General features: G+C 55.3%; 1 protein-coding gene across 1 annotated transcript; it reads left to right on the forward strand.

Annotated features, from left to right (window-relative positions):
* Positions 1-44,625: 44,625 nt before the first annotated feature.
* En2 (engrailed homeobox 2) lies at positions 44,626-48,560 on the forward strand. The gene is made up of 2 exons (XM_046455139.1): positions 44,626-45,313; positions 48,244-48,560. Exons 1-2 carry the CDS (start codon positions 44,626-44,628, stop codon positions 48,558-48,560), a joined length of 1,005 nt encoding a protein of 334 aa, XP_046311095.1.
* Positions 48,561-70,389: the final 21,829 nt, after the last annotated feature.

The following is a 70,389-nucleotide window of genomic DNA, read 5'->3' on the forward strand; positions in this document are numbered from 1 at the left end:
GGGGAAGTGCTGGAGAGTGGGATGCCGGTCTTCAGGGGGCTCTTCTTCTAAAGGAGCCTGGAGACGGTGGCCATGAGGGGCCTGGTGGGCTGGATCTCCTCATTGTGGAGGGCGGGGTGGGCAGGGCAGTCTGGTTCTTTGAGGAGCTAGGTCGACCCCATCCCGTCAATGGATCACCCGTGTCTTGAGTCTCTGGCGATATTTTCCCTTTACTTACTTTATGTTGTGTGAGCTAGCAATGTGTGTAGTTGTCAGTGCACACTCACAACCCTCTCAGTTCCAGGGCTTTTGAAGACCTTTTTATCTGGAGGAAGCAGGCCAGGGGAGAACAGGTGGGTGCTCCTGCAGCTGCTCGGGTTTGGGGTTTGACACCCGGTTCTCCCCTCCTCCTGCCCTTGCTCTCCCCATCCTCATTCTTCTTCCCACCTCACTGGCACACCTGCTCCTTGGCCAACAAGCAGCAGGTGCCCTTGCACTTGGCTAAAGCCACATCAACTTAGTGGGCAACGAGGCGGAGAAGCTCAGGTCAGTGCTGACCTCGTCTGTCTGTTAGAGGAGCCCTTTCAGAACGGAAAGCCTGCCTGGGGTTTCTGCAGGGCCTTCTCTCAGCCCAGGGAGACGCGCGGGGTGCGAGGTCTGGGTGTGCCGATCCTGTATGGGGGGGGCTCCTTGCGAGCTTGTGACTGGCATTTCGGCACTTCAGGCTGCTCTGCCTGTCCTGGGTCGGGGTCGCTGTCTGAATAGGAGTCTGAATAGCACCCCCATGCGCCTGGCTCCTTTAAGGTGCATCTGAGTGTTCTAGAGTTTTGCAGGAAGAGATGCGCATAATTTTCCCACTGCTGGAAAAGTCCAAATTTTACACTCTTGCCTTACATCTGACAATTTTCCTTTGAGTAGCGGTGACTATTATTTCTTAAATAATATTTCTAGTACCAGTAAGTAATATTTCTACCCCTTCTGCTGAGGGGCAGAAGCCACCAGAGACAGGAGAGACCACGAATCCTCCTGAGATGCCCCCTCCACAGAGGCCACCTTCACCTGCTCTGCCGCAACCCCCATCCTGCCACCCAGCAGCCGACTTCTCTTCCCTGCCAAAGAGGGAATGCAGGACCCATGATGCTCACGCAGGGCCTGTCTGGGGACGGCTGGGTAGGAGCACATTCTGGGGCCAGTGCTCCTGCCTGCAGTCTGCTCCTGCTCCTCACCACCTCTGACCTTAGACAAGCTGCCACTCCCTTGTGCATTGGCCGCCTCATTTGCCAGGAATGATAACTGTCAGGTGGTCGGGACGAGGGGAAGGCTCTGGACCCCAGGAAGCGTCCTGAAATCGTGTCGTGAGGAATCTTCCCTCACACCTGCTTGAGCTTCTTCCCTCACACTGTTCACTGAACTATCCATCCGTCCATCCGTCCATCCATCCATCCGCTCGTACAACTTGCAATCAGCCTTCATACCAAGTGTCTCCACCCTGGCCTCCTGAAATCCCAGGAATGGCCTGTCCTCGTATGAGTCCCACTGCAGGGCGGTGGCTTGCTCACAGTCCCACCCCTGCCCTGGCCCCTTCTGCAGCATCCCTCCAAGTCCGCTCTGCAGTCTGACTTTCCCTGGGTGGGTTCTTTCCTCCCAGCGTGCACAGGCTAGGGCAGGGTGTGCATGCATCGTGCTGACCGGGCTGAAGCCCCTGCTGTCAGCAGCCTGCTTTCCCGAGGCCCACTCTCACGAGTGGCCCACTGTTTCTTCACTCAGCAGCGGTTGCTCTGCTGTACGGAGAGATGAACATTTCATTAAGCCTAAAAATGAGGACCCACTATACTTTGCTATAGTCCTTTCTTAAAGTCTGATTTTCAGAAGCCTTTGTGTGGGCTGTTGATGGCTCTAATGAGAGCCTGGCCTTCAATTAAAGGGACAGGTGGGGAGCAGAGGACCCACACCAGCCCCAGCCCAGTTAGGCAACCCTGCTGGGCTTGCACTGGGTATCGGGGGTGGATGGTGCCCGGCAGCAGTATCCCTGGAATGTCTAGGACGCCATTAGCTCCTCCATCGCGTTGGAGCTGATCCCACACGACTTCCCACACCAGCCCCTCTCAACGATGCAAGTCACATGGGCAGGGCTGCAGAACGCGAGGCTCCACTGTGTGAGCTGCACAGAAATCAGAGTTTCACTTTGCCAGCCCCAAACTGCCAGGTGCCAGCTCGTGGCGTTTCTGTCAGACGCCCAGAGGCCATGAAAGTGGGTCTAACCCAGCCTGGAGTGGCCTCCCGCATTCAGAGGTTCTTCGTGTGACTGCGGAAGTCTAAATCAGGCCTCACTCTCCCCGGAGCTAGCCGAGGGGCCACGCGAGGCCTTGGAAGAGTCGGCCCCACTCTGGGAGCCAGATTAGCCCACTCCCTCCCAGCCTGGGGAGAGGTGGGGGGGACAGCCTGAGGAGGGAGGGCCCTGCCACTCCTAGTCCCCCGCACAGTGTTGAAAGGAGGAGGGAATGTGTAGGAAGAGGTGGAGTCGGCCTGGACTGGGGGTAGCAAAACTGTGGCCTGACTTCTCTGCCTCCTCCTCCCTCCAATCACCCAGGAGCCTCTGGGGCACGACAGGCTGATCCCGTCATTTCATGATTGCGCTCCCCACTGCTAGGGAATGAAGTCCAACTGCCTTTGATTCTTCCTTCTTTTCCTCCCCCCCAAAATAAAACATTTTACAACTAACGGTGGTGGTCATCTGGAGGCAGAGGGTGGCAGGAATAGAAGTTCTATAACGTGTTAGTCAGCTGCTGCTGGGATGAGGTGGCATAACAAGTGGCCCCAATATGTAAATGGGTCCCCACAAAAACATACTTGTCCAGCTTTGGGGTCTACGGGCAACAGGGGCAGCTCCACATTAGGCCGCTGCTCAGGTTTCACAGGCCTCTCAGCCTGGGGTCAGTGGGACCCCCTAGTGTGCTCCCGCGGTGGACGGCAGAGGTCAGAGAACAAGCAAAACCTTGCGAACACATCCAGTGTCTCGGTCAGATGTGCTGCAGCGTCACGCCTGTGAACACGACCAAGTCACAGGCAGAGGAGTGTACTCTCCCCACACCAGGGGTGGCTCTCTGAAGTCCCATACAAAGGGCAGACATGCATGCGTGAGGCCAGGAAGTGGCCCGGTTATCACACACTGTATCCATTTCCTGGGGCTGCCCTAGAAAATGCCCTGCGGTGGATTTCACCTCGGAAACTTGGCTTCTCACAGTTCTGGTTGCTGGAAGTCCCAGATCAAGGTGTCACACCCAGGGCTGTGCTCCCTCTGGGGCTCTAGGGAAGGTCCTTCCCCAACTTCCAGCCCCCTTGGTGCCCCGGCCACTGGTTGCATTATGCTAGTCTCTAATTCTGTCTCCCCATGCCCGTCTCCCCGTGTCTCGGAGTCCTTGCCTCTTCTTAAAATGTCCACATAGAGGTGGGCGTGGTAGCGCACACCTGTAATTCCAGCAGCTCCGGAGGCTGAGACAGGAGGACCGTGAGTTCAAACCCAGCCTCAGCAACAGCGAGGCACTAAGCAACTCAGTGAGACCCTGTCTCTGAATAAAATACAAAAGAGGGCTGGGGATGGGGCTCAGTGGTCAAGTACCTCTGAGTTCAATCCCTGGCATCCCCTCCCCAAAATGACCACATAGGTTCCACTCTAAATCCAGGCCATTTCAACTCAACATCTTTAAATAATTTTATCCGTAAGGACCTATTTCCAAATAAGGCACACTCTGAGGTTTTGGATGGATAGGAGTTTGGGAGGGACAGTGTTCAACCCTCTCATGATGGTTAATTTGACTGGGCCACAGGGTGCCCAGGTATCTGGTTAAGCATTATTTCTGAGTGAGCCAGATTAACACACCTGGAGAAGGAGGAGCCGGTCCACAGCACAAATTTGTGTAATACAGGTGCTGTCACGGCACCCACTGGAAGGCCTGTCACTTTTGGCCTTGTGTAAACTTCCCATTGTGCATTTGTTTGGGATCCAACCCACTTTTTCCTCATACCATAGGCCCCCTAACCCAGCACACCCACAGCTGCTGACCATGATAAAGTTCACTTGCAGAGCAGAGTCATGAAAATGTCCCCCTTTGGCACACTTTCCTTATGCTATCCAGCCCCTCGCCCAAGCCCAAGCCTGTGGGATAATGTGAGCCTCAAGAAAGCCAGAGTCGGCCGGGTGCAGCGGTGCACGCCTGTAATACCAGCAACCCAGGAGGGAGGAGGAGGAGCACAAGATCAAGGTCAGCCTCAGCACTAATTGAGACCCTGTCTCAAAATTCTGGAAGATAATACAAAATGGAAAAGAAAGAGTCTGGGGCTGGCGGCATGTCTCAGTCGTAGCGTGCTTGCCCTGCATGCTCGAGGCCACAGGTCTGATCCCCAGTACTCCGTCCCCCAAGACACACACACACACACACACACACATCGGCCTTTCCCTGTCCCACCAGCTGGCTGAGGTCTGCACCTTCCAGCCAGCTTCCCGCTGCTCCCTGGGCTCTGGGACCAGTGGTACCAACCCGTGTCTCCTCTTCCCCATTGTGTCCCACCTCACAGGCACCCAGGAGCCTGGCTCCCTCATCAGGACTCTCCTAGAGTGCAGTGGTCCTGGCTTATGGCCCCTCTAGAGACAGACCGTAAGGCCAAATAAGAAGAGAACCACAGAGTGGAAGTCACACCGCGGGGATCTCAGCTGCGGAGGACCTGCCGAGCCCAAGCAGGAGGAGGCCCAGGTCCCGGGAGCCTGCCTGAGCAGGCCGTGGATCTCCTGCCCTGCTGCCCAGGTCTCCCAGGTGCTGGAGTCTGAACCCTTGGCTCTCCAGACCTCTGGCCTTTGAACTCCATCACCCCCTTCCTGGGCCCTGGCTTTCAGACAGCAGATCTTGGGGCCTCCCAGCCTCCATAGCTGCATGAGCAGCGCCCACTGTGGGGAGTTTGAGGTGAGAATGCTGCTCAGGTGTGGCCATGGGTGGGCAGAATTGTGTGGCCCTGCATGGCTTCCTGGCCCCTGGCTCTCTGCCCAGGTGCATCTGTGTGGAGGGGGAACCACAGTGACTTTGGGATCAAGACATAAGTTCTGGCTTCATCTGTCCTTCCCTGTTGTGTGACCTTGGGCACAGCAAGCACTTCTTTTGCACTTCCTTCATCCCACTTGCCTGACCCAGCTGCCTGGCCGGAGCCCTGGGCATCGCTGCACAACTGTGCTCTGCAGACCCCGTGTGCCACTCTGATGAGGAAGCCTCTCCCGGGACTCTCCGGGCTCACCTGGGCCAGGTGCCATCACCCTCCTACTGTGCTCCCACAGCCAGATGGTGTGGGCCTGCCGAGTGCCACTTCCAAGTGCTACTTTTCAAACAGCCTTAATGCCTGCACCATCCCGTACCCACTCAGGCCCTGCGGACAAAGAGGAGGGGGCGGGATGGGGCTCAGCCCCTGGGTCACCCTCTTCTCGCCTGCTCACTCTGCTCTTCCCCAAGGCAGGGAGGAGCCTTACCAGGGACGCACATTGCTATGCTGGGCCCCAGAGCTTCTTTCTCTAGCATGTTATGCCTAGAAACTTCAGGAAGGGAGGCCCTGCCGTCAGCTGATTTGTGAGTTTTGTGCTCCCACCAGAGCATCTCTCTGGAGGGGGAGAGGCAGCAGCATGCTGGGAGTCCTGGGGCACCAGCCTGTCCCCTCCCCATCTGCAGACTGCAAGTCCTCCGGTGCCTGCACACCCTGGGGCGGGCGGCTGAATTCACATCCCCACAATTATAACAGCTTCCACAGTGACAGATTTTACTGAGGGTTTGTTTGGGACTGAGCCTGGGAGAAGCGCGGACACACGCAGACTGCCCCAGCCTCCTGCCATCACAGCCCTGCCTGCTTGGGCCACTATACCACAGTGTCCCCTCTTCCCTGCCTAGTCCTCTCCCTCGCCCTGACTTGCTGTGGCTTCCTGAGCAACTTCATTCTTCTCAGGATCCAGTTCAGCACACACCTCCTGGGACCCCCTGGGGACCCTCCCCTGACCCTTGCTCTGTGAACAGGGCCCTGGTCCCCTGGATGACCAATAATACAGAGCAGCCAAGTCCCCTGAGTGTCCACACACCACAGACTGCCCCTGCCCAGCAAGTGCACATGGCCCTCAGCCCCCAGCCCCCACTGGGGGGGGGGTTGCAGGATCCTCAATGGAGCTGCCACGGGCACAATCTGCACAAACTCCCAAGCCCGGGACTCCGTGCCTCCCGAAGGACATGCAGGGGCCCAGGGGAAAGGAGAAGAGGCCACATTGAGAGCTCCTGGGAGGCTGGCCTCACCCATGGGGCTGCCTTTAGGGGGCGGCTGGCCCTCACCACCCCAGCCCAGGTCAGCTGGATGGACCCCACTAGGAACAGGGAGACCACGCAGACTGTGTGCTGTGTCTGTGTTTACTGTCCTGCCACACCCTGCAGGAGACCTGCCGCTGCCAACTAGGGAACGGGAGCCTGGAAGCCACTCCGTTTTGAAGATGTCAGCTATAGACGGATCAAAAGTTGAGCCCGGAGGCTGCTGTCACTACCCAAGCACATAACTTCATACAGCTGCACAGGTCTGTGGTACCACAGCCGAGAGGCCTGTGGGGGAGGTCTGCAGGGGGGCAGTGGGCTGCCCAGCGGAACTGAGGTGAGCACTGGCGCCCACTCCCTGGGACCTGTGGGTGAAGGCCTCCATGTCCTGAGCAGGACATGGCCTCTGAGCCATGGGCCCCGGCGCTGGGCTCATCCTCCCAGGAGACCACCTCTCAGTGCCTTTGAAGGACAAGTCCACTGCACCTGAGCTGTCCTGTCCCTTCTTTTATTCTCTCCCCAGAATGCATCCAACCAGGCACTACTGTCTCTCCACTGGGCAGTGAGTAGGCATGCCCAGGTCACCCAGTGTGGGTTGGGACCCGGTGCAGAGGCTCCTGCACCAGCTGCCTCGACCCTGTCCCTGCCGGGGCTGGGAGAGAGCTCACGGTCATTCAAAGGGCCGGAGAGCACCATCCTCCCTGCTGACATGCCCATCTTCATTCACTGGTCACATGTTGTTGCAGACACCGGGCTCAGGAGAGACTTCTGCCACGCCAGGGCCCTCAGACTGGCAGTTCTGAACTCCAGACCCGCCACCACACGCTGGCCCCCAGAGTGAATTGTGAGGGTCATTTACCTGCCTCTTTCTCAGGAAATAGTTTAACAATTTTTAAGGGAAATATGAATAATCAATTAAAAAGAGAATACTAAACAAAAAACTTCCTTCTTAATGAATGCGCTAGCCAGGCATATCAGTGCACACCTGCAATCTCAGCAATTCAGGAGGCTGAGGCAGGAGGATGGCAGTTCAATGCCAGCCTCAGCAACTTATCGAGGCCTTAAGCAACTTGGTGAGTCCCTGCCTCAAAATTAAAAAGGGCTGGGATGTGGCTCAGTGGTTAAGCATCCCTGAGTTTAATCCACAGTTAAAAAAAAAAAAAAGCACTACAGCCCGTCACACTTAGAAGTTGGTTCCAGAGGGGCTGGGATTGTGGCTCAGTGGTAGAGTGCTTGCCTAGCACCTGTGAGGCCCTGGGTTCGATCCTCAGCACCACATAAAAATAAATAAAATAAAGGTATTGTATTCAGCTACAACTAAAAAATAAATACTAAAATAAAAAAAATTAAAAAAAAAAGAAGTTGGTTCCAGAGAACCGAGATGGGTGTGTCCTTCCTGTCCCAGTCTTCTAACAAGCCTCACCGAGGCTCCTATCTGGAATCTTCTCTTGTGTGCTCCTCATGCAGGCATTTGCCAGACACCCAGGAAGAGGATGGAGTTCCAGGGGAAGGCCCAGCCATTCCCTATGGGGACAGTGGCCCTCAGACTCCCCCAGCTGTTTGTTGAGCGTCCTACCTGGCCCCAGGGCCCAAGCTCATCCTCACTCTGTCTGCCCCTTATCAGAACTGCCAAAGAGGCCTTCAGTACCTCCCCGCTAGTGGCCAGTGCCACTCCTACAGGACTGGGCTGCCAGGACTCCCACCATCACTCCTCCGTGGACACTGATTACTAGACCCAAGCTGGGGACTCCCTTGCACCGTCTCCAGGGTCCACACTCCAGCTCGTCTGGGCCCACACAGGTCCCCTTGTCCTGGGTGTCCCAGTTGTGAGAGTCCCTCAAGGCCCAGCAAGAAGAGCAGACAGTGGGGGGCCGGCCCAACCCCGCTGTGTGTCCTGCCGGATGCCCCTGGGTCCTGGCCCCCACCCCGCTGTCCTTCAGCGCAGGCTCTCGCAGCCCTTCCCTGCAGCACAGACGCATCTCTCCTGATTCCAGCCTCCAGTTCCTCTGCTCCTGACACTCCCGCACCCCTCCTGTCCTCCCAGGTGAACAGCGCTCGGAGGCGAAGGCATGCTCAGCTCCCAGCCTCAATCCTGAAAGCCCCAGCAAGCTGGGACCTGCAGACACACCACTTCAGAGATGGCTGGGAGCAGGAGGTGCTGCCATGCGTGGTGGGAACGGCAGAAGCTCCCAGGTCAGAGCGGGGGCGCAGGAAGACCCTCACACTGCGCGATCACATTGATTCCAGGTGACGCCAGGTGGAGGGTGCTTACTGAGTGCCAGGCACTCTGCCGAGTGATTGCAGATACTGACTCATTAATTCAACCATCAGAACCAAGTTAGCAAGGACTATTGTCCCCATTTGAAAGATGTGTTAGGGTTTGGATATGAGATGTCTCCGCAAAAATTTCAGGATGGACAAGGAGGAGTGTTCGAGGTGAAATGGTTGCCTTATGGGAGCTATAACCTATGAGTGGATTAATCCACTTAATGGATGGATAATTTGAATGGGTGCTGGGTGGTATCTGGAGACAGGTGGAGTTGGCTGGAGGAAGTGGGTCCCAGGTGTGTGCCCTTGGGGATTAGATCTCGTTCCTGATTCTCTCTGTGTCCTCTCTTCCCAGCTGCCATCAACTGAGCCGTTTTCCTCTGTCTGCCTTTCCATGATGTCCTTCTCTCCATGTCCCCTCTTAGGAATGCAGATGATCTTCCCTGGGAGGATGATAAAGAGCTTCCAGAGAGCTCTTGCAGAGTGCAGCCCCAGCATGGTGCCCCCAACCATGCACCTCCCAGACCCCTTGGTGCTCATTCATACCAGGTGCACACCCAGATGGTGGGGTGCTCTAGTCTTCCCCTGTGTTCAACGGTCTTAAAACATGTGCCGTACATCCCAACTTTCAGCCCCAAGTTCACCCCAACCCCTCCAACCCTGTTGCTGGGGCCCACTGAGCCACTAAAGGCCGGCCCTGCTTTAAGCCACAGTGACCAGGGCAGCTGGATTTCTCATTGAACCTTGGATTTCTCATCTATGAAATGGGAATGGCAATGGGATCAGCCATGTAAAGCAACTGTGAAGACTGAGTGGAATTCTATGGGTACAGGACACTCAGTAACATGACATCAGTAGCATGACATCGCCATCGCTGTCGGTATTATCACAGAGCACAGGCGTGCACTTGGGGGTCCTGCCACGAGGGCCGGATCTGAGTGCCATCTGCCACTGGCAGGTGTTGGGGCTTGACCAGCCTGCCCATCAAGATGATGGCTCCTGCCGTGTCATGGTGGGTGGACGTCCCAGGTGCAAGGATCTGTCAGAAGCTCTGAGAAGCTGCAGGGGTCAGGCCGAGGGCATGGTGTGCATGCTCTCTGGAACAAGTGGGGTGTTGCAGACAAGTGCGGTCAACTCAGCCTCAGGTCCCCGCAGTCTGGACACCGCTGTGAATGTTTGGAATAGCTGGGGCGTTAACACAGGCAGGGGGAGGTGGAGTGCATGTCTCAGGGCACCCAGCTGCCAGCAGAAGGTCAGGCCTCACATGCCCAACCCAACCCTTGCTTCACTGTCACACCTTGTCCCTGAGACAGTGGACAGATACCACGCTACTGCAGACGGCCAGCTGGGGCTGGGGCTGAGCAGGCAGAGCAGATTGAGCACTGGGTTGCTACTCTGGAGAAGTCCCTCTCTGTGACAGGGGTCACCAGGCAGGAGGCTATCAGGAGCACCCTGGGATCCCTCCCTCAGGATGGAGGGAAGGAAACAGGCGGGCACAGGAAGTGGTGGGGCTGCTTCAGCCTCAGCAGGGGCTCCAGCAGAGCTCAGGGGACCCTGAAGCAGCTCAGTGGCGTGTAGGAGACAGGTGCCAAGTGGCAGCTTGGACCACAGGCATGCATGGGTCTTCTGGGAGGGGGGCATTGCCAGCAAGCCCTGGCTGCTGGCCAGGAGGGTGGAGGCCCAGGGGATCAGAGGCCCACGCTGGCAGGATGACCCTGGAACCCTGGGGAGGCAGGCACAGGAACAGGGAGGGTGGCCCAGGCCTCCAGAGACCCTACAGGAGCACCAGCTGTGTTGTCGGAGCAGGTTCACCTCCCAGGGCAGCTTCACCTCCAGCAGGTTCTGGAAGGATCGGATGGCATTGAGCAAAACCCCCACGGGGTTAGGATCATGTCAAGGTCAAGGGTCATGATTTTGTCACCTTGTTCATTCTTTTGGCAGATACTTCTCAAGTGCCCCCCAAGTGCCAAGTGGAGCTGGGGAGTCAGGGAACAAGGCAGGTGGGGTCCCCACCACCCCGACCACTGATTGAACAAATCACCAGCGAGTGCACGAGGGTGCCACGAACATCTCACAACACTCAGTCTCATGAGTGTCACCTCAGCAGGCATTTCCTGCGACGTCCTCTATCCTGGGTGCTGCCTGAACAGCCTACCTGGAGCAGAGGTGCCCTGGAGGGACGTGGGGCAACACCAGTGCCCTCTGGGACACTCTTCTGTATCTAGCTTGTCCATGAAAAACCCGAGACCAAATTAGCTGGCTAATCAGTTCTGGGGGATACAGAGACTAGACCAGGTACAAACCCTGAGAAACATGGAAATAGGTTCTCCTCGTCCTCCATTAATCCTCCCAAAATTTGTGTTTTTAAAGAAATGGAAATGTTTTGGGGCTGAGGATGTAGCTCAGTTGGTGGAGTGCTTGCCTCACATGCACAAGGCCCTGGGTTCAATCCCCAGGACCACAGGAAAAAAAGAAAGAAGTGGGAACATTTTGAACTCTAGTATTTGGAGCTGCCGCTCAGCCTGTGGCGACTCTACAGAGTATGCGAGTCTTTACTCCCGTAACCATGCTGCAGCCGGAGGGTTTTGTGATGGCCCATCTCAGCGTCCTATTAAAGCGAGTAAACAAAGAGGCAAAGCTGAGGGCGCAGATACGAAATCAAAGGGCCAGTGTGTGTCTGCCTCCAGGACTCGCTGCGTCCCCTGGGAAGAGGGACGGTGCTTCCTGTTAACAGCACTCATTGCTGGCTTCAGTCCTGGCCGAGCTGGGCATCCACATCGCCCTCCGGCCAGACCTCAGAGCCCAGAGGGGAGCGTGGACGGTGCTGAGTGTGGAAGGCCAGGGCTGAGACTGTCCACAGGTGGGAGGGCGGAACTGGATTCCACCCGAGTTTGTGACCTCGAGTTTCTCAACAGAATTACAAAAAAATGGCATCCTTTATTGAAAGACAAAATACGGTAATTTTATGATCAAACCAATCTATAAATAATACAGCTTCAGGGTCCCAGAGTAGCCGATGGAGCACTCTACACCTGAAAGAAGCACTAGTGAACGAAATGAACACATTTTTCCATTTCTACAAATATCCACTGCCGCCGCAGTCGGGCTGCAGCAAAATGACCGGGGGGTGATGAATAACTTGTGTATGTTGATACAGCAGGAGTAGGAGCCGTTTATTGTAGGACAGGCGGGGTATTTATGCATTCCACACAGCTTATCTAATTAACATAAACTCGATACAGCAGTCAACCAATCAGGAATCTCCACACTTAATGGCTCTCTGGCGTGACTTCACAAACCACTCCCTCTGGCAAAATGCCAGGCGCCATCCAGACTTGTTTACAGACTCTAATATTTGCCAGGCACCATCCTGACTTGTTTACAGACTCTAACAATCCACTTCCTATACCCCAGTAGAGTCTTTTTTAAAAGTAGTTTTATAAAAAATCCCCAGAACATTTCCAGAATCTGAAGTTGAAGTTTATTCCACACCCTGACCCGTGATCCAGGACTTGTCTTTTCATTTCTCTTGTTGATTCTCAGACAATCGCCATCCACTTTTCCTGATGTGGCGCCACAAACAAAAATTTAAAGATAAATTGACACTGCTGTGCCCTCAGCCCCCATGGAAGTCACGAACCCAGCTCTAAGACCTGGATTGCCACAGTCACAAGGCTGGTGGGTGGGCCTCCATCTCTTGTACCCTTGCAGAGGGCTTGGTGCTTTGAGTTATCTTTATAGAAATTTGGGCCACAGCCTGGGATGCTCCCTCAGCACACATGCCTCTCACTGCTGGAGGCTGGTGGCTGGAGGCTGAGGTCAAGGAGTCCCAAGCCTGCTTTTTCCTGAGGCCTCTCTCGTTGGTTTTGAGACGGCACCCTCTCCCTCGGTGTCTGAGTGTCTGTCTGAATTTCCCCTTTTTCTGAGAACACCGGTCATGTTGGATCAGGGCCCACCCCCTGACTTCATCTGATCCTGGCTCCCTCTGCAAAGACCTTTCTCCTTCACAGCCACACAGTGAGGTTCTGGGGCTTGGGGCTTAGCGTGTGGATCGGGGGACACGATCCAGCCCACAACAGGGGATTTGCATTACCCCTCGTCAGCCAGCTGCACCCACATGCCTGCCCCAGGCCCCAGCCTGCTCCTTGCTGTAGTTACCTGCCCGAGCGCCTCCCAGCCGTGCCACCAAGCATGGTGTCATCAGTGACGGGACCCTTTTACCACATGGTGCCCTTCCAGGTGTGTCCTTTGATCCAATTTCCTCTTGTGTGGAATTCCCTGGGCATCTGCCCCTGGGTTTTCTATTGTTTTCCCCTTATCACTAGGTAGACTGCAGCTGGAGGGATGATAGAGAGATGATAGATAGGTAGATAGATAGAGAAATACATAGAGAGATGATAGATAGGTAGATGATAGATAGAGAAATACATAGAGAGATGATAGGTAGGTAGGTAGGTAGATAGATAGATGATAGAGAGATGATAGATAGATAGATGATAGATAGATAGAGAAATACATAGAGAGATGATAGATAGGTAGATGATAGAGAAATACATAGAGAGATGATAGATAGGTAGATGATAGATAGAGAAATACATAGAGAGATGATAGATAGAGAAATACATAGAGAGATGATAGATAGGTAGATAGATAGAGAAATACATAGAGAGATGATAGAGAAATACATAGAGAGATGATAGATAGGTAGATAGATAGAGAAATACATAGAGAGATGATAGAGAAATACATAGAGAAATGATAGATAGGTAGATGATAGATAGAGAAATACATAGAGAGATGATAGATAGGTAGATGATAGATAGAGAAATACATAGAGAGATGATAGATAGATAGATGATAGATAGATAGAGAAATACATAAAGAGATGATAGATAGGTAGGTAGATAGATAGATAGATGATAGATTACATAGATAGATGATAGAGATGATAGAGAGATGATAGATGATAGATTACATAGATAGATGATAGAGATGATAGATGATAGAGAGATTATAGAGAGATGATAGAGAGAGAGAGAGATGATAGAGGGATGATAGGTAGAAAGATGATAGATAGATAGATAGATAGATAGATGATAGATGGTAGATAGATAGATACATAGAGAGATGATAGATAGATGATAGATACATAGATAGATGATAGAGGGATGATAGATAGTAGAGAGATGATAGAGAGATGATGGGTAGGTAGGTAGATAGATCGATGATACAGAGATGATAGATGATAGAGAGATGATAGGTAGGTAGGTAGATAGATAGATGATAGATAGATGATAGAGAGATGATAGATAGGTAGATAGATAGATACATAGAGAGATGATAGATGATAGATAGATGATAGATGATAGATGGATTGATAGATGGGTGACCGATAGGTGGTTAGGTATCTAGATAGGGAAAGCATTGCCATGTAAAGGGGGGCAAGGCTGCTGGCGACTGCTTCCTCCAGCCCCTGCTCCAGCCTCTCACGGCTCTGCAAGAGTCCAGCCTCCTGCACGAAACACACGTGGGACTCTGCCGTGGCACCCACTTGTTTGGCGCAGTTAATAGCAAGAACGTGTTTTCTCCACCAACAGCACAGCCCGCCCACCCAAGGGCCAGGTTTGTCCAAGTCGGGGAGCCCCCAGCTGAAGTCGAGGGAAGGCACAAGAGCGGCCTTCTCTGCCGGCTCTGCTGTCCTGCTCCCTGTCCGAGCCCTCCGCCTGCCATCTCTTCTCTCAGCCCCACACCTGCCCATCCCTGATGTGCTGCTTATTGTTTGGGGTGCCTGGTTTGGGAGGCCCCTGCCTCCTTCCGGTCTGTTGTGGTCTCCGCCATGTCCATACCACTTCTGTCTCTTCTTTAAGGGCACTGGCGTCTTGTCCCCTGGGTTGCAGATGCAAAGATGGGGTTGGCAGGAGTCCTCACCTGGGGACAGGTGGGACGGGAAGGGGCAGGGGGAGGCACAGTGAGGTGCAGTTCAGCCACCTCTTGCCCCACAGGGATCCCAGGCTGTAGGACCTGGTAGAGGTGCCACGTGGCTCAGCGACCATGGACTTCCTTGGGTGAGGTGGACAGCAGGAGGCGTCTGGGCCTGCCCTCCCATGGCTGGGCAGCAGGGTCTGGGGGCTGTGCTCTTTAGCATGAGGCTTTGTAGAGTCTTGGCTTCTGGAAAGTCCCGCGGGGCAGCACATGGTTTTTTGGAGAAGTACCCCCTTCTACACCAGTGAGCCCCAGGACCAGTGCACTGACCTGCTGCTGTGACAGGCCACTTTGTGCACTCTCTGCACTTCACCCTTTCTCCTCCAGTGGCGCTCCTTCAAACAGCGAGTCTGAGGTCTGACCTGTCTGCCTGAGTTTGGGCATCGCGCAGCATGGCCTGGAGCCCTCAGCTGCTCCTCGCCTTATGCCTTCCTCCCACCTGCACACAGCGGGGCATCAGACTGCTCCGAAGCTTAGGTTTAACATGTTAAGTCATTAGTTACTGATGACTTGAGCATTTGTCCTCCAAACTGCCAAGAGTCCTGTGGCAGGCAAGTCCCTTGGTTTCAGCCTCATTTTCCAAGAACCAAGAGCTCTTGGGGCTCACTGGTGCAGAAGGGGGTGCTTCTCCTCCAAAGAAGGAGCTTCTGATGAGATTGTGGCTTACTGCCTTGCATCTGGATGGTGAAGGGTACAGGAAGCCTGTGGAGGGTCTTCTCCAAGGCTCTGGAACCTTCTGACACAGGGCTGCCCTCCACCAGCATACAAGGTCTGCTCCAGAGCCCAGCAGGCTGAGCGCAACCTGGGGCAGGGCTCTTGCTTGTCGGATATGAAACTTACCCTCAGAGAGTGCCAACTGTCCCGTCCCCATCTCTATGGAAGGCTGGGCCACCAGCTCTGAGCGCAGGGCAGCGGGAGCGGAAGGGTGTCTATTCCCACATGGACACGCGGAGCTGTGCCTCCTGATCCCATTATCACCAATCAGGTCTGCATGAGAGGATTGCCCTCCACCTAGAGAGAGGGACACGTGAGGGTGGCCGTGTTCCTGTGCCACATGGATGCATGGCCAAAACCCATGCACACATATACCAATGTTCACATGTGTGCATACTGCAGGACACACATACGCAGACCCACACACATGGTCAATGAATAGGCATGCTTATACACACATGTGCTTATTCAGCCATAAATGTGCTTGTGCACACACACCCGTGCACCTGTGTGCATGATGCATGCACGAGGTGTGCACATACACATACATATATATGTGCACACAAGGATACCCATACATGCATGTACCCGGGACCCAGTACATCTCTGCATTCACACATACGTATATTTGCACATGTGCACGAAAAAATGCACACACACACACACACACACACCCCAAAATGCTCTGAGCTCCAAAAAATTCAAAGCAACTAAAAAAAAGCATGAGGCACATTTCAGAGACCAGAATTCTCTGCACCAGTTAAGTCCCCGGTGCTGGCAGGGCAGCACTGAGCTGAGATGGGGCTGACTGCTGCAGGAGCCTTAGAGGGTCTTTAAGAACTCAGCAAACCGGGATGTGGGATATTTTTAAAAGAATTCTATTACTTTTTTTTGAAGGATACCTTTCTCCTGTAAGGCCTCCAGTTTAATAAATATCCAGGGCTTACCCTTAAATTCACCAAGGCTCTGTGCTAAGGACTTTGTGACAGATTTGCCACTCATCTGAGAAGTGGCCTGAATCCCAGTTGTTAGAGCTGATAGATTTATCAAAGCTCGCTGGGCTCCTGAGCAGGAGAAGCACTGAGAAGCTGGGAGGAGAGGTGAGGAGAGGTGAGGGAGAATTAGCTGTAGAGACAGCACCACCTGGCAGGAAAATGGGCCAAAGGAGGGTTTCAAACTAAATCTTCAAGGATGGAAAGTGCCTCTGGTTACCAAGCAAAGGTGCACAAAAGCCCTGTTTTCACTGAGGCAGGCTCCTTGGGCGTCAGCGAGGTGCTCAGGTTCAGTCTTCTGAGACGCACGGCTGTGTAGACCAGCTCCCACATGCAGAGGCCAGGATGCAACGGTCAGGGCCAGCAAGGCTGCCTCAGCCCAAACCCCCAACCCCGGGGGCCCTGGCCTTGACCTCACAATCAAGCCCCCTGGAGTGATGAGGCCCCTCTCCATGGCCTTCTGCCCACTCCCGGCCTCAGCCACGGGGACGTCCTGCCCTCCCCCTCCCCCTGCCCTGTTCTCTGCCAACGGCATCTCAGACCATGTGCACATGTGCAGGTACACGGCACACAGTGCCTCTGCACACACGCATGCTCGGAGGGGACCTATGCACAGTGGGGAGACCGAGGCCTTCACACGCCCTCCAGTGACGGGCAGCTGCCGACCCTCTGCCTGGATTCCAGCCCTCCTGCCCACGCAGGTGCCCGGGTGCCTCTGCATTCTGCCTTGGTCTTCTCTGCCTAAGCGGCTCCGCCACCCACCTCTGCCAATGGCCCCACTGCCTCCAGAGCTGTCCTCAGCCACCTCCATCACCTCCCCAGTCCAGACCCCACTGTGACTGCTTTCCCAGGTCACTCACCTGGGCCTTCTCAGAATCTCAGGTCCCTTGCTGCAGGACAGTGGCTGCCATCAGATGTGGATGCTGAGGATGCAGACCATGCAGTTAGACCTGTCCTTCCCGCATGTTCGGTGACAATACCATGACAGACCTGAAGCTGGCACCTGCCCTGTGCGGGTTGCTTGTGTTCCATCACCAGCTGGTCTTGCTCTTCTGTATGGGGGACTTCCTCTCTGCTCTGGCTTCCGGCAGCTTTGCAGTCCACAGAGGCAGGGACAGAAGACATGGCCACCAGGATTTCAACTCTGGGACTAGAAGGTCTGGGTTAGGATCCTGCTCACAGTGGTGTGAATGTAGTCTGGTAGTTTAAACCCTCAGAACCACCAACTTCCTTGTTATTGAGAATGATAATACAGTGTTTGTGTGGCTGAGGCAGTCATGTCAAATGTTCTCGCTGTCCAATGCGTAGCAAATGCTCAGTGGACACCAACCACCATGGCTACTACCATCGTGGTGTCCATGAAGGACTTGAGCCCGTCCATACCCTGCTGGCTCACACGGTCACACTATACTTGCTTTGCCTAATTGTAAGGTTGGACCTGATACTGGGGTTCCCCTGAGGGTTTTGGTGGGAGCAGGAAGCCCCACATACCCTGGGTGGAGCATCGTGAGCATTCGCAGGTTAGCAGCATGGGTTCCTAGAACATAAGAGGTTGTCTGAGCCATTATCTCCGCAGTGTGGATACAGCCCCCAAGAGGGACACTGAGTAGGCAAGCCATGTTTCCTTGGAGCTGCACAATCTGTATAGGACCCCAGCAGTGCTGGCCAAACTGTTCTAAGGGCCTGGCCTCCATAGGGCCCAACAGCTGTTGGTAACAGTGTCCTCTCCAGCTGCTGGGCAAGTGCTGCACAGCTATAGGCTATGCACCCTGGAGCAGCTGAGGCTTGTGCCACACAGACCCTCAGCCGCTACCAATGTCACCCTTCTAGCTGGCCCAGAAAGTGCCAAGACTACTGCAGGAAACACTCTGCCACGTGGGAACTCCACAACTTGTTCTCTGAACACAAAACATTCCTTCTGAGGAACAGTGTGGAGCAGACTGTCGAGCAAGACGCCAGGGCCCCTGCGGGGAGAAGGGAAGCAAGACCGCTAGTGAGAAGCACGTTGGGGGAACAGGCCAGACTGGATTCTGCTCCCAGATAGGTGAGTCTGGGATGTGGACCCAGTAGTTACCCCAGCATTCCTCAGCAGGCTACTCAGAGCCGCTCCTGTGCTGGGGCACCAGACACTCATGGGGACATGTTTGAACTCTGAGCGTCCACTCCAGTGGGCATACTCCCTGTGCTCAGGCTGCTTCACCATATTTTGAGTCCCAGGGCATTTTCTGGGTTAAATTTTGGTTTGATTCAACAAATACAGTTGGGTGCTGAGTGCTGGGGTTCTCTGTGCCTCCTGGCAGGAGGGCCTCCTGAACTGCAATCCTCCACCGAGACGCTTGGTCGACATTTGGAAATTGAGATGTCAAACTGGGCGCATGTCAACATCCATGATCGTCTCCGGCGCTGCCCGGTGGAAAGATGCTAAGGTTGGATTGCGTCACCCCTACCTCTGTGAGCCACAGAAAGCATCCGGCCAGCCACCTGCCAGCAAGCAGGGCCTCCCCACCCCCAACAGCCCCAGGCACTCTAAACCTGGTCCCCAAATGCTTCCTGAACTCTACCTGCTGCCATCCCTGTGTCCCACAGAACCCTGTGGAGCGTGACCACTTGGCTGGAAAAGCCTGGCTGAAATTCTCTAGGAAGGCAGTCGGATAGGGGCCCCCACTCTGGGCCACACTCTGCAGCCAGGAGGAGGTGGGGGTAGGGGGATCTTGGTACAGATTCAAGTTCAAATCCCGGCTCACATCACCATCCTGAACCTGTTTCCTCATATGTAAAATGGGGTGGTGGATGCTGAGGCAAGGAATGGTGTTGTTATCTTCAGAAAATGGCCACCAGGACACTGGTCAGAACACGAGGCAGAACAGGGAAGGAGAGGGAGCCAGGCAAGGGGCCTGCAGACAGGCTCTTAGCCCAGCCCTAGAGAGTGCTGGGGCAGCACTGCCCAGGCTGTTCCAGGCAGAGCAGGGGAGGAGAGCACTCACAGCCATGGAACCTGCCATTATGGGTCAAGGACTGCTGCGGGGTGGAGACTAAGAGGTGGTCAAGTGTTCCCAGACACCATCAGAGAGTAGGCGTGGTGAGAACTGTCCCAGGTGCTGATCTCTAGAGCAGAAAGTCCAGAGGGCCTGGCCAGGAGACAAAGCCTCAGGATGTCACCTGGCACATGGCACTGCAGGCCACCACCAGGATTGTGACAAAAGCCAAGGAGGTGGCATGGCCTCCAGCTGACAGCTGGCGAGCAGACACCACCCTCGTCCTTGGGACTGCCCTTCCCCTCCAGGGACACCTAGTTCATTCTAGACTGGCTTCACCCAGATTAGCAGGTCGGGTGGGCGAACCCTGGCTTAGAAGTGAGTTAAATTCCACCAGCAGTCTGGCCTGTCCTTGTGCACCCCCTGTCCACCATGGGTGCAACTGATGTGACCTGTAAGTGCACCTGGCCTGGACAAGCACCTCAGCTGCAGTTTGGGCCATTGTCTGAACAAGGACGGGTCTGTCCCACCCTCTTGGGAACCACAGCTACTCGAACAGCCTGCGCCCCAGGAGAGGGAAGCTCAGATCAGCACAAACCCAGGCTCTCTGGTGAGCCCAGCTCTGCCCCCAAATCCCTGAAAGACCTCATAACCCTGGCTTGCTTGTGGACCACCCCAAAGATGGACCAGCCACCAGTGAAATCCCACTGTGAAGCTTTCTAACCTCGGGTCAGTGTGGGCTCTGGGGCACATGGTGTCTGAGACACTCCTGCCTCTGGTGTGTGCAGGGTAGATCCCTGGGCTCAGGGTCAGGCTTCTGGGTCCTGGCCCCAGCTTGGCTCTGCATTGGATAGGATCATGTGGTGGAAAATGATGGCAAGGCCCAGGGAACAGAGGCACCTCTAACCTGCATCCTGCTTTCTCTTTTCAAGAATGGACAGACAAAGGGGAATGTGGCGCTGCACACCTGTGATCTCAGCTACTCAGGAGACCAGGGCAGGAGGGTCACAAGTTCTAGGACAGCCTGGGCAACTTAGTGAGGCCCTGTCTCCAAATAAAATATAAAGGGCTGGGAATGTGGCTCAGAGGTAGAATGTTCCTGGGTTTAGTCTCCAATAAAAGGGAGGGAGGAAGGGAGGGAGGGTGGGCAGGTGAAAGCAGATGACTGTGAATACCTTTGCTGTCCTGCTGCTCAGTGGTTCTATTCCAGCCCAGCTCAGGCTGGTTCAGCCCCCTCTCTGGGATGGTGAGATTCCATCAATCATGTTCAATTGACCAAAAAATACAACCTTGCTACCGTTAGTAGATCTTGCTGATCTACTAACCTCATGTGACTTGTGAGGTCGCCACTGAGGGTGCTCAGGCACTCAGGGGAAGCGCTATCCCTGACCCCGGAACACACAGTCCTCAGTGACAGAAGGGCACCCACATCGCAGGTGCACAAGACCTCTGTGAATACAGAACATACCAGTCCTCCTGCAGGGCTATTTCCTGCATAAATGGGCTGTGTTAGTCAGCTCTGTGTCTCTGTGACCAAAGTAACTGACAAAAACAATTTGGCAAGACAAAGTTTATTTGGGGCTCACAGTTTCAGAGGCTGAGTCTATGGTTAACCAACTCCATTGCTCTGGGCCCAAAGCGATGGCAGAGCATCATGGTGGAAGGGCTGGGCCGTGGAAACCTGCTCTCCTGTAGCAGCCAGGCAGGAGACAGAGCACGCACCGTGGGGAGCCAGGAAAAGACATGACCCAGCGCACTCCCGCAGTGACCGACTTCCTGTCGCCACCTGCCTACAGTTGACACCCACAAATCCACTCAAATCATTAATGCATCATATGGATTAATCCACTGATCAGGTTGCAACTGTCACCATCTCATCATCTCACCTCTGGTTATTTCTGCATCACCATCACAGGAGCTTTTGGGGGACTCCTAATTTCCAAACCACAACATGACCTGACCAGAACACAAAGCCTGATTCTGCCACCCATCCCTCCAGCACCCCTTAACCAATGGAGTATCTGCCGCCGTGCCCAGCGGAAGTGGTGCTCGGGACGACATTGAGGCTGTGTAGCCTGGTGGCCTGGCATTGGAAGGGTCTGCCTTACTCCACAATGACCTTGTCTTAACTAGTTACATCTGTAACAACCCCACCACCCAATAATCACTGTTGTTTTAAGCTGCTGAGTTTGTGAGTCTAGGAAACCAACACCGAGTTCGATACAATTCCAAGCCCAGCTAGGAATCCTGCCCTGATGGCTGCAGGCTGGGACAGGATCTGCCTGCCCACCACAGGGCTCATCTGCAGTCTGAGGCAGCGGGCCCAGTGCATGATGAAGCATGGACCTCTGCCGGGGATGTCACCCGATCCGATTGAGTCTGAGGTTTCCTGGTGGGGACCAGTGCCCCTGCCTTGTCTTACTGTCCATCCAACTCTCTCTTGGTTCTGTCCACTGGCCACTTTGCAGCACCACCCAAGCCCCACCACAGTCCAGAGCCACACACAGCACTACAGATTCCTCTGAGATGGTCTGAACCCGCTGATCTGTCCACTCCTCCCTCTGTGTATTCAGGAGCCATATCACACCTAACCAGTAGGTGCCTCTGTGCCCCAAACGGAAAATTAATTAAGTTTAAAGGCTTCGGGTTATGTAAAACAAATTAAGTCTCTGCTTCATCAATTTAAGTCCCCAAACCTTGACACTAAGTTTACATAGGATGTAATATCTTTGAGTAAAATAACACAAAGCTTAAAAAATGGAAACCATGTGTATATAGAGATTACGTGAACCGATTCAACTTTAGGAACTAGGTCAAAAATCAGGTTTTTACCCCATGTGTGGGAGAACTCTGGCCTTGAATTATTCATGCTAATGTGCGCTCCACTGTTTTAAGCAGACAATTGAACATTGGTTTGGAAGGTCATTAACACCCAGGAAAAATGCAAATGGTTTTTTCCTTCTTTTTAATTGTCACAGCCTGAGAATTGCCCCCACATGGAAATGAAATGAAAGCAGGTCCCCTCCCTGGTGGGGAGACTGGCTCCTCCACCGACGGCTCTTCTTGGATGGAGCCGGGAATGTTCCCATGGGCAGCGGTTTCTCCGTGGAGACCCTGGCTTGATGGGTGAGGAGGTACTATTTAAAGTGCGTTCTAATAAGTGACTAATAAGGAGTCTTCTTCTCAGAGAGGGTGGAATTGGGGGCAAAGCTCAATTAGCCTAGAAACTGTCCCCTCCGCCGCCTGACCACTGTGAGCTCCAAGTAATCCTGGCGGATCCTTGCAGGGGATCTTCCAGCCCCGCATTCTGGAAGCCCCAAGAGGGGGTGGGACTTGCCTGGGGCCACCAGCTCCTTAATGACAGGGTGGGGGCTAGAATCCCTCTGGTCCCAGCCTAGTGCTCCTCTCCCCGTACTTCCCATCCCCCAGGGGGCTCAGGCCTGAGGGTAGGCGCCTATTAACACCTAACATCTGCTTGTGCCGCTGGAGAAGGGCAGCTTCCTGCTCCAGGCTCGGCCTGGTTGGGGTCCCGGACTGTGATCTCCCTTTCCTCAGTTGCTGTCACCAGCCCTAGCAGGCAGGAAGGCAGGTGTCCACGAAGTACCCGCCAGGCAGCAGGTGAGTCCGTGGTGGGTGGAGTTGAAAAGACTCGTTCTCCCATGGACCCATAGCCTAGCTGTGGGAGACAAACAGAACATGGACAGTGGACAGCTGGTGGAAGGACCAGCCCCTAGCCAGCAGCTCCTGTCCAGAACAGCAATGGTCAGATCATAGTGTGCTTAAAAATTGCCCAAGGGGCTCATTAACGATGCAGATTCCTGAGTATACCGAGGACCCAAAAATGGTGCCTATGGTGCAGTGGGTCTTCAGAGAGACCAGAATCCTGCTTTCTAGAACTCCCTAGACCACTCCTCCATGCACAGCAACAATCAGTCTAAGGGTCAGAGATGTCAACAAGAGCTACATGTCCCAGGCACACTCCTGGCACTAGGATAAGGGGTAAGAGGAGGAATGCTCAGAAAATCCCCACTGGATCCCTGCAGAGCTACCATATAGACAGAATAATGGCCCCCAAATGTCCATGTTCCAACCCCCTGAACCTGTGAATATGTCGCCTAACACAGTAGAAGGGCCTTTGCAGTTGTGACAAGACAGGAAAATACTCCTCCTCACTGATGGGACCTGCTGGCCCAACAGGCCTCGAGGGGAGCCTGACCCAGGAGAAGGAATTGGAGCCAGCTCAACTGGCAGGAGGCTCAGGGACCACTGGACAGAAAGCTCCTGAAGGTTCAGGACAGGAGGGTCTGGGACTGGGGCTTAAGCAGAGGGTTGGCAGATTTTATGAGCACCTCCAATAAGGTCCCAGTCACTCCAGATGCATTAACTAAGCCACCTCAAGCTCCCACAGGCAGAAGGTCAGAACACCTCCCCTTTAAGGAGAAAACTGATGCTGAAGGACAGGGTCACTTATTCCCCATCGTGGGTTGTATTAGGTGTCTCCCCAAAGCTCACGTGTGAGACAAGCAAGAAAGTTCAGAAGGGAAGTTTGGCTTATGAGAGCTTTACCCAGGCAGTGCATTGATCCCCTGACAGTGGTTAACTGGGTGGTGACGGGCAGGTGGCTGGAGGAGGTTGTCCACTGGGGTGTGTCTTTGGGGTATATATTTGTCCACGGTGAAGGGAGTGCCCCCCCTCCTTCCAGGTGCCATGTTCTGAGCAGCCTTCTTCCACCATGATGTCCTGTCTCACCTTGAGATCCAGAGAATGGAGCTGGCCACCTATGGACTGAGACCTCCGAAACCGTGAGCCCCAAATAAACTTTAAAATTGTTTTTGTCAGGTCTTATAGTCACAGCAGCAAAACAGATGACTAAAAGATCCCCTTTTAGTAGGCAGCAGGGTATGACAAGTATGACTCCCAAGGCCAGTGTGGATACTGTCACCAACCCCAGAATACTGGTGGCCTAACCTGGGGCCCTGCCAGGAGGTGCTCCGGGTGGGAGCCTCAACAGGGCAGGCTTTACCCATGTCCATACCTGCCTCCAACCCGCTGCACACTGTCCTGTCCTGCCCTGCCCTGCCCTTGAGGTCAGCTGGGTTATTCTGAAAAGCCACACCTTGGACAGCATTTAGTGGCCTTCAAGCTGGTGTCCAGATTGTCTAATGGTGAGCAAGGCCCTTGGGGTGGTGCCTGCTCTGGCCACTGGGGCACTCAAAGAGGAACTGCAGCTTCCAGACTGGAACACTCCACTCTGTCTGCTGGGCCCCTGGTGGGCCCGGGAGGGACTGGGACTCAGGACAGTGCAGGCCACCTTCCAGCTTGTGTTAACACGCCTGTGGAGCCCAGGCTGGGTCTGCAAGGGCTCCCCACCGCTCCCCACCTCTTTAGGGTAGACTTCAGCTGTGTCCCACCAGCCATCTCTCTTTTTTTTGACTTTGATTGACACATATCAATTGTACATATTCATGGGGTTCAGTGTGACATTTCCACACATGCACACAGGGTTGTGCTGGTCAAATCCACGCCCCACTTCCTAACCACTAGTGACCACTAGTCTACACTCGGGTCTCCTCTTCAGCCTCCATGTATTGGAGGGACCACGGAGCACTTGTCCTTCCAATGGCCTGTCTCACTGTACGGGATACCCTGCAGTTTCATGGTTGGCTGCAGATGCGGGATTGGGCTCTTTGTAGCTGATTAAATCTCATTGTGTCCATGAGCCATGTCTCCCTGGTCCATTCCTCCACTGAGGGGCACCAAGGGGGACTCCGTTCTTGGCTGGTGTGACACCGTGGAGTAAACCAGGAGTGGGCGTCTCCGTCTGCTGACCTGGTGTCCTTTAGGTCTATTCTCAGAAGTCAGGTAGCAGATAGTATGGTTGTTCTATTTTCGGTTTTTGAGGAACCCCCATACTGCTCTCCCTGCTAGCTAAACTAATTTACAGCATTACAGGGGCCTGGGCAGTTCTCAGGTCTGTGTCTCCCTGGACCCACGTGCTCTGGGACCCCCCATTCCCTGAACCCACCCCTCCTCCATCTTGCAAGACCTTCAGGTCCCAGAGTAGGTGCAGGCTGGGGCAGCAGAGGATGGGGTCACGGAGGGGGATGGCCCATGCTCCTGATTGAGAAGCCTGGGCCCCTCCTACGCCCCATGCCTCCCCAGCAGGAGAGCTGGGGGACTTTGACATGAGTCACCAACTAACAGAGAACTGCTGGAGGTGGTAGGGTAGGGGTTGAAAGCAGCCAGGTGGGGGATGAGACAGACATGGGTCACCTGTACAGGTCAGACGGCCAGGGGAGGTGACCAGCCCTTTTACCTGAGGCAGAGAAGCAGGAGCTCCACGTGGCAGTGGTGACACAGGGGGACACTGACTGGGCATTCTCAAGACAGTGGCCATCCTGCTAAGGCACAGCCCAGCGCTGCAGTTGCTGGGAGCCCTGGTGACCCCACAGCCTCAGGACACAGGACCTTCCCAGGCTTCAGGCTTGGCTCTGTGAAGGTGAGTGGCCTACCATGAGCCCAGAGCCCGTGTCTCTGGTCGCCCTGTGCTGTCCACTCACCTGTCCCCCAGGGCTGGAAACGCAGCTCTTCCAAGTGCTCTGGGGACTCCAGGGAAGAGGGCATCAAGGACCCAGCAGGGAGTCAGGCTCCACAGGGCTGGCCACATGCACAGAAACACCTGGAGGACAGGGTCAGCTCCAAGAGTTCCACCTGCTGACCTCAGGCTCCTCGGGGCAGCTGTGGAGCAGGGTAGAGTCTCAGCAGCACCAGCTTCACTCCCCCAGAGTTCCTGGCTCTTCCCTTGGTCCCCTGGCCCAGTCTCAAGACCTGTCCTCCCCGGCTCGCCTCCTCTGGACACCTGCTCTCGGTTCCCTGCTAACACGGGTGCTCAGCGCACCGCAGCTTCCTGCTCAGGTCTGGGCTGATCAGTGAGCACGAAAGGGTCCCTCCCCTGGGCAGAGGGTGCGACTTCCATCATTCCCTCTGCTCTTCTCTGAACCCCCATCTCCCTGCCCGACTGGGCTTCCTCAGAGACCCTTCCCCTGCCCTCCCCGGGCCTGCTCTGCCTTCTGCCAGCCCTGACCCTCCCATTCGCAGAATCGCCTCAGGGCAGGCTGAGCTCCCTGGATTGGGACCTGAAGGACGGCAGCCTTGGACTTCCTGTCATTTGCCAGGGACAGGATGAAAATGCCATTTGGAATATGAGAGAACATGGTGGATAGCCCTGGCCTCCCGCCCCAGGGCCTCTGCCCGTCAGCTCTGCCCCTCTGCCCATGCTCTCACCACTCCCTCCACACCCCCACTCAGCCATGCCCAGCACCCTGGCGTGGACCCCACCTTCCAGGGGTCCCTCTTTGCAGCATCTCTACATCCCTTGCTTCCCTTGCCTGCGAAGATTTCCTCCTGCCAACTCCAAGCCTGCTTCTTCCCACCGGTCATAAGACCTGGAACTAGTATGGCTTCACATTCTGGGGACAGCTCCCTGTCCTCCACCTGCTGCTCTCCCCAGCTGCTTCCACGCGTGGACGGCCCTCAGGCCTTTGCCTTCCCTCTGAACTCACAGGCCATCGGCGTCCTTGGTCAATGACTGCACTCCCCACCCATCATGGACAACAGAGGCATGTCCTGCCTTCCGCCCCTGACTCAGTGCCCAGCCGACCTGCGCCTGCCCACACCATTGGTCCATGGTGGGAGGGGCCCGCCCTGCCTCCTGCCCACAGCCTGTGCCCCCCGGGGTCCTTCTTCCTCTCCATGGCTCTGGTCAAGAAGACAGAGGAAATTAGTTGAAATAAATAGTTAATTTTAAAAGGAAAAGAAAAGAAGCCAGAGGGAGCCTCCTTAGAGTGTGGGATGGCGGCGGGAAGCTGGACCCGAGGGATACAGCGGGCCCTCAACAAGGGTCCACGGCTTCCGCTGTGCTGGCCACAGTCCACCTGATGGATTTCACAATCCACAAGTCAGCTGTGACCCCGGGTCCAGCGTCCTGCCCGTTTTAAGGCTCCCTGGGCTGACACTGCACACGGCCTCAGCGTCTCCCGGCTGGACTGTCAGGGACTGTCAGGACGAAGTTTCTCCTCGAAGCCACAGACTCTTAGACTCAGCTTCTCTGCCTTCTGTTCTCACACAGAAATGGCCCTCCCAATCTCTGAGACCTTGCTGCTGACCCCGAGGTCCTCACCCCTTCCAACCTCGCCTCAATTACCCACTCTCCCTCGGGCACCATCTTCTTTGCTGTCCTTGGCGCCCACTTCCCAGGCACCCTCTGCCTCCAGCCCCTGGACTTGGTGTGCTCTGTCTCCTCTCTCCCTCTCCAAGACTCCCCCTGGACCAGGCGGTCAGCAGCCCTGCGGTCATGGCTCGTCCTCTCTTCCTAGTCCCTGACTTACATACACTTGCTTTCTTGGCATTCCTGCTTTCAAGCCTAACACAACAGCCTTCTCCAGCAAAAATGTCCAAGGGGGACACCGGTTTCCGCTCTGTACCCCCATCTTTCTGCTGCCGCCTCCTGCCTGTCAAAGTGATGGTGGCTGCCTTCTCCACCAACACCACATCCAGTCCTCCAGGATCTCCAGATCTCCTGATCTTCCAGTGCTACTGGTTCTGACTGAGTGTGTGCTCCAGGCTGGCCCCAGCCACATCATCTCACAGGGACTTGCTCTGACCCCGCCCTCTGTTCCATTCTCCACGCAGCAGCCAGCAGGATCCTCTTCCTACAAGTAGATCAGCCCCTGCCACTCCCTTGGCCAAGCCTTCCTGTCACCTCCCGGACCCTGGACTACAGGCTCTCCTGTGGCCTGCGAGGCTCCACGCGACCTGGCCCCCACACTTCCCACCTTGCCTCCTCCACTCTGACACCAGCCTGAGCTGGCTCCCTTTTCCCTCACAGTGTTCTGTACCTGCTGTCCTCCTGCCTCAAGTGTCTAGGCCCTCAAGTGTCCCCTCTTCAGGAGGATCTTCCTTACCACCCAACTTGGAGTAGCCCCACTCAGCCCTCCTGGCCACGACACTCTGCTGTTGGCTTTTGCCTCAGCTCTTTGCTGCATAAAGGTACCTTGCCATTTGTTGGTTTCCCTGCGTATTACCCAGTAGGAGGGGAACCGAGGAGGAGCAGGTCTCTGATGGGTCCTCAGTAGCCCAGGAAGCATTCGGCATGTGACAGCAGCTCAGAAGAGTCAGAGGATGAGTGAATGAATGAATAGGGGCTGGCTTTCTAGGCCTCCTCACCTGGGCACTTGCAGTCCAGATAGTCCCTGCACCTTGCTACCCACCTCAGATGGTGTAGCCCTCCTCCAAAATGGTCCCATGAAGAGCCATCCAGGAGGCCCCGCAGGATGGACAGAAACTTCACAGTCCGGGAAGGGTGGGTCCTTCTCCATGGGGGCACACAAGTTAGTAAGCAAGGTCAAGTTGACCAGGGCAAGGGGTGGTGGCCTGGAGGGGAGCCGTGACTTGACCAGACCACTGGGCACAAGCAGGGACGGTGGAGGCAGAGCTGGGTCCCCACTGTGACATCGAGGGCAGGTGGGGATCGAGTACTCTACGTGGGGCCTGTTCAATGTTATGGCCAGGGGAACACCACCTTGGGACAGAGCACTCCCTGATGCAGAGCGGGATGCAGACTCCCAGACCTTGGAGGGCAGGGCCCTGTATTTCCAGGGTATGGTCCCTGTTCTCAGGTACCATTTGCAGCCTGGACCTCACAGCCACAGGAGTTGGTGAGTGTGTGACTTCTCTTCCTGGCACCTCTTTGCTGAATTGTGGTCTTGACTGTGGTGGTGAAGGGCCCACAGGGGTGGGGGGGTGGAATGGGGTTGGGCCATCCTTGTCTGCTGTGTCCTCCTCTCTTCCTGTTTGACCTCGAGTGTGACCAGTGGAGTCCCAAGGGCTGGGCAGACTGGCTCCTTGGTGCCACTCTGCAGCCACTGGCTCCTGATGAGGGGACTCATGTTCCCGAGGAAGCCACTGCTGGGCCTTGTTGCCAGCAGGTGCACACAGCTCCTGCCTGACAGGTCACAGAGTGGCCACTTCTCCACCGTTCTCAAAGGTGGAAGCCCTTCAGAAGAGGACAAGGAAAGTTCTGGAATGTTACCACAGGTTCTGTGGGAACAGGGCCTGGAGAAGACTTCAGGGTTTGCAAACACTCTCCAAGCATGTGGAGAAAGGGGACCTTCAACAGGAAACAAATTGGTCCAAGGAGAGCTCAGACCTGGGTAGACGCACCGCCCTCCCCTCCGGGAGAGCAGCTCCAGGCACCAGGCCCCCACCTGCCCACTGCTGTGTGTCTGAGAGTCACATGCCCGGCAGGCAAAGAGAGCCCAGCCTGTGCCCCTCTAAGGTCCTGGATGAAGCCCTGAGGCTGCCTGAGGAGAGGAATAAAAGGGGACACAGGAAGGGGGGCGGAGCATGGGGAGGGGGCCACAGTTCGGGATTCCTGCAGCCAGTGCACCAGGAAATTACTTATCCTCCGGGACAGAGCTTATCTGCTTCTCGACACACAGCTAAGCGATTCCGTCATGGCCTGAAACCACACAGAGATCACAATGAGAGGTCTGGGCCGCAGCTCCTGCTTGGCATCATCTCTGGGCCCTTTGCTCCCCCCAGCCCTGCGCCCTCCCTCAGAGGACGCTCCCCTCCCACCACCCAATTAGCTTTGTGCCCTGCACACACAAGCAGGCGGCTGGCCTTTCCCGCCCTGGGGCTGACTGCGTGAGGGTGGGGGATTCTAGGTCCTCAATGCATTGCTCACCTTCTCATTCTCTTGCCTGAAGCTGAGCTTGGTCCCCTCGGGGTGTGCACCCCGGGTCGGTCTTTCTCTGACAAAGAGCACCAGAAGGGGATCCACTGTGCAGAGACCCTCCCAGCTCAGGGCCTCTCTGTCCCCCAAGAGAAGAGTGACAGGCAGGAGAGAAGGGACAGGGGCGGCGAGCCTTCCAAGCCTCCCTGCATCCCCAGCCTGGGTGGCTCTTCGTGGCTGATCATCACAGCCAAGCGTTGGGCCAGGCGGCTGAACTTACCTCGCGAAAACTGGCCCAGGGGTAGGAGCCAGCAGCCTGATCTCAGCTTGCATTCAGTTCTTGGATCAGATAAAGGCCAGCTCAGGTGGCCACAGGACAGGTGGTCCAGGTAAGGAGAGTGTGGAGGTCAGGTCCAGGCCCTGCAGGGGCAAAGCTTGCTGGCCCTGAGTGTGCCCGCTGACACATTCGTACCACCCAGGGTCACCTGACCAGCATGCCAACGGGCAGAGACGTGTCCTCCTGTCTCCAACCTTCCAGGCCACAGTGGAGGAATTGCCAGTGAAATAAATCAAAACAAAAAATGATGGCCACGTGCTCAGTGGTGCCGTCTAGGGGAAAGGCCGTTCTGAACCATGCTTCCGCAGGTCGCCTCACTCTGACCCCGCCGGCAGCCCCCCAGGCTCTGGCTCTACAGGCTGAGAATTCCACTGTCCCCTCCCTGTCATCCTCGGGTTTTTTAAATGAACATGATGCCTTCACAAGTGACCCTGAACAGTTGGCTGCCAGTGAGAAACTGACAGAACCGAACCCTCGCCAGGGGGTGAAGCCACAGCTCGGACCCCAAGTGCTCAAAACAGACACCAAGGCAAAGTGCCGCACAGCCGGGGTGAGCCTTTGGTCCTCCTCAGGTTACCTGCTCTCGCAGTGGCCTCTGTCTGAGGGCAGCCCCACCCCCCACCCCAACTGCTGAGAATCCCAGTGTCTGCACTGAGGAGAAGAGCTGCGCCTGGGGGCCAAAGGCCATTTGATTCAGAGGGGACCTGGGTCCCCGGGAACTGCTCCTTCTCTCCCTGGAGGAGCCAGGGCAAGCAAAGTCCTTTGGAAGGAGTGGACCTGCAAAGCCTCTGCAAGAAACAGCCGCTTGGGCCTCGCTGGTCTCTGCCCTTCCCTCTTTTCCCAAAGCTATGTGAGGACATCCCTGCAGGTATGAGGACACGCAGGGGGGGACAACAGTAGGCCCCAGGGAAAGCCACCGAGGAAGGGAGCCATGCTGTCGGGTGACCTGTTCCTTGGTGTGCACTGGGCAGAGGGAGGGACCCAGGATCCACTTCGGCTCTTCTAATCACACAGGAGCCTGGGGTCACCCTCCTCCCCGTCTCTCACATGCTTTGAGGAGGAGGGTGCTCTGGGCAGCGGAGGACTTGGTTTCTGCCCTCTTCCAGGCCCTGACTCCAAACAGCCCAAGGAACCCTCCCTAGAAGCCACTACCTTGATGTCAGCGAGGGGCATATTTGAAGGAAGTGACCCATTTGCAGAGGGGAAAGATTCACCGTGATTGCAAGGCCCAGCACCGGACTGACGATTTCAGTCCCCATGAGGTACAATGAAGGTCTTGTCTCTCACCCGGAGTGGGGAGCTCAGAGGTCGGACTCCTTCCTGGCCTCCTCTCCTCCATCCACACCACCAATGCTCTGCACTCTCCACTCCTCACCCCAACTCCTGCCACACCTGGGGAGGGATCCAGGCAGGCCCTGAACAGAAGACTCAGCCCCACAAGGCCAGTGTCCTGCCTGAGTACCAATGGGAGACCCTTCACCATGCTAATATGGCGAACCAAATAATGCCACCACCTGTATGCAGGATTCTTTTAAAAACCCACACCCTGGGGCTGGAGGTGCAGCTCAGTGGCAGAGCACCTGCCTAACATGCACGAGGCCCTGGTTTTTGACCCCCCAGCACTGTGAAAAAAATCATGTTATGATTTAAACACACTATTGAAAAATGCCCTCTGTCCCTTAAAAGTAGTGAGAAATACTTGGTTACACTGCTATGAATTCTACAGATGTGCCTGGTCCTTTAAAAATCCTAACAATATCAGATTTAGAAGTAAGAATACAATCTACTTTTGTTCTATTTCAAAATAAAATCTACATATTACCTTAGCAAAAGTATAAAGGACAAATAAAAGCCATGGGAAATAAAATAACAGATAAAATAAATTCCAGTGAGTGAAACTTAATTCACACTGGACATATTTATACATGCAAGCACTCAGTGCAGAAGGACCCAGGGTGGCCACTCAGGCCCCCAAGGGTCCTGCTGATGGAGATGGGCCTGTACAGAATGACGGGCAGCCCTGTGTGATTCTGAGAGCCAGGACCATGATTACAGGCCCTGGCTGTACCAGGCACAGTGCTCTGTGAACGTGTGACACGAGCAGCCAGGTTATCTCCTGCAGTGTCTGTGGGCCACCCATCTGGATGCAGGGCAGGCCTCACAGGAAGGTCTCCACATATTGTTAGGAAGAGGCCCACCTGCTAAATGCCACCAGCACCCCCCACAGTTGGACAAGTCTCCCTAGGGCTCAGCAGCAGGGCCTGTCTACCTGCCAGGGGCCCTGACCAGCTCTCTGGTGTCTCCCTGGGTGTCCCACATGCACAACAAATTCCAGATGCACCCTCCCCTGCCCCAGGTCCATGTCTCTGTTACTTCCTGTCCAGCACAGGCCCTGAGAGCTCTCCCTTCTGCTCTGATGGGCATGCTCTCTGTCAGTGCTGTCCAGTACTGCAGTCACAAGCACACGTAGCTACTGAGCACTTGACAGTGGCTTTGAGAGTGAAGGACTGACTATGATTTTATTGTTTAATTAATTAAAAGGTAATCAGCAGCAGGTTGCTAGTGGATTATATGCTCTTGAAAAATTGACCTCTCCTCTGTGCTGCTTCCCTCTCACTACTGGGGGGTTTTCTCCTCCTTGGCAGAAGCAGGGCCACAAGTAACTGGCCTTCCTGCCACACTCATTGTAGCTGCGCGTGTTCTACAGGTGGATGCTCGCCGAACTGCCCCTGCAACCCGAGAGTGGAGGCAAGTGCCAATGAGAATATTGAGGGATGCAAAGGCTAAGGAATGTGCCAGACAGGCCAGGTCCTTAGCAAGACTCACAAGACCACAGGAATCCACGCTCTGCCCACCTCCTTGTTATGGGTCAAATTGTGTCTCCCCAAAAGTTGTGTTGGAGTCCTGACCCCAGGGCCTATGAGTGCCATTTCACATAGAAACAGGATCTTTGCAGCTGTAATCCGGGTAAGATGCAGTCACTAGATTGGGCCCTAATGTCATGCAACTGGTGACCCCTTAACAACACAAGGACACATGACAGCTGGGACTGGAGATCTGCCACCAATCCAGGAAGACAGAGGACCCAGGACAGTACAACAGCATCCTCCAGAGGCCGGAAGAGAAGAAAGCAGCCTCCCCAGGCCCTTTGGAGGGAGCAGAGTCTGCCAACACCAGCCCCAGGACTTCTGGCCTCCAGACTTGTGAGAATAGAAGGCTGAGGGTTTACACCACACAGTCTGCAGAGCTTGGTTATGGCAGACACAAAATGAATGTACTCTCCGAAGCCTCCAGCCCTACCCGACCTCAAGAAGCAAGTGCACCAGACCAAATGTGCTTCAGTTGAGTGCCCCGCTCTGCGTGAGCTTCCTCCCATGTGCTGGATCCCTGCCCTAGTGGATAGGGACTTGTTCCTCCAGAGGCAGATGTCCAATAAAAGTATGTGTGAGCCCCACATGTGCTTCAAGTTTTTCTAGCAGTGACATGAAGAAAGCCATAAGGGAGCAGGTGAAGTTAATTTTAGCAATATGCTTAGTTAACTTGATATACCCCAAATACTATTCCAACAAGCAGAAAGCATATTGAGATCAGTTACATTCTTTTTTCATTCTAATCTTGTATTCCAGTGTGCATAGCATATTGAGATCAGTTACATTCTTTTTTCATTCTAATCTTGTATTCCAGCGTGCAATTCATGTTTTTAGCATTTTTCAACTTGGTGCCAAGTTTTCACTGGAAATATTGAATGTGCACTTAAGATAATAAAGTTTACAGTTGGAAAATGAATTCACATCCTCAAGTTGTTCTGTACATACTTGGGAGTTTCCCAGGACCCGAGCTGAAAATCATCTGCACTTCAGTTAATTAGAATTAAACTTCAATTCTTCAGTCCCATCTGTGATATTCCAAGGACTCTCTGGCACCTATGGCTGGTGAGTGTGCTAATCTAGACACACCACAAGTGTGACCATCCTTAACGGTGGCCCATGAGGACCTCCCCACCCCTTTCCCCAGTGCTGGCGATGGAGTCTGTTCTGCCTGCCTTGTAGCTCTATACTGCAGAATAACTAGGCTTGGACCTCTCCCCCGCCAGGAGGGATCCCTCCAAGGACAGGGCTGGACAAAGCACAGAAACATAAAGCATAAATTCTCTGGAAGAACAGAAGCATAAACTCTCCCGAGGAGGGAGGAGTAGGGCAGGCATTGGTGCAGGCAGCCTGGGCTGGGCTGGAACCAGGGTCCTCCCCAGTCAGGGGGATGGGGTATTTCATATAGAAGGAACATTGTCTGCTAAAGTCTGGAAGCCGATGTCAACTCACACCTATTTGGATGGCCACTGAGCACTGAGGTGGTAAGGCTGATCCCTTCCCTGCTTAAGGAAAGTGGGCGAAGGAGGGTCAAGTGCAGGAGGAAACATCAGATTGACATTTTCCTTTGCTGTTGGCTACCGTAGCATCTGACCCCTCTTGTGACTGAGAAAGGGAATGGGGGCAGTTGAGTCCCCCAGAAAGAAGTCATTGCGGGAAGCCTGGGAGGGTAGAAGTGCAGTGGAGGAGGGGCTTGCCAGACTCTGCACTATAGCAGGAGCCAGGGCCACTTGCAGTTCCCTGGATAGAAGCCTCTGTTTTCCGTGGGCAGGGTTGGGGCTGAAGTTTGTTCTGTGAGGTGCATGGGAGAGAAGTCAGTCTTTAGATTTCTTCATTCTGCTGGGGAGATGCCTCCTGGGGGTGACTTATGTCTTCTGGGGGTGCTTGGAGTATGTGCCAATCCTGAGGGCCTCTGCTCCCCTTTTACTTTCCGGCAGGCATGTAGGCTTTACCCTGTGTCCTCATTGGAAGCAACAAGATGAGGGACCCCTTGCTACAGTGATTTCCTCCCTGGGCCACTGAGGATGAGAGGGGTCACTGAGCAGTAATCCTTCCTAACCTCTGACCTTTCCCTCCTCCCCTCCCCCTTCTCCAAAGTTCTCCAGAAAAGCAGCGCACAAATTCAAAATGTGGTAGGGAATGCTTGAACGGCATCGAAGGAGAAACGCCTTGCAGGTGCCAGTCTCAGAGACGCCACCAAACCCTACCTAGCCCAGAGCTGAGGCCCGTCGCCTATGCGCGCGCACTCGCTTGGGTCCATATTGCCGGTCGATTCCTCTCTGAAGAGCGGGCTCAGAGCGTCTGCTGCTGGCGGGGTGGAGAGGCGGCGCCCCCTCTGCAGACACACTGGGGTGTGGGCTCCTCCCGTCCCCTCCGCCAGCACCGAGAACACCAGGGAAGTCGCCAAAGACTGACTTTAAAAGGTGGGAGCTTTCAATGCCTGGGCTACTCGGGGGAAACGAATCCAGACCGACCGGCTGGCGGTGGAGACCCGTGCCACGCCAGGAAGCGACCGAATCGCGTCTCAGGCTGTGATCGCCCCCAGGCTGCCCGGGGGCGAGGCGCGGGGCGTGGAGGAGCCGAGAACTCGCCGAGCTCAGGGACAGCCTGGAGCCCATTGTCACCAGCACCGGGTCAGGAACGCCTTTGGTCTTTCGGATGGGTGGGGGTGGGGGAAGTGCTACTGCAAACCTTGCCACCCTGGGAGAGCCCACCCTCTCACTGAGCTCTCACTACCGGCTTTGAAGTCGCTGCCTGTGCTCGGCCCCCTCCGCGGTTCCGCCCTGTGAGGAGCAGCACCGCGGACTCCGCGCGGTGCCCCCTGCTTTGTCACTAAGCACTTATTGCGGCCGCTCATTGGACCACGTCGGTGGGGCGATCGCAGCCCTCTGATCTGTGAGCTGCAAAGAGCTCAGAGGTTCATTCACAAATCTGCGCCCGGGCGATCCCAGGACGCTCAGGGCGCTGGGGAGGGGCCGCTCCTGTCACGCCCTTCGCCTCCCGGGAAAGCCAGGTCCTTGTGGAGCGGGATTTGGGGGATGGGGAAGCAGGATTTGGGCTCGGAGAAAAAGTTCTTCAGCCTTAGATCCCAGCTCCGACTCTCGGGCCTTCCCCCATCAAACCTAGTCCTGACGAGGCCCCGGGCCCCTCCTAGCTAGAAGACAGGGGCCCGGCCCCAGCACACCCCCAGGGTCCTTCTGCAAGCCAAGAGGGCGCAAGTCTAGACACCCACCCATACTTCCGCCCAGCCACAGAACCCTCTCCCCCCCCCCCTCCTCAGTGCATCTCCAGGCACCCAAGTCACCAGGACTTATCCCGGAAACTGCTCACTCTGGGGTCTCACCGATGGTTCCGGGGATGGAGGCAAGGATTCGATTTCCTCTACACTTAAAGGAAACCTGGGGACCTCCTGGGAGTTGAGCATTAGGCGTTCCAGGGAGGGGTCCCCCCACCAACCCGAAGCAGGGGCGGGCGAGGTGGGAAGGAGAGTTTGGAGAAAGAGGGGCCGCGTCACCAGCAGAGGCTGGGTCTTAACCCGTGAGCAAAGGCCCAGTCTCTGCACCCGCACAGTCTTTCTCCCACCCCAGACATACTCGGCCACTTCCTCCCAGGGTGCACATTCAGCCAGGCAAACTCACTGAGCGAAAATCAAGCGCCGAGCTCTGGCTCCTGCGCCCCGACACGGGATCAACTGCCCTGGCGGTCTAATTCCCCGCGGGCGGAGAAGCCCTGGGTGCTGCCCAAACCTCGCTGAGTCGCTCCGGGGCGATGCCCGCACCGCCCTGCCCCTCCCCTTTCGGCTCCACGGAGCACAGGGTACAGCACCTCTCCCCCCCCCCTAAGACCCATGGGAGGCCTGGGCTTGACTAGGAGCACCCTCCCCACGCACCCCGACCCCTCCCGCGAGTCTGCACGTGCGCGGAGCTGGTTCCCGAAGAGGGAGCTCTCCATCAAGCGACCTGCACCGCCGCTCCGTTTTCACCTGGTTTTGTTTTCGAGTTGTTTCCACTGAGGAAAGAAGATTCTTGCCGGGACCGAACGACTGCAAGCCTGCTTTCGGCCGGACTTCGGACCCTGGCAGATGCTCCTCTCTTTGGGGCTCCTGATCCAAAATTCATTCCAGCCGCCGGCTGCGGGGAATGCCCCGGGTTTCCCACCCAAGGAGACTGGGCTCCAAGTTCTGTTTTCAAGCCTGAGATCTCAGGACTTCTTTGCATGACGGCAGAGCTGAACTTGTATCTGTGAAGACAGAAAACCCAAACGTCGCCCAGTGCCTATCAAAGGGAACTGCGTTTTGCCCTGAGAACGTGCTGCCGCGTCCTGGGACCAAGCTTTCCGGTCCAGGCCCAAGACGCCCTGAGTCCCCTTCCCACCCCCCTCTTAAGGCGCGCCCCCCAACATCTGTAACCCAGTGGCTGAGCGCTTGTAAAGTCGGACTTGGCCGTGCAGACTGAGAACTGAAAGCGGGCAGTTAATTAGAACAGCTCGAATTTCTCGTCCCTGGTAGACGGGGAAGAGTAAATCCAGAGGAATTTAAGGGCATTAGCTACATACGTGGGGACTCCTTGCGCATATCCCCTTTCCTTCTCCTAGCCTGTGTTAATACCCCAAATGGTGTAGAGTTGCTGAGCTTTGCCGAATCAGAGACTGTTGTGTCTTAGGGGATTAACTGATGTGAGACACTCACAAAACCCTGAAACTCCACAACACGAAGCCCAGCACAAAGAGGCTTCCTGGACAGAACTGGAATGTTTTTTAGAGGGACAGGGACAGGGGCGGAGGTTGGAGAAGAGCACTTCTACACTGCACGTTGCCTTTTCCGAGCCAGAAGTGCTGGGATCAAGGCAGTGCTGTGAGAAAGAGAGAAGTTCCCTGTCCCTAGTGGCTGTGACATGGGATGGCTGTCCAAGGAAGAGCGATGTGGGCCTTGGTAAACACTAAGGACAGGTGCCCCTGATGCCGGTGTGACACCAGAGCCCATCCAAGTGCAAGAAGGTCATTAGTGACATTACTGAGGCTTTGTGCTCCTAAAGTTCGCTGGACTTAACTCCAGTGAGTTTCTATAGTTAATGCTCCAACTGACCGGTCCAGGGGTCCCTCCACACACACACATATTACACATCTGGGAATGTATGCCAATCAGAGATATTCAAGCTAAAGAAATGACCAACCTTGTTGAACTCAAAAGAATCAATCAATAATTTAATCAAATGTAAGGGTTGTCTGAATTTAATTCACAATTTAGTCACCTTTTACTTAAAGGTGACTTTTTCTATTTGATAAAGAAAAAAGAAATCCATTAGATTATTTGTTTTGTTTCTGTTGTTTGTTGTTTTTTTGGTACCAGGGATTGAACCCAGACGTGCTTAACCACTGAGCCACATCCCCAGCCCTTTTTATATTTTATTTTGAGACAACGGCTCACTGAGTTGCTGAGGCTGGCTTTGAACTTGCAATCCTCCTCCCGCAGCCTCCCCAGCCACTGGGATTACAGACATGAGCCCAGCTCATTATATTGTTTTAGTTTATGCATTTAAAAGCCCTATCTTTCCCCCAAGTTACTCAGTATACAGCTCAACAGTAGAGTTCTCCTCACTGAGCACTGTTCAATTGGTGCTGATATTGGGGGTGTCGAGGTTGTTTAGATATTGTTTTCCTTTTGTGAAACCTATCCTAACTGGTTATTCACTATCTGTAGTAGTTTGGCTGGACTGATCCCAGTGTTCTGATGTAAACCTGCACCAACTTAAAATTCTGGATGGGTCCAGCCACCCAGATAATATTTCACAAAATGTGGAAAGTCAACTTGTATGAGTTCACGCTATGCTTGCCTCTGTGTCACTTGTGGTCTTTGGGGACAGAAAGAGGAGAAAAGAAACCTCATATTTTATTAGGTAAAGCAGTGTTTCAGGAGCTTCTTTTTAACATCTTGTGTCCCCCCCCCCCACAAGATCAAAAGGAAGATGGTGGGTAGACACTAGAATTTCTCCCCGCTATAAACAGCTGTAAAATTACCGAAGGTACTAATTTTTTCAAAGCTCTCCACCCTTTAGATGTTCTCCTTCCTGTTTTGGTGTGCTAAGCCAGCTCAAGCCCTAAAGGCCACACTTCAAATCCCTTTGCAAACTAAGTTTACTTATTCAACCCTGGATTTCTTGGGAGATCCACTTTCTTCTGGGTGGCTACCATAGGGGTGGGGCATTTTCCTTAAAGTTGAGGCATTAAGGTCGTGGAGCACTCTGAACCCCCCACCCATGACACCTGCTGGAAGATGCAGCGAGACTCCCTCACCAGATGCCAGAATGTAGGTGTGTCCACTTTCACGGGAAGTGGGTCCAGCTTCTATAGGGGTCCAAGTTTTATCAGGATGAAGACCAGCAGTAAAACAGGGGGAAAGGAAAGGGGACAGGCAAGTCAGATCCCCCTACCCAGCATGCCCAGGGACCCTAGGTGGTGGCCGAGGGAGGACTTAGTTCAGGTGTGGGCTTTCTAGCATAAAAAGAGGAGGCTGTTTTCACATTCTTCTCAGAAGCATGTCTCTTGGGGAGGAGGAAAAAAAAAAAAAGAGGTTTCTGATCCTTTCTGTCCAGCTGTGGATATATGCCCATTTGTGGGCATCCCCTGGCTCTCCCTGGCCACACGGGGGCTAAGTGTCAAGAGAGGTCCTTTCCCTGTGGCTGGGACAGGAGGGCTTCCCTAGTAGGTGCCTGGCCCCCTCCCTTCCCAAAACCCAGAGAGCACAGACCATCCAGCCATGCTGCAGGGCTGGCTGAGAGACAGGCTGCAGGCTGCCCTCCCCAGCCTAGTCCCGGCAGGAAAAACTGACCTAACATTTTTGCCAGCACAGCTTGGTGAGCCTGGCAAGCCCGGGTGAAAGAGGAAGGGCCCTGGAAGGGAGGGTGTGTGCATACCCAGTCCCCATGACACTCCCAGGTCCCTTCCCTTTCTTCTTTCCTCTTTCCGGTAGGGGTTTCTGATCCCAGTCCAAGTCCGCCTGCAGCAGTCTGTGGGCCTGTCCTTGGTTCACAGGTGAGTAAACAGGCAACCTTAGTGCCCACTGCTCCTGCCAGACCACGCCCTGCCTCTCTGCCCCACTTCGTTTTTGCCATTGTCTGCAGACCAGTGACAGTCCCAGGCAGCCTCGTTTCGGCATCCACTGCCTGCCAGGCGCCCAGGACCAGGGGTTTGGGGCTCAGCCCTGGGCCAGGGCACAGAGCTGGCTTGGTCCGGATTTTCTGGAATCAAGATTTCGCTTTCTGCAACTGTTGGGCGTTTCTACCAAGCAAGTGCCCAGGAGCGTGGGAGCGAAAGCCGCTCTCGGTGCTTTCGATATTTCCTACTGTCCCCATAACAATCTAGAGAATCCAGGGAAGCGCGGGGCGTGGGAGGATGGGAAAGTCACCCTCTTCAGGCTTTCTTTCAAGAGAAATCGGTATGCTGGATCCGGAGCCAGGCACCCAGCACTTTGGGTATGGCAGCCTGGCGCTGGGGTTCCATTTGCTGCACCAGCGTCGGCGCCACTAAGTACTGGGTATGTGGACGCCTGCTTCCCCTTTGTGCCCTCCCAGCCCCTCTTTGTGCAGCTGTTGCACAAATGTGGAGGATAGTTCTGCGTAAGAGGGTGGCTTGTGGGCTTACTCCTGGTCCCCGCTCTGGGTGGAAGGGAAACGGATTTGAGGGGCTAGAGCTTCACGTTCCCTTAGAGGAGAAACAAATGCCCGATATTCGTTGGTCTCACGGAGAGGCAAGGGCGGCGGCCATTCTCGGCAGAAGGCCGAGGAGCACCGCAAGCCTGGTGCAGGGCCCAGGGCCCAGAGGCAGCTAGAACTGGCACCCCAGCTCCACCAACTGAGCCCGGAACCGCGGCCTCCCCAGAAAGCAAGCCCTCTCCCAAAGGAGGAGGAGACCAGTGCTGGACCTCAAGCATATTTTAGAGACTTGCAGAAACAGCTCCTAGAGATTCCTGTTGGGGAGACTTAGGAACTTCCAGCCCTTGGGTGGCAAGCTTCATCCTACACCCCCCTCGGCTTTTGGATGGTGCCCATTCTTGAGCGTCACTCTTCCCCGAAGTATTTTCATTTGGGGGCCTGCTTTGGGTGGCTCCATACCCTCTTCTAATTCCTCTCCTTATTCCCTGCTCCTTGTTCCTTTAATTCCCCCCACGCAAACACCTTCCACCTCTCTTTTCCCTGAAATAACCTAGCAACTCCACTTCCTCCCTGACTCAGCCTGACAGTACAGCCTGGAGCCCCTGGACCACAGCCACAGACAGGCTAGGTCTGCCGCAGATAGCACTGCTTTGGGGAGTTTATGTTACAACTATGAATTGGGGTGTGGGGCCCCCCAAGAGAGCACAACTGAAGTCCAGCACCTTGGGCTCATCTAATGCTAAGGCTATCTATCAGAGGCAAAGTTCCCCAAGAAAATAAAACAATACTTGTCAGGACACGACCTAATTGCTTTTCATGGGACAGGCGGAGAAATCAACCTGGGACAGCTTTGTGGGGAGCACACAGCTCTAGGTCTTTCCTCCACAGTTCACTGTCAGGAGACCTGAAGAATTTGGACTATTCATTCCCTGGCCGGGATGATTACAGTCCTATGAGTTGGCAGAACCCCCCCCCCCGCCCGCCCTCAGTCCAAGCATGTGTTATAGATGTTCTACACATCCTGACGAGCTCCATTTTCCTAGAGGCAAGTTATGGGGTTTCATTTATGTAACACCCAGGGAGTATGCCTATCAGGCATGTGCCTAGCCAAAAACTCTGGGAAAGACCACTCCAATGAGAAAAGTGGAGAAGCAGGAATGGAAGCGGAGGTCACCTCAAGAGAAGAGTGAGGCACCTATCTACATCCAGAGCCCACTCACCCACAGGCCACCTTCAGAGTCGGTGACCCAACACAGGACTTCCACTCATCAGCCCCTATGGGAGCAGCACTTTGGGAACTGCTGCTTCCTGCCCCACCCCTGCCAACACCCTGAAGCCTTCCTGTGGGCAGAGTGGGTGCAGACTGACAGTTGCTGGGTGTGGGCTTGAGAAGAGCAGGGCTAGGGCACAACTCTCAAGCCTGATAAGGGCTCTGCAGGTCTCACTGCCTGGCATGGGGGCTACTTGCCCCATCCTTGCCCTTCACTTAGGGTCTGTCAGCTTCCTGCTGACTGCCCCAGCTTGGAACTCTGTGAAGGTGGGCACCCAGGGGCAGTCCACCCTGAGAAGCCAGGCTGGGGTCTCCCTCTGCTGCCCTCCCCTGATGCTGGTCCACCCAGAGCACTTTCATTGTACTGGCAGTCCTGCACCCTCAGAGCTGCCATTTTCGATGTTTCTCAAAGTTCACAAATTTCCATAAAAATACATTTTAAATGATGGACAGGCGAGCCTGAGCTAACAGGAGTGTTTGGTGGGGAGAGAAGAGCAAACAGGAAGGTGCCCGAGGGAGGAGGGGGAAGAGAAGAGGAAAAAGCAGTTTGTGTTGAACATTCGAACAGCAGCCAGAGGGAGTTTAGAAGGGGATAAAGAAGAAAGCAGGGAGACAAACCGGCCCCCGCCCTGCCATCAGATTCCTAGTCTCCTTTCAAATTGACCCTACTTTCCAGCGACACTAGTTTAAAGGATTTTTAAGACAAAGAAAATGAGGTGAACAGTCTGGTAGCCCAGTTGTTGTGTGAGGTGGGGGGGGGACTCTACCCTACTGATTGGACCAGACCAGAATTGCGGGGGCAGCTGCCCTCCGGAGTATTTTCCCTCCCAATGGTTTTGAGAGTTTGGGAGAAGAATCGGCTCTCCTCTTCTTTCCAAAATAGATTTCGTGATAACCGTCTATGCGGCTCTCCTCTTCTTTCCAAAATAGATTTCGTGATAACCGTCTATGCTCATTTATTTCTCTTTCCATGAACGGCGTCCCAAACCGTATGCCCGCGCTGCTGCGGATCCGTGCGTGCTTCCAGAGGACCCGCGTCGCCGGGTACGATCCTACCGCATGCACGCGCCTCCCTGCACAAGCACACGTACGCACATTTAGAGTGTCTGCAGGAGGCGTGTCCTCGCACCCGCCCTGCGTTTAAGAAGGGATGCTGCCGGGTTACCAAATTCAAACGTAAGTGATAATTTTCCTCTCCACCAGCAAAGAAAGCGGACTACAAAAGTCCCTTTGTATCACAGCAGCTCATTTAATATTATTTATGCATTTTGTGCAAGGAATTGTGGGATTTCTCCCCACGGTAAACAATATGGAAATTTAAAAAATAGCAGTCTTCCAGCGTGTGTCCACAAATACGCACCAGGGTGACCTGGCCTGGCTGTCCTAGGTTTCCCCGGATTCCTGAACCAAGAAGAGACAGGGGAAACGCGAGCGCGCGCAGAGGACTTGTTGGGGGAGGGAATCTTTCTGGGTCGGGGGTTTCTGCGCCAGGAGCCAGAGAACGCGGCCACTTTAAGGGGGGGGAGGGAGGAGGTGGCGGGGGAGGGGCAGCAGGCGGCTCCTGTCACCAGCGGCCGCCCGTGTGTCACGTGGGTGCGTGGCGCTGCGGCCATTGGCCCGAGGCACGTGTCCAGGAGACCGGCCCGCGACGTCACTCGAGGGGGCTCTGTTAAAAATAAGAACAAAAATCCAGAGTGAAAGTGTCTCAGGTTGCGCTAAGTGGCCTGGAAATTTCCTAAGCCCGCGCGGAGGCCGAGGCGGCGAGGGCGCGCAGACGGCGAGGGAGCGCGGGAGGCCCAGCCCGGCTTGGCCCGGCCCGCGCCTCCCGCCCCTCACCCATGCGACTCGGGCCGCGGAGCTCGGCGGGGTTCGGCGGGGGCGCAGCCGCACGCCGGTGGGGCGCCCCGGCCCGCAGCGGGGCGGCGGCCGTGCGGAGGGGGCTTCGAGGCCGGCCGAGCGCAGCGCGGGCCCGCGGGCCTCCATGTGCGTGCTGGCGGCGGCGGGCGCGTTAAGCGCTCGCGCCGCGCACCCTCGAGGGCCGGCCGGGGCGCGCGGGTGGAGACGGCCCGGCGGCGGCTGCAGCCGGAGCTGGCCCTGGCGGGCGTGAGTGCGGGGGAGCGTGCTGCCTGCATGAGCGCAGCTCTAGCCCGGGGCGGCCGAGGCGGCGGCGCCGGAGCCCAAGGCAGCTGGACGTGTAGAGGAGCGCGGAGCCGGATCCCCAGAGGACTACTGTGACTATCTGGAACCGGGTGCTCCGCGAAGACAAGGACCTGCTTCTTTTGAATCTCCCGGCATCCTGGCGAGAGGAACACTCTTGGTATTTTCTAACCCAACTCGTGGATTCGAACGTGGCTCCTCTCCGAGCGCAGCCGCTGATTCGTAAGACCCTAGCCCTGGCGGTGGCCGCCGCGCACACCCTCAGAAGACTCGTTGGGGCAGGAGCACTAGGGTCTCTCAGTGCGCCGCGGGAGGGCCGAAGGCTTCTTTGGAGGAGGGTCCCAGGAGAGCCTATTTGGGATTTACGGTGAAGCATGGAGGAGAATGATCCCAAGCCCAGCGAAGCGGCGGCGGCGGCGGCGGCGGAGGGGCAGCGGCAGCCGGAATCCAGCCCTAGCGGCGGCTCAGGCGGCGGCGGTAGCAGCCCCAGCGACTCCGATACCGGCCGCCGGCGGGCTCTGATGTTGCCCGCGGTCTTGCAGGCGCCAGGCAATCACCAGCACCCGCACCGCATCACCAACTTCTTCATCGACAATATCCTACGGCCGGAGTTCGGCCGGCGAAAGGATGCCGGGACCAGCTGCGTGGGCGTGGGCGGAGGAAGAGTCGGCGGATCCGGCAACGAAGGCGGCGCGGGAGGCGCGGAGGGAGTCGGCGGCTCGGGCGGCGCGGAGCAGCCCCTGGGAACCGGCACCAGGGAGTCCCGGCAAAACCCGCCCTGCGCGCCGCGCGCCGGAGGGCCGCTACCCACTAGTGGCGGCGACTCCCCGGGTGATGGAGAAGGCGGCTCCAAGACGCTCTCGCTGCACGGTGGCGCCAAGAAAAGCGGCGACCCCGGAGGCCCCCTGGACGGGGCGCTAAAGTCCCGAGGCTTGGGCGGCGGCGACCTGTCGGTGAGCTCAGACTCGGACAGCTCTCAGGCCAGCGCCAACCTGGGCACGCAGCCCATGCTCTGGCCGGCCTGGGTCTACTGCACGCGCTACTCCGACCGGCCTTCTTCAGGTGAGCCCGTGAGACTCGGTGCCCCAGCCGGTCCTGGGGAGACCAGCGGGATGCAGGGGCGGAAAAAGACATCCCGCATCCTCCTCTCCATACACATGCCCAGCGACACTTTGTGCGGTTCAGGCTGGCCTGGGCAGCGGCCAGGCAGCGGGAACAGGCTTGATTCCAAATAGACTCCCTTAGGATGGTAGAAGCTAAAGAGGCCTTCTGTTTTTCTCCCCCCCCCCTCTCTGTAGACCCTCAGCCCCCGCAAATCCAAGTTGCCCCGTGTTCCCCCAATTTGATGGGATCAGGGGTAGCTGGAAGACAGGCCCAGAGGGCCGCACTCTCAACCCCTTCCCCCATGTTCCAAGTCAGTCCCAATCAGGACGTCCCAGCCACCCCCAGTTACCCCAGGTGTAGTCACAGAAGAAAGGGCTCCTCTTAATTCGGTGCCTTCTGCCTAGGCTGACCAGGGGAGAGGAAGAAGGACATGCAGAGGGAGGGATGAAAACAGGGGCGCCCTCTCCCCTTTGCTGGCCCTTATTTGCCATCTGCCTTCCCACACGGAGCAGGGATGCACAACTGTCCCCAACTATGTGGCATCTGTGATTGCCTCAAAGTGGGGACCTTCTCGGAGGGTTTCCTGGCTCTGCCAGGAGTGGGAAAGACACAACGTTAGGGGGTGTGCAGAGGTATGGGATATAGTTTTTCATAGAGCCGTTTGATTTTAAAAAGCTAAGTCCTCTTTCTTGTAGAAATCATTAGCTGCATTGCATGCGGGTATTTGGCTGGGAAGTACCATCAGGAGAGGGCTCCATTTGTCCTGAGCTGGCAGCAGAACTGCTCTGCCCCCAACCCTCAACTGTTTTGCAGGAGTCCTTTATCCAAATCGCAGGAAGACTTGGTCACCCTTCAGCTCCTTCCCGCAGAAATGTGTATGTGTATGTTTTTTTTAATTAAATCCAAATTTCTCCAGCTAGACCTGAAATTTGCTCCATTGTTCTCGCCTCCCTCCTTTGTTAATATTTAATTAACATATAGGCTCACAATGTCGGTCGGCCAGGAGCCGGCCGGGCTTTGTGCAACGCCAGCGCAGGATCCCTGCCGGGCCAGGCCTGGGCGGCCAGCAGAGCGACCCCAATCGCTGGCTTTGCTGGGCTTGAACAATCCCGCCTGCCTTCCCACCCTCCCAGGAACGTTTCTGTTCCTGGGCGCTTAAAAAGAAGGGACTGAGAGGGGGCTTTTGCAGAGGTCTGGTTCTATTTCCAGGAATCCGTGTTTGCGTTTTGAAAGAAAAATCAAGACAGAAAAGGGAACTAAAAATTGTGATTTTTAAGGAGATTTTCTTTCCATAAAACACTGTCTTTTCGAGACTGTTTTGTGTAGGCGACAATCGCAACTCGACCAGAGGAGTTTGGGGGACAGGAAGTGTGCTTTTGGGGGTGAGGGGAGAAGTGGAAACCCAGAACTCGATCCAGGAAAGCCATGCTGGGTCGGTGGAGGCGCGGGGTCTCCCGAGGCGCTCCTGCAGTCTCCCATTCTTCTCGCCCCTTCCCCGGCCCTTCCGGCTGGGCTTTCCTCCCTGAATCCGCACCAGCATCAAAGCCAGAGCAGAGCCCTTGCACGCCCTCCAGGAAAGTGGGACGGTGATGGGCAGATGGGTGCCCGGTGTGGGTGTGTTTTACAACTAACTGGGAGTTGGTGAACCGCCCTAGGCTTCCCTCTTCTGCCCAGAGTCCCCTCTTTTGGTTTTGCCTCCTGGAGAGAGTGCATGGCTCCCATGGCAGAGAGGGAGTTCTTCTGCCCACCTTGAGTTTCCAGCTGGTCCCTTATTGGGGTGGGCCCTGCTTGCCCTGTACACCCTCCAACTGTGCCCAGGTGCAGTCCTGGCTGCCTCTTAGAGTGTGCCTCTGCTGCACAGACGGGGGCACTTCCTGGCCCTGAGCAGAGCCGGGTCTGCCCTCTCCAGCCTCTTCCTGCAAAGGAAGGGGTCTCCAAAGTTGAATCATAAGCCTCACAGATGGAGGAACCCGAAGGCCACCACTTCCACCAGTGGCCTAGCCGACCTTGCCCTCACGAGGAACCTCCTGAGTTGAGCTTCCTGGCGCCAAGGGAAAGAAACCACTTAAGCTGCTTCCCTTTGCTCTTGTCACCCTTTACCTCCAATAGCCAGGTCTGGGTGACAACTCTGTGGGAGGAATGAGTGGGATCAGGTCAGAAGTTGGAACCTGCTCAAGGTCAACTGTGCCATCTGTACCCCGGGTCTGAAGGGATGAGGATGACAGGTCATCATGGTTGTTAGCACCCTTGCAGAGGCCAGGCCCGCTCTCCTGGACAGGGCACTGGGGAGAATTGTAATGGATGAAGAAGGAGCTGCCAGGGCCTCAGTGCTCCCTTCCCTCCCAAGAAAGCATGCACGGTCCCTAGTGGTCCTGTAAGGGGAGAGTGAACTCGGCCCTAGGGATAGTGGGATAGTGGCATAGGGGGCTCCTCCTGTTCTCAGGAGCGTCCTGCCCCTGGCACCCTGTGAGGTGTTCCCATTTTTCTCTGTATGCCTCACCCCCTTTTCCCAATCTTAACCCCTCACCTCTCATACCTGCCCCACCCTTTCTTTATTCCTGGTCTGAGATTCAGAAAGGACTGGGGGTTGGGGGGTGGAGAGACAGTTTTGGCTTTTTGCTTTCCTCTGGAAGCCTCAGTTTGTGATGGCCTTTCCACCAGTCTTTGCCTCCATCTCCTTCCCACCCCACACCCACACCTGCCTCCTCCCTGCAGAGGTCTGTCCCTGCCTGTGCTGTGGCTGCTCAGCCTTGAGGCCCTGGGCCAGTCACTTCCTTTCCTCTGGGGAGTCCTTGTGCCCTCGCCTGGGCCGCTTGGGTGCTTTACTGCTGGGTGAGGACTGACCGACTGACCGTAACCTCTTCTCTCTGTCCTGCAAACCTACCCAGGTCCCAGGTCTCGCAAACCAAAGAAGAAGAACCCCAACAAAGAGGACAAGCGGCCCAGGACGGCCTTCACGGCTGAGCAGCTGCAGAGGCTCAAGGCGGAGTTCCAGACCAACAGGTACCTGACGGAGCAGCGGCGCCAGAGCCTGGCGCAGGAACTCAGCCTCAACGAGTCTCAGATCAAGATCTGGTTCCAGAACAAGCGGGCCAAGATCAAGAAGGCCACGGGCAACAAGAACACACTGGCCGTGCACCTCATGGCCCAGGGGCTGTACAACCACTCCACCGCGGCTAAGGAGGGCAAGTCGGACAGCGAGTAGGGTGGCGGGCGGCGCCAGGGCAGGTCTCAGGCCGAAAAAAACAATGCAATAATTTAAAATCCTAAATAAAGGGCCAGTGTATAAAGATTATACCAGCATTAATAGTAAAAATATCGTGTATTAGGTATGGTACTGCAATATTCTATGTATATATAATTTACAGGTGGTGTAAAATCCAAAATATCTGACTATAAAATATTTTTTGAGTTTTTTGTGTTTACGAGATTATGCTAATTTTATGATTTTTTTTTTTTTTTTGCAAAGGGGGCTGCTTAGGGCTTCATCTTTTTTAATCCCCTAAGCTCCATTATGGGACATCGGACACTTTTATTATTATTATTATTTCAAAAGAAGAAGAAATTAAAACAACTTGCTGAAGTCCAAAGATTTTTATTGCTGCATTTCACACGACTGTGAACCGAATAAATAGCTCCTATTTGGTCTATGAGTTCTGCCACTGTGTTTGTGTTGGCTTGATGAGGCCCCAAACTCCGAGCCTGGGTCAGCACCCCAGGCCCTCTCCTCTCCTGGCTGGGAGAGGAGATGCCCAGGGATTTGGACAGTTCTAGGTCTCAGCCAAGAGAATCTGCCCCTCGTGACAGGAGGGCCTGCTCCCAGCCCAGCGGCGGCAGCCTCCCAGGGTGCCTCTCCTCACCCGCCTCCTGAGGTCTCTCTCCCCTGCCGCCTCTGAGGCACAGCGCTCGCTCGCCTCAGTGCGTACGTGTACTTCTGTCTGCGTCTGTGTTGCTGTCCTGTCTGTCCCTTGTCCCACCGCAACCCTGTGGCAAGTCTCAGTGCCGACTCTCCAGCCCCAGGCCCTCAGTGAAGCTTCCCGCTGCATTGGAAACTGTCCCCGCCCAGAAACCAGACCAGGTCCGAGCGGACGCGCGGCCAGGGAGTTGGCTGCCTTCCTGTCCTTTTTCTTTTCCGTTTTTCTTTGGAGTGCCCACTTTGGCTAGAGTGAACATTTTTCCAAGATAGATGGATGTGTGTGTGTGTACATATTTGTGTCTGCATGTGTATGCACACACCAGGCATGTGTAGGGCCGGTGGTTTTGGAACCTGTGGCTATGCTGGCTTTCAAAGGAACTAAGAACATTCCAGGATCTGGAGGAAGGAGGAAAGTGTAAATAATCATTCCCTATCATGTTTTGTCTTTTTTTTTTAAAAAAAAGAAAATATACATTTTATTTTTTGAAGGTGTGGTACAGTGTAAATTAAATATATTCAATATATTCCCCACCAGGCACATATATATAAAAAACAAACACATTATCTCTCTATATAAGTCCACACTGTCTTCTGTTTGTTTTAGGAAAAGGTGTCCAAATGTCCATCGGGGCCAGGAGGGACAGCCCAGGGTTGTGCACATGGCCAAGCTGGGGTCAGGCTGCCTCCCTGAGGACTAGGGGTGGACTTCTCTCTTTGCCTTAAGCCTCTTTATTTCACTGCGACAATAGTTTCATTTTGTACATAATAGTGTAAACTTTTTGAAAAGGAAACTATAAAAACAAGAGTTGTAATTTAAAATTCTGTGAATAACCATCTGCTGCTTAGGAAACTCAATGAGATGACATGCCTTTTTAAGCAGGAAGTAATTTTTTTTTTAGTTTATAAAATGTGCATTTTACAGTTTCAGTATCAAATATTTATAATCTTATAAGAAATGAATGTTTCTATTTACAACTGTGGTTATCAAAATTGTGAACATTTCCACCCCCGCATTTTTGTGTGTTTAAATTCTTGAAAGTTACATTAAATAAAGAGAAACACCTCTTTATTATAAAGTATTGGTGGTCCAAGCTGGAATGATGCTTTTTCTAAGTGTGTTCTGAATTAAGGGGAAGGGCCCTGGGCTACTTCCCAAAAGCTCAGGTGCTCCTGACCTTTGCTCCAGGCGGAGTGGGTTCAGGGCTTATTGTAATAGCATCATTATTTTTTAATGACGTTTTTAATACCTCACATGTGAGCACAGAACCATGAGAATTATGTCCACATTTTCATCACAAGGAAGAGTTGCTGGAAAATATAACTGCTATTCCATCGACTGAATTTTTTCAATCCTGCAAAGTTCAACAGGTTCTAAGTTCCTTCTCTGGCTGCTCAATGGCAGGACTGAAGCGCCTGCGTGTGTGTGCAGGAAGGACTGACGATCCACGTGATACAGAGGCTCCTCAGTGCCATTTTTGTTTTCCTCCCTAAAGCAAATGAGGTTATGTACATCATAAGCAGATTCAGGGAAAGGACTGCTTTCTGGTGCTGACCCTCAGCCTGGAGGGAGGTGTTCTAAGTGATCTGAGGGCCAGTGGTTCAAGGCCCCCACCTGCTGTATTTCCAAACTTCTTGGCTTGAGAAAAAAAAAGTTTTCTTCTCCCAGTAAGAGAAACTCAGAGGCCCTCGAGGATCAGCTGTTGCCAAGGGCGACCTTTTAGGCGTTTTTTATTTGGCGCCGGCCGGTAGGCCACTGAGCTCCCCAGGCGGACACTGGGCTGCAGCCAGCCGGGCGGCGCCATTGGAAGAGGCCTGCGGGCGGTAGCAGGCGGCTCCTGGGACAGGCACAGATGTGTCGAGGGAGAGAGCAGGGGCCCACCGCAAAGGCTGAGAATCCTGGCTACTCCAGCCCCAGGAGTACGCCAGGGTCACCACCCAGGGGCCAGAGCATGTAGGACCCCACCCGAGAGCCTGACTTCTGCATGTCTCTGAGGGTTTTTAGGTTAAAGACAAAAGCACCAGCAGACTTCTGTTGCCCTCTCGGCCTCCGTCTCATTTTAATAAAAAGATAAAATAGTAGCACGAAGCCATCTTTTTATTTTAATTTGTTTTAAAATCATAACACCGGTGAGTTGCAATGTACAGCTTTGTGGGCGTAATGAGTGCCCCGGTTCCCAGAGGACTTCATGCAAACAGGCTCACAGTGACATGGGAAGTTTTTCTTTCATGGCTCTGATAGGGGACTTGAACTGAATGAGTCCTCAAATCCTTGAAACGCTGAGTGGGATTCTCTGCTCCTACGGGTTACTTTTAAATTTCAACAGTGTGTGACCTAAGCCCTCCTGGAGAACCCTGCTGGGCCACCCTCAGCTCCCCAGGGGCATTTCGACCAGCATCCAGCCTGCAGGGGCAGGGGATGAGGCTCCTTCCTGAGGTCCTGCAGGCTTGGGTTCCGCCCAGGCCCCCAGGAGTGCTTGGGTCTGGATCCAGAACGCATACTGCGGAGCCCAGCTACTGGGGGGTTTCAGGAGGCGGGTTTCCAAGTGTGTGAAAACAAAAGCACCTTCAGGAAGTCCTTGCTCCTTTGACCTGAAGGGCTGCCTGCCCGGGGCCTGGCTGGGTCCCGACCAGGCCCAGGCAGAACTGAGTTCTCAGCCTTCCTTAACTCAGCAGAGCCTAGGCTAGAGCCTGGGGACCTAGCCCAGGAAGATGAGCGGTGGTTGCCCAGGCCTGTTAGAGCAGGTGCCCGGGGACGGTGCCACCCAGAGGGTCGGGCAGGGCTCCTTGGCACTCAGATGCCCTTTCTTTTCCCTCTGTCACTGGCCTTGCCAGCAAGAATCAGGGGAGTAGGTTTGACCCCCCAGGCTGGAGTTAGGACCCGGGTTCAATTTGGCCATGGTCTTCTGGAGTGGACCAGTCTTGCACTTTCTCCAAAGCAGGGGAGGGAAGGAGCGGCGGTCTTAGCTTGCTCAGCAAGAGGGCTCTAACTCTTGCCTCCATTGAGTGAAAAATGCGCAACGACAGGAGTTCAGATCGCACGACACAGGTGTGCCAGGGCTCACAAAGGTGTGCCAGGCGACAGCAAACACCCAGACACTATGTACACTGAGGGTGGGCTGGGAGGCCGCATTTTTTTCTGTCTCTCGCGGGTTTAATATCCGACTTGTTGGTCTCTACTCTCCTAGGCAGTTCTTCAAGCGCCCCTGGGAGGGTCCCGGCTCCACCGAATACTGCAGCCTGCCGGATGGGGCCGCCGGGAGCTGGGAGGTTAATAGCGACTGACCACAAAGAGCCTCCTCGAAATTCCGAAGCACGCCCGCCAGGAGGGGCAGAAATCACCCTGGGGGACTGATTTTTCCAACCCGACGCCCCCTATGCACACTATACTCACCCCGCAACCGCAACCCGCGGGGCCTTGGAGCAGGCAGCCCCTCTCTGCAAATCTCGGTGTCACCTCAGAGGGGGCCTAGCTCTGTCTAGACCTTGAAGGGAGGAAGGCAACAGCGAGGTGGGAACGCGAAGCCGCAAGCACGGTGCTTGTGCGCACTGCTCGCGGTGCAGGTGCGCCTGGCAGCTGAGCACGGCGCACCCCGAGTAGGCCACGTTCTTATGAATGATCTCAGATCCCTCATTATACTTCTGCTGCCTGGCCATGGAAAAGAGAAGTCCATTCTTGAGATCGCTTGAAATGTAATAATATTCATTAAAGTAGCTCCTAATTATGTGATTTAATCAAGCGTGGTGGGCACACGCTCTTGGCTCTACTCGGGGAGGAAAACGATGATGGTGTTATTATTATTGTTGTTGTTGGTAACGGCCTCGTGCTGGCCGCGGGGATGACGGCCAGCTCTTCGGCTTGGGCCCAGTCCCCTCAGAGGATTCGGGGAGAGCTCCACGAGGCTTCTCCGAAAGGGTCTGCAGTTGCGGGGAACAGGTGAGCCCAGGCCTAGGCCTGTGCAAGGCCCAAGCAACTCCTGGGAGGGTAGGGCTTTTAGGACCCTCTGTCCCCCGGGGCCGCCGGCGAGGCTTTCTGGGAAGGCGGAACGTTAGGTCCGGAGCCCGGGACCCGCCCCATCGGCTGTCCCGCCCCCTCCTGCGCCGATCTCTGCGCACGGCGGGGAGCAGAAACAAAGAGTCTCCGAGATGTGTCTCCCGGGCTGCCTTTTCACCCTCAGCCTGGAAGGCGTCCCAGAGAGGCCCCCGGCCCCAGCCTCCCTGGAGCCCGGGGGAGAGAGGAGCGGCAGACCCAGTGGGCCTGCGTGGCCCGGCCCCCGTTCTCCGTCGTGGAGGGGGCTGGGTGGGAACGCAGGCGGGAGGGACCCAGTTCTAGCAGAGGGTCCTCGTGGGCGAGGACCGGCGAGGATCACTGTTTGCACCGACCGTCTGGAAGAAATCGGGGCGGGCCGCGGACTGACCCATCTGTCGGGACGTGAAACTTGGCCGCTCGGTCCCGGCGCGCGCTGCCTGCGGAAGGGGCCGCCTATCTCCTTTCAGCGAGCGCCTTCGGGGTTCTCGCCTCCCGCCAAGCCCTTTGTCTAGAAGGGGACTGTCAGGCTCTGTCATCGTGGTTTTCCCTCCTCCTTTCTTCAACCTCTACCCCCTCCACCAACTTTCCTTTCTTCCTCTCCCTTTTCTTTCCTCTTTGGATGGGTAATCACAGGCTCCAGCTGCCAAGAGCCTGCAAGGAGTTGCTGCCCGGCTGCTGTGTGTGTCGCCCCTCCCAGCAGCAGACTGGCCGCTTCTCACCAACTTCTCCAGGACTTCCTGCTCTCGGCCTCGGTTAGGGAGCCCTGGGATGGTGCATCTGAGTTTTCTCTTTAGGTCAGAACTTTGTCTCATGGGTTTTGTTTGTTTGTTTATAGCTTTGTTTCCCTCAACAATATGTGAATTCTGAAAGCTGGCCTTTCTTGAGATCCATGCAATAAGTAAAAGAGCAGAGCCACCCGCCCTTTGCAGAATTCTGCTCCTTCCAGGGCTGGTATTATTACACACACCCCAATTTTGTTATTGTGGTTGAATACACACAACAAAGTTTACCATTTTAACCACTACAACTGTACACATCATATAACCAAAATGCCCCAGCAGTCATTCCCACCATCATCTCCATTAGTCTTTTCATCTTGTAAAACTGAAACTCTGTCCCTTCTAAACAATAGCTTCCTTTTTTTTCCTTCCCACCCCCAGATACTGGCAACCACTCTCCTACATTCTGTCTCTGTGATTTTGACTACTCCAGGCACTTCTTATAGTAAGTACCACTACAGCATTATTTCAAGGAAGTTCCTTAATAAAGCATTTCCGTTATAATGTAAAGGCTCATCTTGCCTTCCAATGCTAAAACAACCAGATGAACACTGGGGAGCTCCCAGTCACCCAAATGAATACGGAATGGGCTCACTTTCTGATGTCCATCTGCTTAGGGAAAGTCAGAGCCTTCGAAGAAACATTAGGATGAGCTCATTTTCCAACACTCACAGGCTCTGTGTCTCACATATTGGCCCACCAGCCATTCGGGTTCCATTTTGTGTGTGTGTGTGTGTGTGTGTGTGTGTGTAAATACTTCTATAACATCCCTTAACATTGAAAGAAGTGTGGTTCAGTGGAAAATACAGAGTTTTGACAACAGACAGCCCTGTGTTCAAATCGCAGCTCCAATCTCACTCCCCAGTGTGTTATTGACTCCCAGGGAGCCCAGCCATTCTTCTCTCAAAGAGAAAGAACATCTATCTAATGGGTTTCCTGCAAGGGCTTTTTGTGAGGTAATGAAGACAAAGGCCTGGCTTTGAATGGGGCCCAGCAAGTGGGAAGCTTAACACTGCTTGCCTGAGCCTGTGGACTTGCTTAGCGCCCGTGCCTCCAAGAACAGGTGCCCTTGTGCGGCAGGCACACACACCTTGCTTGCTTCTGCCAACCAGCGAGGTCTCTGTGCAATTGTTTGGAAAAAGGCAGAGAGAAGGTATGATGCCCCTGAGAGGCAATATCTGCATGGCAATAGAGAGCAGGGCAGAGGTGGTGAGTGAGGGAGAGTAGAAAACGTACTACTAGAAGTTCAGGACTAACTTCTTCTAACACTCTCCAGAATCACGGCTCCCTCCCCCTAAATCGATCCCTGTGCTTTGTGAATGCAGGTGCAAACATTTGCACCCATCTTCACTTCAGGATTTTTGGGGAGTGCTGGGAATTAAACCCAGGGTCTTTCTGTGATAAGCACAACCTCAGACCTTTGCGTTACAGACCCTGCCCCATTTCAGGTTTTTCCCCTACGGTTTTTCTTGACCTCAGAATATGCAAGACATTCTGCCCTGAGTTTCTATAGAAGTCAAATAAATTTATACACACCTTGTTTTCTGTTCCAAATGGTAAATGCCACCCTGAGCATATTGTGCCATTGAGATAAAGGGGACTTGGCTCCAAGCATAGCAAAGAGGTCTTCTTCCCCACCACCAGGTCCCAGAGAGTCAGGGGGGAAAGAAGGTCGCCATGAGCCCTTCCCTGTGTGTGGCAGTGTGTGCACACCCCTCCAGTCCACCGCCCCACCTCATGGCCCTTCCTCCAAGAACGAGTGGGCGTTCTCATGGTGTGATGAGCTATTTTGTCTAAGTAGCGAAGGGTCTAAGTAACCCTTTTAAATTAATTGCTATTTCTATAGCTAAAAGCATAACAGGCTTTGATTACATGCTAACTAGAATGAAACATAATCCTGAGTTAATTATGTGGAGATAATTTTATAATTATATCATTCAATTTAAGAAGCAATGTGTTGTTCACCTCCAATTTTAATAGAATGATGATTCAAAACAAAAGCAGTCACAAATCTACACCTTTTAGAGGGCTCTCAGGGCCCTCTCTTCCTTGTCCTCAAGTGGCTGACTGGGAAGCTGCAGTTACCTGTGTGCTCCCCAGTTGAAAAGGCTGGAAAATCCAGACAAAAGGGGCTGTCTGAGGAGAGCATTTCCCAGCGCTGACCTGCTCTCAAATGCTAAAGAAGCCAATCTGCATTTCTATTCTGTCCAGCTTGTATGTGGAAGTAAAGCCCAACCTCCCAACCGTCCAGCTCCTGAGCCCAGGGAGACTCTCCAGCCAGTGTGAACAGAGTCCAAGACTGACTTGGGTGAAGGTCAAAGCCCAGCCACCCTGCAGGTGGCCCATCCTCTGTCCCAAACACCTTGGAGAGGTGCACCACCCCAGGACTAGGCCTGCCCAACTCTGCCTGTCATGTCCTGTGGCGGTCCTTCCTCCTTCTCTCCCTCCCCACCACCCTATCCCTTGAGCCTTACAGGAAGAAGCTTCAGGGGCTGTTGGAATCCAGGTGACATAGCAGTGCCACACTGGGGCAGACTCAAGGCCCACTCTGATGGCGAACGGCCTTTCCAAAAAGGCCATTTTGGGAGATTTATGATGGGCTGGAGGGCAGAGTATCAGGTTGAGTGACTAATCAATACGTAGGGAAAAGACATCTCCCATGGAGAGAGAGAAGTGTCCTGTGGATCGCGAGCCTCAGAGAAGCAAAGGCCCTTTGGAGGATGGATGCAGGGCAGACCACTGGAGTCACAGCCACACAGCCCCCACCTGACCGCTGGAGGAGGGCGGGACCTTGGCCTCTGCCTGGAGCCAAATGAAGAAGCTCAGTGGCTGTCGGGGCCTGCAGAAGCTGCAAGCACATTTTCACCCAGGTAAGAACCTCCGTGGGGCAAACCAGTGCTGGGCTCCTCGTTTTGTTCCATGAAGATTTGCAGCCCCCTGCCCACCCCATCCCTCCCCCACAGGGGTATTTCATCCGCACTTTTTTTTTTTTTAATAAAAAAATGCTTCCTAGTCAAACTTGAATATGCAATGAGGCGCTAGAGCTTTGTGGCGGAAATATAATTAAACTGGTGAAAGATGTAAAAGATGAAGAATGGGGATGACATCAGGCTGATTTCACACTTGGCAGTCGGATAGCTGGGCCCAAGCCGCGTTCTGGCCACGCAAGGCAGATCAAAGTGCCCTGCCACTGCTAAAAAGGCAAAAGGAGACTTAAGTATGCTAATCCCCAGGACAAATATATTTTAATCTTGTTAGAATACAAGTTAATGCTGCAGCGCAGTGGCTGAACTTGGTCAGACGGTAGAGACCCATTTTTATTTTAGCTATGAATGAGATAGACCTCTTGGTTTATTCATCAGTAATAAAAGTAAATTTACAAAACGAACCCCTCCTTGGGCTGTGTCACCCCCACCTTGAGCTTTCCTGGCTTGGGGGCGGGGATTCTGGAGCCTCGATGGGACTGTCCCCACACCATTCATTCCTCCCCTGTCTTTATGCAGAGGGTCCTGATGGCCGAGAAAGAGCTCAGCTCATTTGGCAGAGGAGAAACGGGAATCTCTGAAATTAATTAAAAGATTCTCCAAAGCAATCTGTTTCCCTGTAGGCCTGAGTTTTGACAAGCAGACCAATTCCTTTCTATCAGCCCTCTCACTTTAATTTTTACAATGTCAATTTTCATTACTATTAAGCATTTGCTGAGCTCCAACTGTATGTTCGGCCTTGCCCTGCTCAGCAACGCGCGCACACTCACGTCCTCCCTCTGTGAGTTTCCGTTCCTGGTCGACGTGCCAGTGTGTGAGTGCGGGGGTAAGGGGAAAATAGTAGACGCATGAAGAAGGAAAAACAACCGTCTGTGGCTCCCCAACAAAGCCATGGGGTCAAATTGTGGGGAGCCACGGAGCTGCTGGAACAGCTGAGCAGGCAGGCGGTGAGCGAGGGGGCGCTGGGCCGCGAGGTCGCAGAAGGTCAAACTGCTGCGGAACCTGTGGCTGATATTGCCCATGGCAGCCGGCTAAAGGCAATCCCTGTCTCTGCTCCAGGATTACAGCTCCCTCCGCCTGAGGCTGGAAGCCCGACTTCCTCTAAGGAGTGCTGCAGTCCCGCATTCCAGGCGCCCGGCCCCAGCAGGGGTGGGTGCACCAGGCTGAGGCGCCGTCAGGACACAGCAGAGGGGCGGCAGTGTCCCCGCCACTGTCCCTGGTTTCCCAGACTCAGGAAAGTCCATTCCTGCCCGGATTCTCTGTGAGAAGCACACATGCGCGCGGCAATACTGTAAACACACAGTTGGAGACTGGCAGTCTTCAAAATCCCTGGGAAGTCAACCAAATGAAGCACGGTGGCCAGCAGCCAGGGACCCCGGAAGGGAAGGGGGTGTCTGGACTCCCTTCCACTGGCCCTCCCCCTTAATCCTGTTAGGGCTCAGTCGCCTTCAAGACACTCTTTTGTGATTCTCTCGCCCCAATCTGGGTCCCCAGACGTTGGTTGTTATACCTTTCTGTCATAAACAGCAATAATAGGAACATTTATTGAGCCCTACTATGTGCTAGAGTCTTGGTCTGCTAGAGCTGCCAAGATAAGGCACAGGAGACAGGGAACTTAAGAAACAGATGTTCACTCTGGGCCTTCAGAGGCTGCCCACGGGTCTCTCTGCTCACCTTGACTTCAGGTGTTGCTGGGAGTTCCTCAGCTTGCAGACTACCATTCCAGGCTCTGGGGCCACAGGGCCTTGTCACCTGGGAGTCTGGGTGCACAGTTCCCAGTCATATTGGACTTAGTGTCTGCCCAGCTCAGGATGACCTCTTCTTAATTCATTTACATTTTCAGCGCCCTATTTTCAAATAAAGTCATATTCACAGGTTCCAAGGGACATGGATTTGAGGGGCTGCCATTTAATCCAGGACGGTCAGCACTGAGCATGTAATGTGGACTGTCCCAAAGTGCTCTCATAGCATACCCCGGCCCTCTCCATATCACCAGCGGCCAGAGGTCAGGGGACTGAGGCTCAGAGAAGTAAAGCTGTGCAGGCACCCAGCAAGCAGCCGGCCACGTGGGCTCTCAGTGTCCTCTGAGGCTCTGTCATCCAGGGCCTAACCCTGACCGGGTCTGTGGGCAGCTGGACTGCATAGTGGGGCTCTTCAAGACAGGGTGCCCTGCGGAGCAGGAGCTCCTCCTCTCTGTGTCTCAGTCTCCTCTGGAGCCTGAAGATAACAGCAGATCCTGGCCAGCGGCAGGCGTGTTGCAAGGACCCCAGGGATGCGCTTGCTCGAGCGCCCTGGTCCACCAGCACACTGGACACATTATGGAGGATCCATGGAGGCTCCCGTTCCCTTAGTCATCCTTAGCTATTATGTTCTACTTGTAAAAAAACCAAACGATAAAGCCTCCGGTTGTCCTCAGCCTTCCAGGCTGTGATGCACACAGCTTCCTCGTCCTGCCTCCTGAGAAGGCAGGACGCTTCAAGTGGCAGTGGACTGGGGCATGGGCTGCAGAACCAGGCCGACTGTCTGAGGTCTGACCCACTCTGGGGCAGGTCCTCCATGTGCTCTTTCCCCAGTGCAGAAAGGGGAGAGGTTTACGTAGTGATGATGCTCGGAACAGGCCTGGCACAGAATATGTGCTCAGGTCACACAGAGAGGACGTCCTGAAGCAGGTCTGATCCTTACCCTCCCTTGCAGCAGGCCCTGCAGATTCAGGGTCCTGCTGGAGCTCCGGTTGAGTGCACCAAGTAAGGAGCACATAGTAGGCACTCAGCACATCATCAATATGTTACTATCCCTAATCCTGCTTGACCACCTTCCCCAGGAGCAGACCGTCAAAGCCAAGGCTCCTGGCTTTGTGTGGGACTGCAAGATGTGGGTCCTGGAACAGCTGACCACGCAGCTGTGCACCAAATCCAGCAGGTGGTCCAGGCGGAGGACAGAGGCAGATGCTTGGCGGAGGACAGAGGCAGATGCTTGGCTGAACCATCCAGGAAGGCTCAAGGTGGAGGCCCCCTCTGGGCTCTTCTGGGACAGGTGCACATCTAATGGAGACAGTTGAAGGACATCCCTTGTCTGTTCTCTTCAGCTTTTGTGTGTGTGTGTGTGTGGTGCTGGGGATTGAACCTAGGGCCTCATGCATGTCTCTTCAGCTTCTTTAGGGCTCTGCCAAGCAGTGGCCTCTGGTGCTGAGTGACCAGGAATGGATGCACTCACCCCACCAAGTGCGAGGGGCCCCGACATGACCACTAGGAGCCATATGTGTGAGCATTTGTCAAAGCACTTTCCAGGGATCATGTCACTTCCTCCACACAGTCGAGGGAGGTGAGTCCCGTGACTGGCACAATACTAGGGAGGCACAGAGGGCAAACCAGCTTCCCCAAGCCACAGAGTAGTAAATGATAGACCTGTCGTTTGTCCCCCAGAGATAATTGACCATGTTTTTTTTTTTTTTTTGAGAGAGAGAGAGAATTTTTAAATATTTATTTATTTTTTAGTTTTCAGCGGACACAACATCTTTGTTTGTATGTGGTGCTAAGGATTGAACCCCGGGCGAGCGCACTACCGCTTGAGCCAGATCCCCAGCCCCATTGACCATGGCTTTTTACAGAGAGACCCTGGGGAAGCAGGTGCAGTGCTAACCCTGAGCGACTAGCCCACGGAGGTCAGGCATCAGCAACAGGCCCAGCACCCAGCAGGGGCACCTGTGGACACCTGCACACTCCTCTGCCTCCCCTGCCATTAGAAGATTCTGAGTTACCACTGACCAACAGTCTGGGGGGTTTGGTGATCTCTCTGGCCAAAGAGCAGGGTGTGTGCTGTAAATTCTTCCTCCACAGCTCTGGACACGGTGGGTGTAGGACCGTGAGGTCCACATGGCTGGATCCCTGCGTGATCTGGTGGTGCAGAGTGCCTTCAAGACTCTTTGGACACATAGGCAGGCCAGCAAGATGGTGCAGCTGACTCCACGCAGCATTGGCCGCTCACCCTGGCCATGCGTGACCCACCTGGAGCCCAGCATGTCATCCTCAGTGATGGGCCCACCCATCCTGAGCGAGGACAGGTCCCTGCCTCTGCCTCTGGGTGTCTGTGTTCTTCCGCCTGGTCTTTCCCAGCTCTCTCTGGCCGCCTAGACCCAGGCACTGCCCAGATGAAAGGACCACAGGGCCATCTGAGGATTTCACTTCGGGCAGAGAACGTAAAGCCGAGGAGAAGTTAAGGACTAGGTAATGTCTCCCGGGTGTATCTGTGAGTTCTGCTCCCTTCAAAGCCAATTAGGTAACACCATCCACGCTCCATCATCGGGGCTCTGAGGCAAGCTTGTCCCCGGCACCTTCCTGCAACACCACAGAACAGTGACAACTCAAGGTTGACGGTCAGTGTCGTCCTTACACCCACTGCCCTTTACCAGTAGAGACTCCTCTTTCTGGGTGACATCTGTCCAGATCGAATAAGTTGGCAGTTTTGTTTCCACTGACTTGGTGTTTGGGTGGACTTGCCTGACCCTTCCGCCCCCAAAATACCAGTGTTCCACACCACTAGACCAGAAGCTCAGCCCGACTTTGCTTTCTGGGTTGCGTTTTCTTGTTTCTCAGAGGCACCTGTTGACTAGCGTTTGGAGTTGCATGTTGTCCTATAGGACAGGGACAGGAGGTGGCAGAGGCCCCGTCCTGCCGTGTGTGGTGGAGCCATCGCCCAGGCGCTGAGTTAAAACCCAGCCTGTTTGCCAAGCTCTGTGTCCTGGCCTAGGGCCGCCAGCACCTCAAGGAAGGAGTGGGTACTCGAAGTTGCACTAAGGAACCCCCCACTCACTGAGGTTGGTACCCATGAATCTGAGTGCCCCAAGGGGGGCCTCCTCTATTTTGCTCCAAGACACCAGTAGCAGTCCTGGTGAAGAGCCAGGGGAGTGCCGAGCAGGGGGCAGGAAAAGGCCAGCCCCTGCACTGCCAGGACAGCAGGGCCATCACCTTGGCTTTATTCAGAACAAAACCAGCTCAAAACAGAAGCAAAAGCCACAACCACAAACATCTTCTCTTGACAGGTTTTTCTCTTCCTTTCTTTGTACCGGGATTGAACCCAGGGATTTGAGCACTGAGCTACATCCTGAGCCGTTTTTAGTATTTATTTTGACACAGGAACTCCCTAAATTGCTGAGGCTGACGCTGAACTTGTGATCCTCCTGCCTCGGTCTCCCTAGCTGCTGGAATTACAGGTCTGTGCCTGGTTTGAAAGTCTCCTTTTACAGGGAGGGTGTGTAAGCATGTGTGTTGGGGCGTGTATGGATTTTTTTTTCTTTCTTTATGTGAGTGCACCCAGAGCTGCTCATGTGCTAAGTACGTGCTCCACCCTAGAGCTACCCTCCAGCTCTGGGGTGGATGTTTTCCAACAAATTCTCAGCACCTCCACCCGCTCGCCCATCTGCCCACCCTCCTTGGGAGGAAGCCCCACAGATGGTTCACTTCTGCACTCTGATGACCGACCGTGAGAAGAGGGTGTGTGGGAGGCCTGGGAGCCAGGGTGAGCCCCCAGGTGCACACCCCGCCCTATCGCATGCCAGGGAGCTGGCGCCGAGCTCCTCCAGCTCCGGGAAGGAAGGACTTCGACGGACGGAGGCCTCTTCCAGGGTCGTCTCTTGCCATGTCTGGGACCTGGGGGCTGATTTTCAGAAAGCCCTGCCCTGGCTTTCATTTTAACTTTCAAGTGAGGCATCTGCTTGACATTTCAAGTTTTCTGACTTTTCCTCAAACTGTCGGCTCAGTGGTGTTTGCCTGGTGCCCATTTGGGGTCACCTGTCAATCTCCACAGTTCCACTTTGCACAGTAGAACCCACTGCATGTTCCCCTAGTTCCCTTCCACCGGGTAAAGGCCAGCCGTCTCTCAGAGCCTCCTCCAGGAGGGAAAGGAGCTCAGCAGAGCATGAGCCTAGTGCACCCAGAGCAGCCCTCTGGGGATTTCCCTCTACCTGGTTCTTTTATTTGGGGGGATGATGACCTGTTTTGACCCCTCATCTGTCCCAAACCCTGTGGTAAGTTTGCTGACGTCCTGGGACAAGGCCAAGGAGTTTCCAGAGTTTCCCATTTTCCTTAGAGGACCTGCCTGTCTGCTCCACATGCCTGGCAGGCTGCAGCTATGGCACCAGTTTGCATCAGGGTGACCGTGGGGGCCAGGACTCACCCAGCTCTGCTCTTGAGAGCCCTGCCGTGGTGGCCTTGGAGGCAGCTGGGGGTGTGAGTCTTCATTCCAGCCTCTCTCCAGTGCAAGAACGCTGCTTCCCACAAAAATGAAAATTACCACAGAGAAAACCCTGGCGTCTTCAGGAGACAGCCTGAGAGCCATGGACACCACTCGGAGACTGTGGTTCTAAGGTGCCTGCGAGAACTTCCTGGCAGATGGAGATGTCCACTTGGCCACAGGCCTTGGCTATGGGGACAGCCTGTGCCAGACTCAAGCCTCAGCACAGAGGCAGGCTGAGGGGTCAGGAGGCTTCAGGTGTGTGGAGCTGGCGTCCCATGAGGTGCCAGGGAGGGTGGCTCAGCGTCACACAGAGGTGGACCCAGACAGAAGAGGACTTTGTACCACGCGTTTCCTTCATTTCTTTAAAACCCAGACCCAAAATGCAGGGCAACTTTTCCTCGAATTTCTTTTTAAGGTCATTCCTATCATAAACTGAATCCTGGCAGGTAGGCGGCCTGAGTTCACCCTCTTGAGGAAGTTCTAAGGGGGCACCCAGCACTGAGCAGCAGGGAAAGTGAGGCGCTCCAGGGACACAGGAAATCAACTTCAGGGAGGTCCAAGGGACTGGGCCTCAGAATTCCTGGTACACCCAGCCTTTGAAGCCCATCACAAACACAGGCTCTTCCTGGGGAGGACAAAGACCAGAGCACGTCACCTGCTGTCTGTGCATCCATGACTTGCCGGCCAGGAGCTACACACAGGCCAAGCACTGGGGTCACTGGTGAGCACCACGGCAGACTGGGTGTCCTCCGTGCGCCGGCTCTGAGCTGGTGGCACACTGACCAGCAGGAGTGGGAGGTCTGAGGACACCCAGCCACAGGAGCCTAGCGGGGCCCGCTGGTGAGCTTCAGGCAGCCCCGTGACCAGGCCACAGAGCAGCCCTGGAGCAGGAGGATGGCCCCTGTGGGCCACAGCAGCTCACCCTGGGGCACTTGCCAGGCTCTGCTGGTGCTGGGTTCCGAGTGCGGATTGCTTAGAGTCTGACATGAAGCCACTTGGTAGTCAAAAGGGGGACCACTCCTCATTTTCCCACCAGTGTTGTGGTGACTAGGGGGCTGCTGCTCAGAGTACCTGAGGTTAGAAGGCTGGGGTCTCACTGTTTTCAGGGCAGAAGGAACTGAACGGGGGCCCAGGACTGACCCCAGGGGCCAGACCTCCAGTGGCACGGTGTCTTGGGAAGGTCCAGGGCTCACTTGCTGGGCTGGGTCACACACAAGCTTTAGTTCACCTGGCTGAGCCTCTGGCCCCCAACTTTGGGGGTGGGGAGGAGAAATCAAGTTTGGAAACAATTCTGAGAAGTAGGAATAAGTTCCCCCTTTTTTTTCCTTATATGTAGATTCTGTGTTTCTGGATCTGGTTGACCCTGGGCCTTCTAATTATGGAGGCTGGGAGAGCCACAGCATGGGCAGCTGTCCTTCACCACCTGTCAACAGGAATATGACCACGAGGTGACCAGCTAAGTGATGATTTAAATGCATGACAACAATCAGCTCTAAGGCCAAGGACCCAGAGCACTGTCCTCGTTGGCCGGCCTGTAGGCCCGGCTTCCCATCCGCCAGATACTCCCCATCACAAGTAACAGACCAGCGTGGACAGCCAAGGGATGACCATTGGCTCACCAGCCCTGAAGTCTAGCAGTGAGACAGGCTGCGGGTGGGCTTGACCAAGGCAGCACAATGTCACCAGGGGCTGGCTTCCTCGGGTCTCTTCCTTTGGCCTTCATCCTAAGGCTTCTGCCTGCACAGGTATGAGTTGGCTTTGGGCAAAGCTAAGGCTGTGAGCTTCCTGGTTCACATGAGTGGGGGGAAAAGAAACTCAGGTTCCATCAGCTCCCCCTGAACATTTCTCCATGCCTCATTGGCCCAAGTGGGGTCATGGGCTTTTCCTGAACCAGGAACTTTGATGATGTGTGGACTGACCAACCTGATCAGGGACCCCCCTGAGCCAGGGGCGGGGCCACCTTTGCACACCTGTCTTGCTTACAAGGACGGACCTGACCTGTGGCTGTCAGGACCCTGGGTCCTCCTGTCTGGTCCCGGAACCCAGCTCTGTCTCAGAAGGAGCAGGGTCCCTTTCCACCTGCATCAGGGCTCAGACTTAATGAAAATTTGCTGACTTCTAAAATTTACCTGGCCAGCGTCCCCCAGCGACTGTGCCTAGGACTTTAAGAAGACAACAGGTACCCCTGGTGCCCTGAGTCTGGGGCTTCCCTTCAGCTGGCTGGCCGTCTCTGGGGGACGCTCCCTGTCACCAGCGCACTGCAGGGCTGCGGCTTCTGTCAGACTGGACGGAATCCCAAAAGGAGGGTCAGAGGAGAGCGTCCTTCAAGAAGGAGCTCTTCTGGGCCTGCGACCCTCGTCAGGTCCTCTGACCCGGAAACTGGCTGCCGGGGCTCCAGCCTGAAGGAAGTGACACAGGGACAGAGCATCAGGGAGGTCCCCGTCGACAGAGCCGGGCTCTGTGGGTGGCGTGCCTGTCATCGAGGCCCAAGGAGGACCGTGAATCATCGTCACTTAGCAAAGGTGTTTTGTGACCTGTACAAAATTAATGTCCTGCCTGTCGCTGCAAACTCCCAGGGGGTGTGTTCACACATCAGAGAACCAAGCACACAGTTCCCACGTGTGACAGCTGAGCAAAGGCCTCACGGGAGGGTGGGACACAGGGGTGACGGGAGTCTGGCTCGGAACTGGCCAGGCCTCAGTAACCCAATGCCCTCTGTTCTGAGTTCTCCACTCCACCCCACCACCAGGGGCCCCGGGGCCACAGGCATCAGAGCACCTGGCTGTGACTTCAGTGTAGCTGTGTGACCCCAGGAGCGGTCCTGACCCTACCTGTGCCTCAGTTTGCCATCTGTGAAATGGAGGCGAGGTTGTAGTACTTCCTTCGTGAGCCTTTGGAGGACATGACACCTGGGGACTCTCTTTTGCCTGCTTCAAACAGCTGCCTCCAGAGCCAGGCTGGGGCCTCCTGCCTCAGACCCATGACCTGTGACATTCCAGGTGCCACAGTGGCCCCAGCCGCCGTGGCTCCCTCCTCCTGTCCTCTCCTGCAGGGCTGTGTCCTCCATATGCTTAGCCTCTCCAAACGAGAGGCTGAGCCAGCCGAGAGCCACTGAGCCTGGCCTCCCTACATCGAAAACCACACAAGGTAAATTCACCACTGTGGCCATCTCGAGGGCCCGTTGGGAGAGGCTGAGCATTCTGCCATCGCCCAGAGCTTCCTCTGCACCCGCTGAGCACCAGCTCCCCAGCCGCCCTGGCCTGGCGCCCACCGTGCTGCCTTCGGCTGGGGCTCTGACCACTCTTGGGGCCTCAGGTACATGGAACCAGGGTTTGTCCTTCTGTGCCTGTGTCTGGCTGACTTCACTGAGCAGTGGACACAGGCTTGGAGCCCAGTCCTGGGCTGAGCCAAGCCACCAGCCATTGGCACTGGGGCCTTGGCAGGCCTTGGCAGGCCTCAGTTTCCTCACCTGTCGAGGAGGAACAGTGTGCTACTTTTGAAGACTGGAGGCAGTGACTTCCATAAACTGCCTGGACGCGCCTGCACAGGCCGGAGGCTCCAGAGGTCAGCTGTGGCTGGGCAGAGCTCCTCCATCTCCCTCAGCTTGCTTCCCGGCCCTCTCAGCACCCCAGGACCCTCCCACCTCTTGCCCAGGAGCTCCTTCTTCTCCCTGGCTGCCCTGGGGGGGCCCTCGCCCTCCTGGCCCCCACCTTAGTTCTTGCTCTTCCGCCAGGTGGGTACCTTGCTCTGAGCCTCGGTTTACTCACAAGGGCCTTGACAGTCAGGTCTCCTGCTGCACCTGGTGAGGAGAGCTCAGTAAGGGTCCTCTGCTCACACACTGCCTGCTGGGCACTCATCGCAGCTCTCCGTTGAAGGGCTTGTGACCCAGGAGGAGACCCCTACCCGGCCCAGGCCAAGAGGGTGAGCATGAGTGCATATCTGAGCTGGGGCCAGGCATACTGGTCACCAAACCAAAGTGGTCTTCTTTCCCTGAAAAATCAAAGAATTTTCAAAGATAAGTGCTGGGCTGGGGAGAGGCTGGGGACAGGCTGGTGGCTGCAGGCCCCATAGCTCTGGCAGCTGCTGCCTGCCCAGGAGGAGGTCTGGGGTGGTCTCCGCAGGCTTGCAGGAAAGAAGACCCCTGCACCCACCACAGCCAGAATGCCAGCTCTGGCCAGCTGCTTGCCCCTTTCAGACCAGGCCCTCCTGACCCTGGGGTCCAGCTGCCTTGGGGACTCACCTCTAGACCTGGACTCAGAAGGAGACCTTCCCATGTGCCCTGTCCTTTCACTCTCAAGGCCTTTGAGGATGTCTTCCTTCGACCCTCTGCAGCCTGGACAGGCCCCCTTCCCCGTGAGGACATCATTCGGGGCTGCAGGGGCTGCTGGTGCCAACCGCGGGAAGCATCCCCAGCCCCCGGAGCTCTCCCCAGACACACGCTGCTCTCTGCCAGCCCCAGTGCTGCTCCCTGGGCCACCTCTGGCTCTGCCCTGCTTCTGGTCCTCCAGTGTCCCAGGGTCCTGCATGCCAGCTTGCCCGGGCTGCCGCCCTGCCAGGCCCCAAGGGACCTGATAGGAAGTCCTGTCAATCACAAGCTGACTGAGTCCACGGATGCAGCCCAACAGGAGCTGTGGAGCCCAGCTCAGGGTGGCTCGGCCTGTGCCTGCAGCCCTGTGGGGACCAGCAGCCCTCAGAAACAACGTGCCTTGCTGCCCACATCCCAGGTGCCCCGCTGTCCTTCACCATTATCTCCTTGGAGGCAGATGCTGTCTCTGCCTTCTTCTGCAGAAAGGGACGCTGAGGTCCCAGGTTGGGCTGTGATCTGAGGGCTGAGCCTTCCCTCCTTGTACGCCAAGTGTGTGCTGAGTGGAGACTGGACCAGACCCGCCCCGTGGGCCTCACCATCATGACTGACCCTGGAGATGCTCCTCTCCCCTGTGTGTTCCTCGGCTGGCCCCTGTGAGCAGGGCCATGACACCCAGGGTGGCAAGGCGTGCACCTGTGGAGGTAGGCTGGGCAGGAAGGGGCAGACGCAATGCCAGGGTCTAAGGTGACACACAGGACCCAAGGGGCTGGGAGGGAGGCTCCTGCAGAGGCCCTGGGCTGTCCTCTCAGGTGTGGCTGTGTCCTGCTCCTTGGACAGTGGGAAGGCCTGCTCCAGAGCCCCTTCCCATTCCCTGGGGGAGCAGCACTGGACATTTGTGTGCCCTGGCGATAAGCAAAGGACAGCTTTGTGCTCAGTGTCACTGGTGTTCATGCTCCACATGAGCAGGCTCTCCCAGCCACAGCCCGGCCTGTCAGGAGCAAGATGGGAATCCTCGGGGACAGCGATCAAAAGCCCAGGAGCCCTCGCCCCCAGCCCTCGCCAGACTCCTGCTGCTGTCCCTTCCAGGGTCGCCCTGCACACCGCTCTGGGCTCCACAGGGTAACTCTCCGGGAAGGGGCTGCTCTGAATGGCCACCAGGCTGCATGCATGGCCGCGTTTCCTGGGCGCTCTGTGTCTTGGACAGAGGAAACGCTGCTGCCCAAAGAGAAAAGGAGGCCATCTCAGGAAGTGGCCACCTCCGCTGTCACAGGAGCGACTTTTAAATTCATAACCAGACACCAGGGCTGCACTGTCCTGCCTGCCAGGGCTGGGCGGGGACGAGGAGGGGGTCTGGGCTGGGCTGCCCCCAGGAGGAAACCCCAGGGAGTGGCTCGAGCCGGCAGGACAGGCTTGGCCAAGGCCTGGGTTCCTCCTTGGCCCCTGGGAGGTGCCAGGAGCTGTTCTTCTCCTTGTTGGCAACAAGTGTTACCTGCATACACTCACAACGCCACTAACGGGCAAGGCCTGCTGCTCCACAATCGGAGGCCCCCAGCCTTGCGGCTGCCTCCGTACGTGGCATGTTCTGCCTTTGTCCCCTGGGAGTCCGGGATGCTCCTGTAGCCCTCTCTGCGTGGGGAGGAGGCAGAGGCAGAGGCTGAGCCGCACGGATGCCAAGGCTGTCCCCACCCCTTGCCTGCGTTGCCATGGCTGGCCACAGGCATCTGGCAGCTAGGAGGGAACAGGACTGTGGGCTCCAGGCGGCAGGAGAGGACGGGGTAAGGTAGGAGGCGGAGAGCGTTTTAAATGAGCAAACACAGAAGCAAAGGAAGGGAAGGATGAAGACTGTCCCAAGGCTGGAGGAGGCGGGCGGGACCAGACGCAGAAGAGCAGGGGCCAGGGACCGAGGCCACAGCAGGAGGAGCAGACAGGGGATGTCCGGGCTGGGCAGAGACGTGGGGCGGACCGGGAAGGAGACGGACGGTCCAGGATATAAACACGAGAGTGGGGCTGGGAGTCAGAGCTGTGTCATGATGGAGGAGCTCAGAACCATCTCGTCAACCCTGCACTTTACCAGGGAGGACAGAAACCGAGGCCGAGGGGTCAGGGACAGCTGAAGCCACCAGGGGCCTGTCTGGTACCAGGTCTCTGCTGTCCACTCCTCCCCTGGCCCCCAGATGACCTGGTTATTGGGAGGAAGACACTGGAGGGAGAAGGGACACTGCGAGCAGTGGAGGGAGCTGACCTGGGAAGGGGCTCACGGGCAGCACAGGAGGCAGAGAGGGAGCACTCTGTGGCCATGGGGAGCCGTCTTCCCCCACAGCACTGGCTCCCACTGTGAGCTTGCACCCCTCCAGGTTCTCAGTGTCACCGCCACACGTCTGATGGCAGAGCTGCTTGGGTCACCCCACTGCCTGGTGGGGCAGGGACACCAACACCTGGAGCATGGGAGAGGGCCACCAGAAAGGGCACACAGAGCCCCATGGGTGGGTCGGGGCCCCCCTGGAGGAGAGGGCTCCAGGCTCACTCCCGGCCACCCCAAGCCAGGGAGACCTAAGGACACGTGCTGGACAGGGAGTGCCAGGGGAACTGCACTTTAGATTCATGCCAAGAGCAAAAGAGTGAGATGACCTGTCCCCTCGGGAGGTCCTAGGCGAGGGGCAGCCGCGTGCTCTGTACCCTTTGGCATGCGTTTCCAGTGGGTGTGGAGTTGAGATTCTCAGGACCTGCTTCCCCAGACTCTTTGTCTAGAGCTCTGGCACCACAGGACCCAGGGGCCCAGTGGCCACATCCC

This window comes from Marmota monax, unplaced genomic scaffold (genome assembly GCF_021218885.2).
Source record: "Marmota monax isolate L192 unplaced genomic scaffold, Marmota_monax_Labrador192_F-V1.1 WCK01_AAM20220418_F8-fsc00226, whole genome shotgun sequence".
Taxonomy (NCBI): Eukaryota; Metazoa; Chordata; class Mammalia; order Rodentia; family Sciuridae; genus Marmota; species Marmota monax.

Bases quoted from the DNA above. Each gene is read 5' to 3' on its own strand.
- En2 (XM_046455139.1), top strand. From the start codon at position 44,626: ATGGAGGAGAATGATCCCAAGCCCAGCGAAGCGGCGGCGGCGGCGGCG. The intron at 45,314-48,243 runs GTGAGCCCGTGA...AAACCTACCCAG, and splicing joins CTCCGACCGGCCTTCTTCAG to GTCCCAGGTCTCGCAAACCA.